This window comes from Chanodichthys erythropterus, chromosome 9 (genome assembly GCF_024489055.1).
Source record: "Chanodichthys erythropterus isolate Z2021 chromosome 9, ASM2448905v1, whole genome shotgun sequence".
Classification (NCBI taxonomy): Eukaryota; Metazoa; Chordata; class Actinopteri; order Cypriniformes; family Xenocyprididae; genus Chanodichthys; species Chanodichthys erythropterus.
In genome coordinates this window covers 5,857,083-5,929,171 of record NC_090229.1, presented here as the reverse complement: position 1 = coordinate 5,929,171, position 72,089 = coordinate 5,857,083, and the positions used below count along the sequence as shown (strand labels likewise).

Sequence of the window (72,089 nt, the reverse complement as noted above, 5' to 3'; positions counted from 1 at the left end):
AAATAAATAAATATTGTTACAAAAGATTTCTATTTCAGATAAATGCTACATTATATACATCAAAGAATCCTGAAAAAAAAAAAATGCATCACTGTTTTCTACAAAAATATGAAGCATCACAACTGTTTTCAACATTGATAATAATCAGAAATGTTTCTTGAGCAGCAAATCATCATATTAGAATGATTTCTGAAGGATCATGTGACACTGAATGACAGCTTTGCCATCACAGGAATAAATTACATTCTGAAATATATCACAATAGAAAATGTACTATTACAATTTTTACTGTATTTTTGATCAAATGAATGCAGTGTGAGTATCTCTTATATGAACTAATAATGAACTGCACTTACACAGCATTTTTTGATCTTTGTCAATGTTAATTTCAACATATACTATTAAAATCTTATAAAAAATATAATAAAGATTAGTAAATACAGTAACAAATGTATTGCTCATGGTTAGTTCATGTTACCTCCTATTATCTTTGGGGTCTATTTGACCCCATACAATGTTTAACTGATGTTAACAAATGAACTTTATTGTAAACTGTTACTGCTATTTTAATTGCTGACGCATTAATGAAAGTTAATATAAAGCACTAACATAGGGAAACAAGAAAGAAAGAAAGAAGGACCAGACACTTGCACAAAGCTGAGCTCTGTTTCACATCCATGCTCCCCGGGCCAATCCAATATCCCGGCAGCACACGAGGGCTCGATCCAGTGTGTGTCATGTTTACGGTGGACCGTTGTGTGATGGCTGCTGGTCCGGCGAGCTGCCGTTACAGCGCAGAGCTGCTCTATAGTGTCGCCATCACTGCTCGGCAAACTTCAAGTGCTGATTCACTGGGCCTGACCTTCACAGCGACTGGGCCAAAGCCAGTGTCTGTGTCTCATGATTAATGAGAGAGGCTGAGTCCAGACAGAATGAAGGCGGAGGACGAGGAAGAGTTTATGTGTGTGGTGAAGAGAGACAGGGAAAAGAGAGAGACAGAAAAAGCAAAACAGAGAGTTATAACTCAACTGCTCTCTCGTGGTGAGCTTTCTAAATTACTAGTACACACAGACAGATAGTCAATTCTCAGAGCAGACCCCAGATCTCAGTAACAGTGCACTGCTTTCATTAGGGTCCAATATCAGCGCAGGCCCTTAAATCTTGTCTTCATATTTTTTTTTTACCCATATTTGCGCTTCTCACATTTAATGCTGAACTCCATATACAGAAACACCCAGAACATCACAAACAGCCTCATATGAAATAAAATCCTACTGAGCCTCTAAAGGGACATGGTGATGGGAACATATAAGTTTTATAACCGAACACAGATATTCTTGAGGGACCACAAAAGTTTTAATTTTTTTCCCTCCCATCTCATATATATATATATATATGAGATGGGAGGGAAAAAAATTAAAACTTTATACTATATACTTTATACTATATATATATATATATATATATATATATTTTTTTTTTTTTTTTTTTTTTTAGTGGTCCCCCTGTGAAATGTTGCTTTGACAGTTAGCTGAAACAAAATAAGATAAAGTGTTTTATATATTATTTTATTTCAGTTAACGCTTTAAGTAATTAAAATGTTTTTATAATTTTAGGTTTTTTAGCTATCTATAATGCATTTGCTGGAATCTTTGATGCTTTTAATGCAAAATATGTGTTTCATGACCCTTTAAGTCATAAAAGTTGCAAATTTCCCAAAAAATAGTGTGATTTATGGAAAGTATTGCAGGTATATATATGAATAACACTGATTATCTCTTCATCATGGCACATGTTATTGGGTGGGATATATTAGGCAGCAAGTGAACATTTTGTCCCCAAAGTTGATGTGTTAGAAGCAGGAAAAATGGTCAAGCGTAAGGATTTGAGAGAGTTTGACAAGGACCAAATTGTGATGGCTAGACGACTGGATCAGAGCATCTCCGAAACTGCAGCTCTTGTGTGGTGTTCCCGGTCTGCAGTGGTCAGTATCTATCAAAAGTGCTCCAAGGAAGGAACAGTGGTGAACCGGCGACAGGGTCATGGGCGGCCAAGTCTCATTGATGCACGTGGGGAGCGAAGGCTGGCCCGTATGGTCCGATCCAACAGATGAGCTACTGTAGCTCAAATTGCTCAAGAAGTTAAAGCTGGTTCTGATAGAAAGGTGTCAGAATACACAGTGCATCAGTTTGTTGCGTATGGAGCTGCATAGCTGCAGATCAGTCAGGGTGCCCATGCTGACCCCTGTCCACCGCCGAAAGAGCCAACAGTGACACGTGAGCATCAGAACTGGACCATGGAGCAATGGAAGAAGGTGGCCTGGTCTGATGAATCACATTTTCTTTTACATCTCGTGGATGGCCAGGTGCGTCGCTAACCTGGGGAACACATGGCACCAGGATGCACTATGGGAAGAAGACAAGTCAGTGGAGGCAGTGTGATGCTTTGGGAAATCCTGCCATCCATGTGGATGTTCCTTTGACACGTACCACCTACCTAAGCATTGTTTCAGACCATGTACACCCTTTCATGGAAACGGTATTCCCTGGTGGCTGTGGTCTCTTTCAGCAGGATAATGCGAAAATGGTTCAGGAATGGATTAAGGAGCACAACAACGAGTTTGAGGTGTTGACTTGGCCTCCAAATTCCCCAGATCTCAATCCAATCGAGCATCTGTGGGATGTGCTGAACAAACAAGTCCGATCCATGGAGGCTGCACCTCACAACTTACAGGACTTAACGGATCTGCTGCTAACATCTTGGTGTCAGATACCACAGCACACCTTCAGGGGTCTAGAGGAGTCCATGCCTCGACGGGTCAGCGCTGTTTTGGCAGCAAAAGGGGGATCAACACAATATAGTATAGTCAATTCTCGAAGCAGACCCCACAATATTAGGAAGGTGGTCATAATGTTATGCCTAATCGGTGTAATATATATATATATATATATATATATATATATATATATATATATATATATATATATATATATATATATGAACAGGCAATCATCTAAGAAAATTTTGATGCCACAAAGCTCATAGAGTTGTGCCACAAGGGAATTATTGGATTCCTTGGATTTAGCGCAGGTACTCCAGGCTATTCAATTAAGTTCAGTTAGTTAGATTAATTTCACACATTTTTTTTATAGCTTTTGAGCCTCAGCGGACCCTCTCCTTTCATAATTTATTAAACAAACACTGGAACATTTGTTCTTCAATTTCTAATGAGAAATACAAGCCAGTTTATTCTTTCTCTCCTGGCAAAAGACTTCATAAGTTCCTGTTGCTTTTCACATTTATGCCTTCATTCGGCCACTCAGAGGGAAAACCAGAAATCCGTGTGCCACAGATGTGCAGCACTCCAAATCACAGTTTTCCCCCACTCCATCACAAGTTGTAATACTGTGAGATCTACAGTGGTAAAGGAGAAAAAAGGGGAAAAGGGTCGTACATCTATCAAGTTTTCTTCTATAGCAGCTTTGCAACCTTCCACATTTAATTCTATTTTTATTTTATGTTGATTTTTTAAAATTGTTATTTAGCCTTTTTATGTGGTTATTGCCATGACTGCCAAAAAGATTTAGCTCAGCTATCAAAACTTTCAACTTACTGTATTAAAGATGCAATGTGTAAATTTTAGGAGGAACCATTATGTTTTTATTACCTTAGAATGAGCCATTTCTATCTACATACACCTCGGATCATGTTAAGTGACCATTTTGCGCCGGCATGTTTCTACAGTAGCCCTAAACGGACAAACTGCTCTACAGAGCGCGTTTGCTTGACTGGCTACTCTCTGCTGTCTCAGATGACGACATCTTTGTCCTGTGTTGGCCACCGTAGCTTCTTTGCATTTCGCAACCCCACCACTAGATGCCGCTATAATTTACACACTGCACCTTTAAAGGGGTACTTCACTGTTGGCATAATGGGCTTTTAATAAAACGTGGCTGTCTATACAGTAGAAATGTGAAAATTGTTGAAATGGGTGCTAAGTGACTAGAGAAAACAGAGAAAAAATGCTGTCTTCCCTTATGTCAAGTAGGACAACTTCAACACCCATAATGCACTGGGCATGTTGCCATCCAAGGGCACTCCCACCAGTCTGCTATGGATGCGCTTACCAGTCAAATACCACCTTGCTTTAGTAGGAAATACTTCTTAGCAAACTTTTAGTAATAAAAGTGTCGACATATTGTTCCCGGGTGCAAGAATTCAAAGAGTAACCATTTAGCAGGAGTGAGTTATTTTTTGTTTCCAGTGAAGCATCCAGCATATTGTAGGCAGTAACTAAAGGCTGCAAAGGATCATACATATGGAGATAATACTGTGGCAGAAAATCTGAAAAACCTCTGTGTTTGTAGTCAACATTTCAAGTTGGATGACCATGAACACAGTGTTTTAGGCCAAACGGAAAGGAAAAACTGAAAGAAACTGCCATCGCATACAGGCAAGAAAGCTGTTGCCATAGTATTTCATTCTTTACCGTTATGCTGTTGTTTAATGAGTAGACATAGTACAATACAATTTTCAGTGATAAACCAACCTTACAATAACTGTTCTGTTAATAACACTGTCAATCTGACTGTCTGTGGGCGGGGATACAAAAATACAGAAGTATAATCTGTGGTTTTCATGAAAGCCCTGTAGATGTCAAACTTTTGCTGACAAATAAAGTGAATTTCTCGGTCCAGGTAACATGGAAAATGAGTAATTATTGTTAATTTACATATACTACCGACATTGTAACAATTCAAAGCGGGTTGAACATCTGTCAATGGTGCATCTTTTTCTTTCCATTTCAACAGAAGAGTTTAGTGAAAAACCACAAATCATGTTGTATTTATGTCTTTAAATGACACATCTGCACATATGCTTTGGTGCAAATTTCCCTCCTTTGCGGCCTGTGACTGCTGGGTTGACATGGATAATAAAGATAAAGAGTTTTCCAATAATTCAGAGGGGGGCTTGAATGACAGCTGCTACAGGACACTATGCCAGGAAATATGGGGTGGCAACTGTAGCTCAAGGTCCCCCCTTGTTTTTTGGAGGGAAAGTCAGTGGTGAAGCAACTTAACTGAGCAGACTTGAGCCCCACCTGAGGGTTTTCTGATTAAAGTGTGTTCGGAGAGGCCACCTGTCTCCCCACGATGAAATCAATCCAGCCCGCCGAGAGCCCCCGTGCCCAAATCGAAAGTTCTCCCTTTGCCATCAATCAGCAAAGGGGTATCTGACAGCCCTTTGAGTGGCATCTGGTGTCTGTGCACATTTTTATGAGCATCAAGGCCATTATTTGCCTGTTCACGGGTCCTTGCCTGCACTCGGCTCACCTTGGGCTCTGCTAATTTGGCATTGCCGAGCAACGTTGACATCAATCACTTGAGAACAACCAATTAGCCTCTTAGCCTTGGCTCTCCCTTGCTCCCATTACGTCTCGGTGGAGAAGTGCCATGCCAATCAGCAACAACAGATCTCAAATCAAATGTGCTCAAGAGTTACCCAAACAAGCTTTTGGAATATATCGACTCAAAAATCTGCCCCCTACAAACACGAGGAACGTCCAATAATGACTGAATCGTACTAGAGCCATAGAGGTTTTTTTTAATCTATACTATCAACTACTTTTGGATGCACGCAAAATTGTGTTCAACTCCATGACACGATTTCATACGAATCTACACGTTTATCATCAGGGTCATGAACCAATTTTTGGGGGCCCCATGCAGTCACAGTCCTGGCTCACTTATTAATAAGACGAGATAAGATATGACAGAAATAGTAGTTTGTTCTTTTTGAGTAAGATAAGTATCATGGGTTCAGATCTGCTCAAATGTCTTCCGCCCTCCTTTTGAAACACAAAATAAGTTATCAAAATGGTCAAATAAAATAAAATTATATAGAATTAAAAGTTTTAATTAAATAAAGTTAAAAAAAAATGTATATACAAATAATTAAATAACATCAAAATAAAATAAAATAAAATAAAATAAAATAAAATAAAATAAAATAAAACAAAATAAAATTAATTAAATTAAATTAAATTAAATTAAATTTGGAAAAATATCAGCATAAATTTGGATAAATTAAATAAAATAATATAAAAATAAAATAAAATAAAAAATAATAAATAAAATAAAATAAAATTTGGAAAAATATCAGCATAAATTCTTATTTTCTGATGACTTAAGAAACAAAATAAACTATGAAACTTTTTTTTTTTTTTTTTTTACATAAAAAAAAATATATAGTATTATTCAAAACTACAGTTATTTGCAAATCTAGAAGTAATAAGTAAAATAAGTTACTCATTTTAAAGTAATAAGTTCCTCGCATTTATCACCGAAGGGGAGCATTAATGATTTTTATCATGCGTTTTCTTTATATGGAGAAAAACAGAAATGATGTTTAGAAAATTCCTCTTGTGTTAATTGTAAATGATGTCAATTCTCAGATAACATGATCTGTGGAAGGTCATGTGATTGAACCAACACATTTTTTCTTGTTTCCTTGAGCAAAGCATTCAAAATCCTTCGCTCAAAATTCTGAGCGGGGGCTTTTGTCGATCCCTGTTGATTTACTCAAGACAATTCAATTACCTGTTTATCGCCTCATAATTTATGCTGCCACTTTAATGTTACGCAGTTGGATGAGTGTCTATCATTGTCGTACAAATCTTTATCTCGTGGGCTGTCACAGGAATACAGAGCTGGAGGTTCCTGCCAAACATAAACAAAACACCACTGAAGCTCACTGCGAAAAAGATTCTTTGATGAAATGCGTGTACACGGTGTGAATTCAGTAAAAACCATGTGTATTGAGCTGTTTTTGGCAGGACATAACACTGTTTGATGTCTTGATCAGAAGCAGTTCTCTTTAAGACATCCCTAATCAAACAAACATTTCACTGAATTTCTAGTATCAGATTAATATTGACATAATTATTATCTGAAAAGGGTTAGTTCACCAAAAAAATTAAAATTCTGTCATCATTTACTCACCCTTATGTTTCTCCAAACCCATATATATATATATATATATATATATATATATATATATATATATATATATATATATATATATATATATATATATATATATATATATATATATATATTATTATATTATATAATATATATATATATATATATATATATATATATATATATATATATATTATATAATATATATTATATATATATATACATACATATATATATATATATATATATATATATATATATATATATATATATATATATATATATATATATATATATATATATATATATATATATATATATATATATATATATATATATATATATATATATATATATATATATATATATATATATATATATATATATATATATATATATATATATATATGACAGAATTCCCATTTTGGGATGATCTACCCCTTTAAATCTACTGTTCTGTTACAATACTATTACAGTGCATTTCTCATTTCATATGCAAAGACAACAGCCAATCATACCAGAGCTAATTAACATTACACAGGTCTGTTCCTAAAGTGAAAGTTCACCCTAAAATAAAAATTGTCATAAATGATTGACCCTCAGTACTGATCCATAATACTTTCTTCACGTTTGTTTTTTCCCCTTTTCCATTGTTTTTTGTTTCAGGCATAGTTTTTGTTTTCATAACATTTCATCATGTCAGTTTTACTCTGAAAAAAATGTCATCTGATATCAGTCTACAAAAATAACATTTTGTTGAGAGAAAGGTAAAAATATAAACCAAATGTTCAAACATTATATTTAAATATGTTTCAACATTTAATAAAAAAATAAATAAAAAAACAGGGATATTATCATGAACTAAAACTATTAAAAACATTTCTGTTAAGTGAAATAAAGCAAAATATAAGTATTAATTAAAAACTTGAACTAGAAATGTTGCCTTTGCAATAAGCTAAAATAAGTTTGAAGCACTAAAATTAATAACTGAAAATAAATAAAAACTAAGTCTAACTAAAAATAAATTTGGAAAAAACCTAAATAGCAAAATTTAAAACAATAAAATAAAATAAAATTACAAAAGCACAGAGAAATTACTAAAAATAACATTAAAAATATAAAAATACAAGCTAATTCAAAATAATAAACCTAAAATAACACTGATAAAAACAATGAAAAGTCATTATTGTGAATACCAGAGATATAATGAGTACACGATTCAAATTCAAAGCTTTATTCATTATTCATGCTTTAGTTATTCTTTGTCTATATTATAGACATCTTTCAGTGCATTGTTATAGAGCCACCACTATACATTATCAGTAGACATCTACTTTAGACCAATTCTTAAATGCATTAATGCTTAAATAAATAAATAAAAGTATAGAATGAGGCACCTTGGAGAAATCTGGGACTTGACATTGCCCTTTCCAACAGCCAATATCCATGGGGATCACAGGGATGAGTCAGGCACATCTCAGTGGACTAAAGCACAGCGGTGGCCGTCGGCTGCATGCGGACATACCTGCCAATGGACAGGCACTTATACCGCTCACTCTCCCTATGATCAGACCAAATGGTGGAGAAAATGTGCTCCACAAGTCCTTTATTGACTAGAGACCAGGGAGGCACTTCACAGGGATTAGGACAGTAGAAGAGTGGAGACAGAGCTTCAGAATATCAAAAACACACGCCTCTCGAGAGACCAGGAATAAAAGATATGGAATCACAGCCCGGGGTGCCACCTCAGGATCTGTGATTTCCAGCCGGCCAGCTAATGACCTTCCACAAAGAGAAACCCTCCTGTGCTGTTCTTAGGGATGATGGCTTTCAATCTCCCATCACAGAAAAGCACCACAAAGACAACCGTCGTGCCTCAACAGGTCCCGATAAGACAACCATTGGAGAGGAGGGGGGAAAAAGATGGATGGACGAGGTGGAACAAGTATGCGACTCAAATCAGCTACCTCTGCTGATGGCCTTGGATCATAATAGACTTTTTGGGGGGGGTTGACGTGGCAGCTAATGCGACTGCCGGTTATTTATAGCTTTCAGAGCTGTGTCTCTGCAAGAAATATTAGAGTTCGCTACGATTTATCAGCGGCCTCATTAGACATCAGACCGGCAGGGGCAACCAGCACAGATGACATTAGCTGAGGCTTTGCGTTCAAACTAACTGCATTTACATGCACCCAAATAATCCATTAGTAATTGGATTAATGGCTAAATCAGATTCAATAGGCTTCATGTAAACATCTCAATCGATCCGATTTAGCTCAATCTGAATAAAATTTTGGTCAGATTGAAAGAGGTGGTTACAATCAATAGGAAGAAAAAAAAATGAATATGATCTTCTCTATTGGATTAAAAAAAAACAAAAAACGTATTGTTCCGAATATAAGATGACCTTAATGATGATAAGACGACCCCCACTTTTTCAATATGTAGCTTTTGGAAAAAGGCTTTTTGTAGACCAAATCTTATATTTTACACTCTAAAAAAAAACTACAGAAATGTACACGGTAAAATACCGTTTTCCACTGAAATGGTAAATGTTACGTAGTTCGTAGATATGGGAAGAAGGAGGCGGGAACCGGCGAACATTCAACAAAAGTTTAATTCAAAATAAACAAAGAACAAAACGAAAGTAATGCCGGCAGTCCCTCGCGGACGTCTGCCAGCCACACAAACATAATAAAACATAAAATAATATCCAGGCCTGGTCCTCTCTCGTCCTTCACTGTCGTCGCTCCTCCTTTTATGCTCCCGGAGCTCCTCCGTGAGGGACTCAAGGCCGGTGCGCCTCCCAGGTGAAGCTCATTAACACTCGCGCCACCGGCCTCGAGCCGTTCCCTCACGGCTCTCGTCCTCCCTGGTCGCCACAGTAATATACTGTAAAAACAATGCATTCTGGGTACTATTATGTCATTTTCGAAAATGACAAATATTACTCAGAATGCATTGTTTTTATAATTGTATAGTTTTTATGTTCAATATATTACTTCTGTATATTACAATGCATTCTGGGTAATATTATTTGTCGTTTTCAAGAAAGTAGCCTATAGACCTCTTTTTTAAAAACGAAATATTACCCAGAATGCATTGTTTTTATGATATATTATTGTTTCAATGGAAAACAGTATTTTACTGTGTAAATTTGTTTAGGCTTTTACAGTCATTTTTTAGTGGATACATACCATTTTTATAATAGAAAATGTTTTTATTTGAAAATAATTTTCAGATTGCATATTTTTAATATTTTACTTTTTGTATTGAAACTATGGTAAATACTGGTAAAATGTACGGAAGAGGATTTGGGTCAAGTAAAAATAAAAAAACAAAACCATCTCAAGATTAAAGTCATTATAATGTGATATTAAACTCCTTAAATTTCGAGAAAAAAAAATTCGAAATACAATGAAGAGAATAAAATAATTAAATTTCGAGAATAAATTCGTTTCGAGAAAAAAAAATTGTTATATTTCGAGAAAAAAAATCAAAATAAAATGTAGAGAATAAACTCATTAAATTTTGAGAATAATGTTGTGTTTTGAGAAAAAAAACTGTTAAATTTCAAGAAAAAAGTTGAAATAAAATGTTGAAAACCCAACAAATTTATTCTCGAAATTCAAGGATTTAATTCTCAGCATTGTATTTTGCATTGAATATCTTTAACATTGTATTTGCATTGAATTTAACGACTTTAATCTCGCATTATAATGACTTTAATCTCTAGATTATTTTTTTGGCAAACCACTCGTGATCTTGTAACATTACACTCTGACACACAGTATTTCTTGGCACACTCGTTTTATGCATATTTACCATATTGTTCAGAATATAAGATGACCCTGATGATAAGACGACCCCCACTTTTTCAAGATGTACCTTTTGGAAAAAGGGTTTTTGTAGACCAAATCTTATATTTTACACTCTAAGAAAACTACAGAAATTTACACAGTAAAATACCGTTTTCCACTGAAATGGTAATATACTGTAAAAACAATGCATTCTGGGTAATATTATGTCAAATACTACCCAGAATGCATTGTTTTACAGTATAGTACTTCTGTTAGGGCTGCACGATTAATCGCATGCGATTGTCATGCGTGTCTCATCAGTAAAGCCGGTTCTGTGATTAGCGGTAAATGTCCATCACCTGCTTTTAAATGGAGCGGCACTTAATATACAGAGCCGTAGTTCACGGATAAGCTACGCAATATCGCATTCATAATCGCAGATGAATCGCCTTCAATTATGAACACGATATTGCGTAGCTTGTCCACGAACTACGGCTCTGTATATTAAGTGCCGCTCCATTTGAAAGCAGGTGATGGACATTTACCGCTAATCACAGAACCGGCTTTACTGACGAGACACGCATGACAATCTCATGCGATTAATTGTGCAGCCCTAACTTCTGTATATCACATTTCATTCTTGGTAATATTATTTGTTGTTTTCAAGAAAGTAGCCTATAGACCTCTTTTTAAAAAAAAAAAACTAAATATTACCCAGAATGCATTGTTTTTATGATATATTATTGTTTCAATGGAAAAATAAACAGTTTTTGGCAAACCATAAAAATAACCTGTTAATGAAAATAGCCTACCAAAATTTAATTAACAGTATAAGTGAAATATTATTGTAGTTCTGGGTACTGGGTGAAATCTGGGTACCGCCTAAAGTTTTAAAATCACGTACGGGGGAAGTTCGGTCCCTTCAGCATTTTTAAGTTTTCTTTTTGCACTCGGAATCTTGTAACATTACACTCTGACACACAGTATTTCTTGGCACACTCGTTTTACACGTATTTAGCGCCACCTATTGCTGCGGGTGTATTATTGACGTAAAAGTCTAGGCCCTGAGTATAAGACAAACCCATTTTTCAGCTGCATTTCTGAGAAAAAAAAATCTTGCCTTATATTCGGAACAATACGGAACATATGTAATATAACATAATGTCAACTTTGTTTTTAGATACGTCATCAAGGCAAAAACAATAAATAATTAAATACTCACAGTGCAACAAAACACTGCCTGGTTTCTATAAAACTGGTGATATTTCACAAAATGTTAATTATTTTAAATTTACCACTGAAGTAATTTGGTGTATTTTGCTGCAGAATATGGCATAATAAGAGAAATCTACGGAGACATGCAGAGAAAAAATATGTATAATATTGTTAATTTGTTGGAGACTTTTTTTAAATTTAAACTATATATTTTAAAATTTAAAAAATAAATAAATAAATGAAAAATGACAAATTAATAAATACTCACAATAGCTCCAGTAACATAGTGACTTTCTCGTTCTGAACGTGGTGACTGCACACACGCTAACGTTCCGTTCGGAATACATGTAAATGTTTATGTGTATCGAATTGCAAAATTCAGGGTTCAATGAAACAGAACTTTCAGAATCTGAAATCGGATCGGATTCATTCAGAATGACAAAAATGAGTGCATGTAAACATACCAAATGGGTCTTTTTCATGGAAAAAGAGTTGGTTAACATTCTCGTCTTATTTTCCGAAGCATCTTTTCTGCAAAGTTTGAATTAGGCCGATTTTGTACCATTCACCAACAAAAGAGCCGGTTCCTTGAAAGACTGTCATTGTTTGCCAGCTACTTGAAAGCAACACTCCAAGTTTGCGGTTATGCAGATATTTGCTCCACTGCCTGGTTAAAAATGCAACAGAGTTACTATCTTTTCATAAGCAAAGAGAATATGGAGCCCTCGGGTCCCCTTTTCCGTAAATTGGAATATCTAGCAGGAAGGAATATCTTGAAAACGGTACTCCAGGCAAACAATGAAAAGCACAGCGCCTCGTGAGACACCCCGGAACATGGCGGATCTGGGACTCGATTCCATAAAATAAGCCTCTGTGCACCAACGATAAGCAAAAGTGAGGGGAAATGGTGTATTTTAAAACAATCATAAAACACCAGAGGTTTCATGGGTCTCTTTGCAAGGTTCCACGGCTGTTATTGTGCGTGTGTGTGTCTGTATATACGCCAAGGGAAGGGCAGGCGATATATAAGCGAGTTTGAAAATGAAACAGTCACTGCTGCAGAATTGGAATTATAGGATGTCAAACACATACGTTTCCATTCCTCTGGCCTTCTAGAAGGACTTGTGTTCAATATTCAATTTAGACTATAGCAGTAGCTTCCCTTACTCTCACATTGAATCTCTTCTCTTGTCCAGTAATTATGCTGCAGCGGTCTAAGAATCCTATAGAAAACCTTCCATTACCAACTGTGGGTAAAAGAACTCACAGTTTAGTAGACTTTAAAACACATAAATACCAGAAAGGAGGTCTATAATACCAGGAGGAGACAGTTATTACCATTCATCCTAATGGCAGTACACAGTCTGAACAGTGCAATCATAGCCCATGGGCACTGAGTTCAGTTATGGATTCTGTTTCTGAGCCAATCAGCTAACTCGTAAATTCCATATGACTAATTACTCTGTAGCTGCAGGAAAATGATGTCATGACAACACTGATTAGCTGATAGTATCACAACACAACACACACACAGACCCAAACAATTTACTAATGACTATCCAGAGCTGTGATGTCAAAGACAGCAGACATGGGAAAAATATCCAAAGCCCAGTCTACTAATATTTTTATGAGGGTTAGTTGACATGTAGTTGCAAATTTACTTATAGTTATAGTTAGATGGTCTAAAGTGGACCATCAAAATAAAGTGTAACCAATATTTGTTTAATATAATGAAAAATAAAACAAACTAACTTTTTTTTTTTTGCTTCATTATATTGAACAAATATTTAATTACATTATAATATAATGAATGTATGATCTATATATTGCTTGTAAAGATATATATTTATACAACAGATCTTTCTGGCTCTCGAATCTGATTGGCTGAGAGCTGCGTGATATTATAGTGATAACAGCACTCCTACCTTTTCAATGTTTGTATCACTCCGCTTGAAGCGACTGTCATGGCGGCCGAGCAAATCCACCGTATTTTTTACATATACTACACTTCTTGTACCACGAACTGTAGTTTAAAGAGTTTTTAGGTGAAAATATAGTTGTTTAGACCTGAAATATGTGACTTATATTTAATCATAGCGCCTATTTTACAATTTGTTTAGACGTTTTCGGAAATGTGAGCCATCAGTGGCCGTTCAGTACTCGTGTACCTGCTGAGAACAGCTTCATCTCGGCCAGTGCTTCGGGGATTTGCCGCTGGCTCTTATAGTGGTTAAACATGAGATGTTAAAATAAAATGGGCAATCTTTGGTATTGATAATCTATTCCTGAGCAAATCAAAATGGGCTATGTTAAAATTAATAATTTAATATCAAGGCTATATTTAACTTGCATCCTGCAGAGCAGTGCTTTGCTTTTTTACTCAATTTTTATATAAATAATATGCTGTATTTGGTATTGAGAAAGGGTCCATTAGTGTGTAATATGGATTGAGTTAAAGTTACATTAATACGGCATTAGATGACGGCAAACTTTACGAGTGAATGAGTCAGTCGCAAGAGACTTTTAAATTGAAAGGGACTTTTATAACCAAAGGACGCTGTTTTAGTGCTGTTATGGAAAATTCCCCTTAACTATAAAAGGGACAAATACAAAGATCGCTTTCCTCAGCGGACATTCAAACTGATTTTTATAATGGATATATTATTATGGAAATCGACCTGAAGCATGAATGTTATATCAGACACAAGTAATGCTCACTCAGGTGATCTCTCTCTCTCTATCTCTAATATTATACAAAATACAATGAGTTTCAAAGGAGGGACTCAACATTCCTTTGTTACTAGATATTATATTAGTTTTTATTTTAAAATGTACACTGTATTATAAAATATAAAAATGTACGTAAATAAATAAATACTGCACTCTGATATGCTTAAAGTAATGTAAATGCAAACCAAAGGGAATGTGTAAACATCTATGCTTCAATCAAAGCTGCATTGAAAATAGGCTGTTATTCATTCATCACTCCTGTTGTGCCTAATAGTGACAGGATGTTGTGCATTGACTCGGTCTTGACCCTGACTACACTGTTACTACTCTGACTAGTGGACAAATCTGACATGACAGGCGTGCAATGTGATCCGAGTGTCAAGTAAACTGCTTCGGACAGAGATGTCCACCTATGTCGTAATTAGGACTGGCAGTTTGAACTGTCACGGCGTCCGGCATAAAAACTCCCTCAGCCGTGCAGTACATAGAATGCAGGTTTGAAAGCATTGATCATTTAATCAAACTGAATGACAATTGGGCCTTTCTCTGCTCAGCGTGAAAGCTCATTGTTGAATCTTTGATGTGATGGACGCATGCGGCTTTCCTCTAATAAGGACATTTAGGCTCTTGCATTTGCTTAAACAATCCTTAATCAAAACCTGATTGGCAAAAGGCTTGGCAGCTTCAAATGTCATTGGCAGAAAATAACTAAATCAGCCGGCTCTCCTTCAATCTTTTATTTAACGCATTTTCAATCAGCTGAGCGGGATGCAGGGAACGCTAAATGAATTGCATGAGGCAGAGAGATGCAGCCGGTGTCAAACATGCGGCACAGCCGTGGAGATCAATACCAGCTCCTGATCTGCAATTGATGAAAAGCTTCTGCTCTTTTCTCTTGGTATAATCTCAGATCCTGATTTATCTGTGTAGGGAATGTTTTACCGAACATGCGATATCGATTCACCGTCCCATCAGCCTGTGTCTCTCATCCCTCGTTTTTTTTTCTCTCTCTCGCATATCTATTACTCTTCTTGGGTCTTCTTGTCTTTTAGTCTCATTCTCTTTTCATTCCTTCCTTTTGCATTTGCATTTTCCATTATGCTGTAGGGTTCATAATGACAAGCCGTTAGCATTTCGTTAGCATTCACGTTCTTTTCATTGGAGGTTGTTTGTCTGACGATGTCAAAGTTAAGAAGTGAATTTGACCAACTCTTACTCTCTCAAAAGTTCCAATCACAACCAACAAGGACTTTACAGCCTTTCTTAATCTTTAAAGAGACAAAAATGGGTGAATCAAAGAACCTTTGAAGAACCTTTATTTTTAAGAGTGGCAGAGTTACTGCCACTCTTTAGATACTGTATAAAGCATTCTTTTTAGATATTTTAAGCAGGTTTCTCCACAAAGTGCTCTTACTGTTCCTCTAGATAGTCAAGAAGGAAGAAAAGGGTCAAAATTCAAAGGCTTGTATGAGACTCTCTATTTACACAGCAGCTGCTGGCAGATGGGCTGTAAGTATGTCCTATCCCTTACTAAATTGCTTTTACCGTGATATAGCACTTCTGGGTATCATTTTCACAAGTCTTTGAAGTCTTTTTACTTTCTCACTTGCCAGCAACCTGTTCCACTTCTTCTTGCACCCATGGCCTCAAATCAAGTGTTATCAGCAGAGAATATTTTCAGTTAAATTCAGCACTTTCTTTCAGTCTACCCAAAGCTTCTTTTATATGCTACTATTTATTTATATTGCAGAAAGCCTCGCAGGAACATTCAAAGCCTTAATGTACCATATTACAAATCCTTTAAATTCAGTTCTCTGTAATATTTTTAAGGATTTATTTGGTTATCACATACACACACACACACATATCCAGCTTATGATATAATATGATACATATATCATTATTTTTATTTTCCAAATAAATATTTGAAGGATGAAACTATTATTTTAGTGCAAGATTATTTGAGAAAGAAGTTAAAATTACTATCATTTATTAAGTTTGTCTTACATAAGCTAATTTAAGATAAAAAAACAACAGCCTTAACAAGAACTCAACTCGTTAATAATTACTACAACTACAGTAGCATGTTTTCTAGAGGAAAACTCTAGTCAAAAAGTTAATTATTTAGGTTGTAAAAATCAGGGACAGCTGGATAACCTAACACAATTAAAAGAAATTAAAAGGGACGTATCATGAAAATCTGATGTTTAAGTGCTATAATTGGGTCTCCGGTGCATCTACCAACCCAGAAACCGTGAAAAAGGACAACCCAGTAACTTTGTTTTGGCAAGCCTTTTTCTGCAAGCATGTGCAAAAAATGAGCCACTCTGATTTCGCTCCCCTAGTAATGTAGGAAGGGGATCTTATTATAATATTACTGCCCCTTAATTTGCACGTTTCCACCCACGGCACCTTTTTTTTTTGTTTTCGCAAGTGAAAACTGTGTACCAGTTCTAACGCCAAAAAGTTCAAGTAAAGCATGCTAACTGTTCTGTCACTGGCTGCACAGACGAGCACAGACACTATTTAGAGTCTCGTTAGCTTGGATAGCCTGCAAGTTTACCCTGGCAAGCTCAATTGCTAAATAAGGAACGTTTCTGTCCGAGCGATATTATGGAAAAAAATATAAGACCATTCATAGCATTTGTTAGCAAGCATAAACGTTGGCCTGGTGTGTATGGCTCTGTTTGGCAAACAGGTACGCTATGTATAGTGGTCGTCCATACAGGTTTTGCACAAAAGATGAACATGACAGCACATGCTAGTGGATGAGTTGAATCAACTCCACAGCAACTACATCAATTTATCCACTAACCATTCAGAAATGTCCAGTTTCATTCTAAAAGTTGTAACTTCTTCCTGAGTCTCTCCATCAGTGTCGACTCCGGTTTGAACAATGTAAGGCTGAACACCGTTACTGACAATCCTCATTTTGGCTGCACAGATTCTCCAGCTTTGTTGTTGTTGAGCAACTGAAGCGTGAGCTTTTTAAGCTCTGCCCTCTTCTGGAAAGCGGGCTGGGAGCAGCAGCTCATTTGCATTTAAAGGGACACACACAAACATGGCGTGTTTTTGCTCACACCCAAATAGAGGCAAATTTGACAAGCTGTAATAAATGATCTGTGGGGGATTTTGAGCTGAAACTTCACAGACACATTCTGGGGACACCAAGGACTTATATTACATCTTGTGAAAGAGGCATAATATGTTTCCTTTAAATAAAAACATTAATGAGGATAGGAGTACAAAAATAATAAAAAAGTGTTTGGTTGTCAGGGAGTGTATGCTACATCAAAACAATCATATTTTCGGTTGTCCCCCAAAACTCACTGAGCGAATAAAAAGCAGACTTGTGAGAGAAGCTTCAGAGAGGCCAAGGATGACTTTGAAGGAGCTACAAAGTCTAGTAACTGTGAACGGATGAAGGTGGACCAGTCAACCATATACAGTACAGTTTTCTGTATAATACAGCTCTATATGAGGGACACAAAAGAAGCCATTACTCAAAAGTAATGGTGTGAAAGCATCTCTAGAGTTTACCCATAAGAATAACAGTGACCTGCTGCAGAGTGGGAAAAGATTCTGTGGTCAGATGAGACCAAGATAGAGCTTATTTTAGCCACAAATTCAAAGCTATATGTGCAGTGCTGCCCACAGCACATAGAACAGCATACGCACAGTGAAGTATGGAGCTGTTAACATCTGCTGTGGGGCGGCTTTTCATCAGCAGGGACTGGACATCTTGTTAAAGTGGAAGGAAGAATGGATGGTGCAAACTTTATGGAGCTATTGCATGAGAATCAATGTCAGACTGCTAAGAAAAAAAACAAAAATATTTCAGTGGGATACACATGAGGCTAAATTAACATTGGAGTTGCAATAGCCTATATAGTCTTCTCAGGCCACTTGAGAACATGTAGCACTGATAAGAAATCGCAGTGTGCATGTTTCATACGATGTGAAGCAAATCTCCCTGGAAGCACGTCAAAACGGTAAAATTAAGGACCAGCGTTTACACAGCGTCTCAAAGAATGTAACAAAGTCATGCATCACACACCCAAAATATAAGAAAATTTAAAGCCCATAACTGAAGAAAAGGTGAAAAAGGTGTAGGATTTACTTTGAAACAATTTTCACCCATAAATTGTTAGCAAATTTCACAAATATTTACAAAGAAATGCCAAGTAACACTGAATTAAATGTGAAATTTAAATTTAGAAAGACTGAAATAGTATTTTCTTGTAAAACATATTAGTACTTTCTATAGTGCAATGTACTATAAATACTATATGTACTATATATATATACACACACACACACACACACACATAAATATCTTATCGACGCATAAGCCAATTGTCATTCATTTTCAATAAATGCAGCCCAATACACTCTTTAAAATCAAGTCATGTAAAATAAAAGGGGTTTGTTGGATTGCATATGAAAACACTACAGATATATTGTTGAAAGTGAAAACATTGACACTTTGACAATCAACATTACAATGACCAATTTTGGAGAGAAAAGTTTTGGCATCATTTTTTTGCAGACACCACTTGTTTACTTCGTTTCAAATGCAATGGCATGCTTATATTTTTAAACATGACTTGAGGGTGCAAATACTTTTTATGTCTCCTGTATATAAAGTTTTATGAATTTAATATGAATATACAGTATATGAGCCTGAAGATATGTAAAATATTCACCTGTTTTATATTCTATTCATTGCCCTGGTTTGCACATTCTTCAGCAAATTCATATTTATCATTCAGGCTGTCAGGCAATCTCACAAACGATATGCCGACATGTAGGAATTCTCTCTGCAGACATGTCCCTCTCGTGAACCGACACACTCATTCTTAAATACACCCTCTGGCTGAGGGAATCTGGTAACCACAGTAACTGATCGAGCTCCCGCTATCTCCACGGCAGCACTTGATGATCTGTACGGCATTGTCTGCGTTGGCACTGATGTTCTCCCAGCTGCCAAGAGGAATCAGTTTACTGAGAAGCCAGCCAGACAGCGTCCCTTAAAGCCGGCCTGTCACGAAAACTTTGAATCCTCCCCAAATGGAGGAACAAAAGCTTTAAAAAAATCTTCTGAAAAGATGCCTGTGGTGTGAATCCTACAATTTAAGTGAGACCCCGCACAGCTTCCTCTTTGGTTTGTGTACGTGATTTAAACAATGCTAAACTAAGTAAAAGGATGGGAAATAATGGACTTCATCTTCCTAGCACGTGTTTGGAAACCTGCCTGTTTTCACCTGTTTTCACTGTTGATTGTGTTGAGTGTTTTTTGGGGTCATTGGCTGTGTTTGGACTGATATCTATATATATATTGTCTGTGTTTGGACTGATATATATATATATTTCAGTCCAAACACAGCCAATGATTCCCCCCCCCCCTCAAAAAAAATAAAAAATAAAATAAATGTATTAGAGGTGGGCATAGATTTTTTTTTTTTAATCTAGATTAATCTAGATTAATTCCAAAATTAATCTAGATTAATCTAGATTAAAATGGCTCATTTGAATTCTGCCGAAGACATTCGGAATATGTGAGATACCCAAATTGTCCCTGCGTCCCAATGTCCATACTATCCATCCTAAATAGTATGTGAGATTAAAATAAGTGTGTCCCAAAGCATAGTATGTTGAAAAGAGTATGCCAAAAGTCCCCGGACGGTCCACTATTTCCGGTAGATTTTCGAAGTGTGGATCTGTGCACACTATAAAGGCTAATATTGCCCACAACCCATTGCGCATTGTATGAGGATTCAGTTCAGAACTACAAACACGAGTAAAAAGTGTTAAAAAATACAAAACATGGCGAATATGCACGATCGACGTTGAGAGGTTGTTTGAGTGACTAATAATCAGTTCAAACTGATAGAAAATATTTATTTAATGTTATATGTGTTATTTTTCATCTGCAAATGTGGACTTTTATAAAGATCTGATTGGCCATTAACTTTTAAATGCATCATTATGCATTAATATGAGGAGAGTTCTCCACATGAAAGACTCGCGACTGCAGATCAACGTGCTGCATTTCTCTCCGATACGATAGGAAATTAGCTAAATGAAATATGGAGGATGTAAGATGATTGACAGGGCAGTTTACGGTGACTGGATGCGACAGAGAGCAAAGACGCAATTGTATGACGTGATAGTATGTCCCAAAGCTTGTCTACTCTTTTGCTACACACTCAAAAGTAAGTACTTTTTGTTCACAGAAAGAGTACGTTACATACTTTTAGGGCGTATAAGTAGGCGAATTGGGACGCAGCAAATGACTAAAAGTAATCCGCCATTTTGTCCGACAAAGCAGATAGGAGTTAGAAGATTAACCTCGGTGGAGTTAAACTTTTGTATATTATATTTTGTATATTGACATCTTTCCGCGTTTGAAACAACACTGATTCTCATGTTCATTCATGGTTATTTGATGCTATAAATGGACTCGTAGTAAGAGATGATCGGTTTACGAGCCTCTTGAGCTGAGGCGCTACAGCAATATGTCACGACCATGGTCACGACACATTAAAGAAAACAGGTTTTATTGTTTGAATTTCTTAAAAAACTACACAGTATTAAAGCTGGGACTATATCATAAGTTACCTGCTCTGTCTTGTCTGTCGACGTGCACGTCAGTGTCCTCTTTGCTCCGTGATGCATTAATCACTGTGTGTGGCGCGTGACAGCGCCACGGCTTGTCGGACAAAGCAACCGTAACTAAGGGGGGCGGGTCTTTGCGAAGGGTCAGTTCGACTAGGTATACATCCGCGCTAAAATATCAAGGTGACAGTCATCATAGCTTGTGTAGTATATACCCAGCTCCCAACCCCAATTTGAGAATAGATTAACGGCGATATTTTTTTTATCGCCCGATAAGAGTCTCGCGTTAACGCAGCCCGTTAACGCCGTTAACGGCCCACCACTAATATATATATATATATATATATATATATATATATTTTTTTTTTTTTTTATTTATTTATTTTTTTTTTTTTAATAGAATGTAAAATGAAAACATTATGATGCTAAACATTTCAAACATTGCTGTCACATGACCTCACTACATTATGAGTCAAATAAGAAATGTTAAAAATTGTGACTTGTTAATTCCGGTTAATTTGCTATAATTAAAATGGCTCTTTTGTTTACAACACATTTTTGAAAGTGTAGCAAACAGTCTATGAAAATGTGCATACTATGAATGCTATTATCTGTACTGAAGAAAAAGAGTATTATAGAAGTATGCCATTCTGAACACAGAAGTGATGCTTTAAGTCTTGTTTGGGTAATACATTTATCAATTAATATTGTTAACAAATTAAATTGGCTGCAATTTACATGAATTTTCAAATTTCTAAAAATTGGATGGATGGATGGATGGATGGATGGATGGATGGATGGATGGATGGATGGATGGATGGATGGATGGATGGATGGATGGATGGATGGATGGATGGATGGATAATAGAGACAACACTGTATTTTGATAGTCCACCTTAGACATTCTACTAACCAAAAGTAACTTTGCAACTACATGTCAACTTATTCTACTAACCCAAACCTTAACACCTAACCCTAACCTAAGTGTACTAACAGTCAACTACAGTCTACTAATACTCTAATGAGAGTTAGTTGTAATGTAGTTGCAAAATTACTTGTAGTACAACAGACAGACAGACAGATATAGATAGATAGATAGATAGACAGACAGACAGACAGACAGACAGACAGACAGACAGACAGACAGACAGACAGACAGATAGATAGATAGATAGATAGATAGATAGATAGATAGATAGATAGATAGATAGATAGATAGATAGATAGATAGATAGATAGATAGATAGATAGATAGATAGATAGATAGATAGATAGAAATTTCAGAAATGTGTTTCAGTCAAGTGTAATGGCTGTCATATTAGGGACACTAAGCAATTTGACAATGAAAGCCAAGAGTTTCAGGTGTGGTATGTGACAGCTTTGTTTTGCTTGTTTTGTTTGTTTTCACAGAGCACAGAAGGCTCTCAATTGTGCCATGTGGTTTAAATGATGATGGCCAAAACTCACTGTAATGAAGAGGTTTGCCTCTTGTCTCCACTTTCAGGCACTCATGATATCCGGTGCGTTGCTGCTCCACGCCAAGAAGCGGCACAATGAGAGCGTGTGAAGTATCCACGCAGGCTCCCTCACCTCTGGAGAGGCGCAAAGATGAAGTGGAGCAGACGCTGAATTGTTTTGTCAGAATGCTTGGCAGCGCTTAAAAATAAGTGAAGCGTTTACAGCATGCAAAATGCTCACAGAGCACTGAGAAGGAACATAGGTTTGAGCAAAGTAGGCCAGGTAATTACTTTTTTGCGCTTCAGGCTTAAAGCAAACATCAGGCACTTCATCAGATTTTTGCTTTGTGACTTAGACAGATCTAATTAAAGCAAAAGGAATGGGAGAATATTTTTGTCTGTGAGAAACAAAACACCTAAACTGGGGCCGTTCATCCACATTCCATTTGCTTTCTTTGAAAAATTTGTTGACGGCATCTTAAAGTCCAAACTTTAGCCATGTTTTTTTTTTGAGGATAGTTTTTCAGGGGGAGTTTATGATACATTTTACATGCACAAGTGTGCACCTGAATGCAAGTTTGCACTTCTTAAAAAAAATTTACTATTACTGCTATAACCTTAATAAAAATAATATCAGCATTACATTATTGAGTTAAACATTGGATTACCTACAACAGTAGCCTAAAACAAATAACAAAATAGCCATTTTGTTACTGGTTAACAAGATAATGCCATACTGAAGTAATGTCAGCCAAAAAGTAAAATCGTTTCAGAGGCCGAAATAGTTACATTATGATGGAATTTGCATAGAATAGGACCAAGAATGTGTATTTTAAAAAGTAAATATGTACATTTTGGTGATAAAGTGACTTTAAAAAATATAAAATTAAATTAAAGATGTTCTGTTCTATGTTCTGATGGAAGATAACTTGACACTATCCCATGTGTGCCCAGATCTGATTAAAATACATAAATTCCTAAAGAAAAGTGGATAAAAACTTAAAAAGCTGAACTAGTTAAATAATTTAGAGACAAATCTACAGTTATGAATCACTCGCTGACTGAGGAGAAAGACGGACAGAAATGGAAGAAAGGGAACAGGAGACTGACCTAAAAAAACAGGGAGAAGCAGAGAAAGAAATAAAAGGCAGAAGGGACTCTTGCAGCACGTCTAGCTGCCCCGCTTCGGGTCGCATCATTAAATGTGTTCGGGTGCAAAGTGACTCATCACTCGTTGACATTCCACTGCGGTTCCAAGACACAGAGTGTTGTTTTTTACAACTAGAAGACGTGGGAGCAGGAACGGGTGGGCCGAAGAAAGTGGAAAGGTGGGACGCAGACAAGATGTCGCTCCACCTGACAGTCACGAATGCATAAAGTGCTGTTAAAACTTTAATCGACTCATTTCAGGGGCGAAAAATAGCAAATGCCTCCATGTTAGGGCCAAACCGATGAGAGTTGCTTCTAGCACACAGGACAAAAAAGATCTTATTAGGTTTTAACGGCCCCTTAAGGAGCCGCAAGGCCTTTGGATCACAGAAAAGGAAAAAAGATGAGGAGATATTAGTTATTCTAGCCGTAGGAAACACGATTAGGGTTTAACACTCATTGGTCCCATGCTGCATTTCCAAACGAAAGCCAAGATTGATAGACAGGCCACATTCTCACCGAAAACTCTTTGGAACAGACTCAACATGTTGCATCTTTTCGATGGTTGCCGTGCTGCTTGGATGTTAAATAATTTAGAATATTGCTGAGAAACATCTTTATCACATTTTTATCACATTTCTTTTGCTTTATGGTTCATGATATAATCATGTGGCTCTTAAGTCATTAAAGCCACACTGTAGGTCTTTCGATTCATTGACTATAGACCTATTATGTGTTTGCAAACAAAGATGATGTTTTTTTGTTGGCGGAGCCTACCTGGTGGCAGAAAATGACAGTTCTGCAGTAGCAGTCTATGGAAGCCACAGAATAAAAGATTTAAAAAAAGATAATTTCGAGTTTATATCTCAGACTTTTTTTCTTAGAAGGAAAAAACAGAATTGTGAGATTTACTCATTATTCTGTCTTTTTCCTTCAGAATTGCAAGTTTATATTCCGTAATTCTGACTTTTTTCCCCTCAGAATTGTGATATACAAGCTTATAAATACAAGCTACTAAACTTATTTAAAAAGTTCATCACCAAAAAAACAAAATAACTTTATTCAGCAATATCTAGTGATGGATGATTTCAAAACACTGCTTCATGAAGCTTCGAAGCTTTATGAATCTTTTGTTTCACTGGTTCGGATCGTGTATCGAACAGGTATCAAACTGGCAAAGTCATGTGATTTCAGTAAACAAGGCTTCATTACGTCATAATGTTTCAGAATTTCAATGGTTCACCACTGGGAGGCGTGACTTTGGCAGTTTGATTCATGCTCTGAACCAGTGATTTGAAATTCGTAAAGCTTCAAAGCTTCATGAAGCAGTGTTTTGAAATCGCCCATCACTAGATATTTGTTGAATAAAGTCATTATTTTGTTTTTTTGCCGCACATAAAGTATTTTCATCGCTTCATAACATTAAGGATGAACCGCTGTAGTCACTGAACTGTTTTAAATAAGTCTTTAGTAGCTTTCTGAAAGTGTTAATTATCTTGATGGCTATGGAGGCCTCACTGAGCCATCAGATTTCATCAAAAATATCTTATTTTGTGTTCTGAAGATGAACGAAGGTCTTATGGGTGTGGAACGACATGAGGGTGAGTAATTAATGAAAGAATTTTCATTTTTGGGTGAACTAACCCTTTAAAGGTCAGCAAAACATTGGCTTGTGCCTTCGTCCTTCATTGTACCAATGAAAAGAGTCATGTGATCGCGGTTGACGTCATCCGTCACCCTCACTTTTTCAATGAAGTATGACTCGCATTGATGGGGAATATCTGATCTGTCCGCTTGCCCTGCAGACGCAAATGCACGTATCCGATTAATATCAGATTTATTTCCTCATATGAATGAGGCCTGAAACCGATCTGAGTATATCTGAATCCATGTGCTTTTTTCCTGCTTACATATTCAAGGTTTATACCCAACAAAGAGAGATGTTTCTATAAGAGAGCAAAATGAAATATTACTCAATAGGAATATCACTGCATGAATAAATAATATTGTCATCAAGTTGTCTTTATCACACATACATATTCTCTTTCAAATCTATCTGACGGATTCAATCTAAAAGACACTGCATGGCCAGAGAAAATACATGTCAAGACTTGCGAGAGACGGTTAACGGTTGACTTACTTTGGTCAGAACTGGATCAACTGGGGGTTTGGGCCCTAAATTAAAATGAAATCACCTTCCTGTCAATCAGCTCAGTGGACCACGGCAGAGAATCGAATGCAGTGCTGATATAAGAGGAAAAATGACATGTGAGAGCATTTGAGCAAAGAGTCCAAGAAAGATGTCTTGTGTGAAGAGGTTCAGGACTTCATTTGTACCAGAACAAACCAGATCCAGCACCTCATATATATTTAAAGGAAATCCATGCTTTAACCTGTACATATGTTTTTTTGAAATATAGAGTATAATAACAAATAATTCAGGCTGATAAATAACATGTTCTCAAGTTTCTTACAACCTAATAACATCAAGACGCCAAAACCAGTACTATATATATTGTTGTCAAAAATGACAACTTCATTACCAATTTTAAAAATGTGATGATACCAGCTTTTCCCCCTAGCGTTTTTGAGCACCGCTGAGCGGATTCTTAAACACCTCTGATTGGCCATTGTGTTCATGAGCTCATCAGATATGTCTGTGATTGAATACAATGAACAACACTTCAAAAACATGTTGTAAATAAACATCAGTGACGCTCTTCACCAAGCGCTTACACACACGGGAGCGTTTGAAAGCAGACATCTTTCAGTGGATATATTAGGGATCCGCTGATATATGCCTGATTTCAAATGCTTCTGTACTTGGGGAAAATCCTGGTATTGTTACATTTTTACATTTTGTTACATTTTGTTTGTACCGAAGTCGGTATTTTTGAGAAAACAAATATATTTGATTTAAGAGCTGCAGCAAAGGCCAATCAGTGAATGATGACTTAAATTTCAATCTATTAAAAAAAGTTTAATTTGACCATTTGTAGCTCTGGTTATATTCTGTACCATTAATTAAAATGTTTTCTTGGTTAAGACTATAGACTACTGTATATACAGTATGGTTCTATAAATTCACTTTAGAAAATGAAATAGCTAACATGAACTCTTTATCTCATTTAATGTCACTTTCTACATACACAAGCATTCAAAAGTTTGGGGTTGGTAAGATTTTTTTTGAATGTTTATGAAATAAGTATCTTATGTTCGCCAAGGCTATATTTATTTGATCAAAATTACAGTAAAAACAGCAATATTGTGAAATATTTTCACGGTTCAAAATAGCTGTTTTCAAATCTAATATGTTTTAAAATAAAAATGTATTCCTGTGATCAAAGCTGAATTTTCAGTGTCACATGATCCTTCAGAAATCATTCTAATATGCTGATTTGCTGCTCAAAAAAAAAAAATGTTTTCTAATATCATTAATGTTGAAAACAATTGTGCCACTTCATTTTTTTTTTTTTTTTTTGGAAAGAGTGTTTTTTTCAGGATTCTTTGATGAATAGAATGTTAAAAAACAACATTTTTACATTAGAAATTACTTGTAGCATTATACGTGTCTTTAACCGTCACTTGATCATCCTTGCTGAATAAAAAAGGTCATGACTCCTAATACAACTAATGTTAACAAACCATGACTGAATATTGCACAGCACTGGATTCGTCATCCAGTCTTTGTCCAGGAATCCACATTTACACATTAAGCTCTAAAGAGAACAGACCTTGCCAATTGACCTTCTTCCCAAATGCAAAAGCGTGGATCAATTGACATTTTCTTTTGCACTTGAAGCGTAGTTAGGAGATTAGTGCTGAATAGTTTTTTTTCTCTAATCAGACTACACCTAACTAGTTTCCATCAAACTGTGCCAAAAATACGAATCGGTTCCAGAAGAGGTGCTCTTGAGTCCCGTTACGCATGCAGCTGTGGGTCTGGATTCAATCCCACGCTCAATAAAGGCACCTGAGCCATGTGGCCAGCCAAAACAAAGCTTTTACACTCAACTGCAACAATGAAGGTGATGCCCTCCTCACAGCTGCGTGCGTCTCTGCCAGGCAATGAGAGCACAGACAGACAAGGGTGCATCTCCACCACATTGTGTGTGTGTGTCTCTGTGTGTCTCGCACTGTTTATCACACTCCAAAAACACTGCCAAAACCAGGACGGCCGCGGGAGAGAAGAGAAGGAGATTGAAAGGGGATGTATTTACTTTCTTTTCCTGTCCCTTGTGCGTTAACAAAGGTCTTTAAAGGGGGTCAAATAATGGGAAACGAGGATTCCCTTGCTATTTTGAAATAAACTAGTTCAATCTACTATGTAGATGTGTACTGAATTAATTATTTACATGCAGAGCTCCCTCCTTTAGTCCACCCAGGGCATTTACTGAAAATGTACTGCAAAAACAATTCAGAAACCATCTTATTTGCGACATCACAACCATGTACTCATTAACATACCATTATTGTGATGAAAGTCAACATGAAAACAAAATGGTCTCCAATTATGTTCTTAATTCTCATTTCTTGTCTTATTGTGAACAGTTCATCAGTGCTAGTTCTTTCAATGGAAAAAAAAAAGTTTTTGTTTTCATCAAAATATGATTTCATCAAAATCATAACCTTTTTTTTTTTTTTTTTTTTTACACTGAATATTCTCGAGGTGAAAGTAAAATTGATAAAAAAGCTGATTTCATGCTACTAAAAATCACCAAAAAGCAAAACGTTGAAGAAAAGTGAAGAGAAATGATCCTGCAACATCTTTGTCAGTTTTTTGTCTAATTTAATGAAATCTTGCCAATTTTAAGAGTGACAAAAGTGTTGAAATAACACTGTATTTTCTAGATTGTATCTAAATCATTTTCGGATTATGAGATTCAGAGGAGATAATTATGTTTAAATCACTTATATAATAAAAAAGGAAAACAAACTAGGAGAGAACAGAAGGGCTTCATTTCATTAGGCACATCTGCAGAGTTTGCTGAAGTATAACCTATCTACCAGAATCAAATAAATGATGAAATCTCTCATGGATTCACCTAGAATCAATATTAAGTGCTTTCATCCTGGTTAAACCATCTTTCTGACAGTATCAGCAGCGTTCCAGCCATCTAGGGTCAAGACTTACGACAACCCTCTGAATGATACCTTTTGTCTCGAAATCTTGGCTGAATGGAACTGTATAATTGGATTTCATTATCAATTCATTAATTCACTAGAGGTCTGACTTTGCCTGAGAGCCACCACTATGGCTTAGGCTTTAAACACTCATCAGTGACTTTTATTTTATCTGACCTGTCAGGTCAGGGCTATAAAATGCTCTGTTTCCTTACTTTATGAAACTATAGAAAGAGAAAAGTAGAAAAGTAAGTGAAACACTAAAGCTGCTCTATAGTCAAGAGTTGTTAAAGGCCAAACTTTACTTTAATAATAAATGTTCCTGGTCTTATCATACACAATTCATTGGTACATGCTATTCTAAAAATAAAATAAAATAAAATAAAATAAAATATGTCCAGGACTGTAGTGCCAGCTAAACAACTGCTATTGAGACGAATGGGAAAGCTCCCTCCAGTTGTATTTGATGCCTTGATGTAACCAAGGCCACACGGGAAGAGAATAACATGAACATAATATCACAACCACAATCCAGTCAAAGTCCCGCCCTAGATTACAACAACTTGACTAGCAGTAACATCAATGAAGACACATTCAGCCTGAGGACACATTATGGCTGCTTGTACCCTGCATTACTTCTACAATCAAGGTCAGTGGCTAAGTCCTAAATTATGCCATGGCAATTTGTTTTTCCAATCCACAGGAAAGCCTTTAGCATCCTTCACTGGCAAGTTCCATTAAACAAGACACTATAACAACTAAAGCTGCATTGCCTCCAGGTTATATTTTGTTACCTTGCGGCCTAGATTTGTACATTTAAAGTTTGTGAAATTTAAGACATCTGTTCAGATGCTTCCTTCTAACTTTTCTACTGCAGCATTATCACTCACTTCTTGTTCATAAAGGACTGTTTGTAGCAGACATATGTTCATTTAGCACAGCATCCCAGATGCCAAATGAGCGAACATACTCTTTATGCATTCATATGCCATCTCTTCCCTGAGAATATCACTTTTATTATAAATACACACCAGCTCTGCTCCAAAACCTCGTGAGTTGTCCTGCTGTCTGCTGCCTACTCAGGCAGATGTCTAACTTAACTGGAACCTAATAAATGTCTAATTTGAAACATTGTACTACAGTGAAATTAAAGACATGAAATGCACAGGTCACACATCTAACTATTCATTTCAATAGAGTTTGGAATTAGCATGTCGCTAATCTAACAAAGTAATACTCCAAGCGTAGCACACACAAATAAAAAAGATTTTTAGATGACATTACTCAAATATTAATAACGGTTCCTACACACTAAAAAAAAAAAAACAACCCAAGCTGAGAATGTTAAAAAATGGGTTTGGGTTGTTTTAACCCAGCAGTTATTTATTGTTTAAAAATTCCTATATGTCTAGCTTAAAATTAACTCAAAATAGGTTAGAAGTTACAAATCAGACACATAATTACTACAGGCAACAATAATAATCAAAAGGTGAACATTTATTAATAAGCAAATGTTTGTTTAATTATTATTCATTAAACCTAAATGTTAATTTATTAAACAAATTAATAAATGTTAATTTCCAACATATTTTGGGTTCATTTTAAGCAAACAATACAGTAATTTCTAAACAATAGTTGAGTTACATAAAACTACCAAGCTGGTTTGACCCAACTGCTGGGTTAAAACAACCCAATCGTTGGGTTTGTCCATTTTCAACCCAGCATTTTTTGTGTAGTATTATCAATGATTGATAGATTTATATCTCAAATAAATGCTGTTCTTTTAAACTTTCTATTCATCAGCGAATCCTGAAAAAAAAAGTATTGCTGTTTTCACAAAAATATTAAGCAGCATTGAAAATAATAAGAACCATTTAAACAATAGATAATCTAGACTAAGGGTCTCCAAACTCAGTCCTGGAGAGCCACTGTCCTGCAGAGTTTAGCTCCAACTTGCCTCAACACACCTGCCTAGTAGTTCCTAATATGCATAATTAGACCTTGATTAGCTGGTGTGTTTAACTGGGGTTGGAGTTAACTCTGCAGGACAGTGGCCCTCCAGGAATCGAGTTTGGATGGAGACCCCTGATATAGACTATCCTTCTTGTCAGGAATATGCCTATGTTGGCCTAAAAGTAAAAAGCTCAGGTTGTTCTTGGAACAGAGATATTATCACTCTAGAGTCACATTCAGACTAAATATTCATAGCAAAAGTCCTTGAAAAAGATATGCACAACCACACAAACACACCCACAAATCTCTAAGTCCCAGCGCTGTGTTTGTGTAAAACAAGAAACGCAGCCCATGGAGTAAGGTTGGGTTACCCGGGACAGTTGCTGTGGAAAAAGGTGAAGCACCGCTGCATGGGCCAGAAAACACCGGGAAGCCGTCCAGAACTCAAGGACGAAGGCTTCGCCATTTGGAGCAAAAGGAGCTGACCCAACAGAGAGCTCTGGGAGGGCCCTGTTCTGCTAAAGAGGACATTTGTAGTTTCAGGGAAGCTGTTGTTCATTTTAATACGCTGAAACAATGCTGCCAAAGCCCACTGGCTTTTTACAGTATCTCTGCTTCTGGAGAAACGCCAAAACATGGTCACAATGATTAGGCAGGGAATTCACAGCGGCATTACATACAACAAATTGCTCATTAATACATCTGCAATGACAGATAGGAAGTTGTAAAATCAAACTATTCCTTTTTTCATCATCACATTTTTTGATCTGAAAAATTATCATAGTGGACTTGAAGTTACTAGTTAGTCGCATATGAAACTTACATCATTACCAGAAATGTCAAAGGGATTCACAGCATTTCTGCAAAGAAATTGCTCCCGAAAAAAAAAAAAAAAAATCACTCTTTTACACACTCTCATGTCGTATCAATTCTGTATGACTTTTTTTGGCTTTCTTCCTTGGAACATAAAAGATTTCAGGCAGAATGTAGGTTGCTTTTTCTGCATATAGTGACCAGGGGCTATCAAGCTCCTCATTTGTGCTAAACTACAACTGAAATATAAAACAATACATTTACAAAAGACATAAATCATATTTCCAAATATTGACTGTGCAAAGCATTCGTTTCAAAATGGAATAAGAGCCTTCATCCTTCATCTGTTATTCTCTGTCCATTCAAACAGATATACCTGTGAGTTTAGAAGAGACTCCAGTCATCAATCACACAATATTGTCAGCGCAATGTGCAAACTCAGTCTTATTCTACACCTCTTCTCTTCTGTGTATCTGTGCGTGTGAGTAATGCCACTGACCACGGTCACAGGAGGTCACAGGTTATCACCGTTCGATAAAAATTGCTTTCTGACAGCCGTAGTTTTATGTCTCTGATCTCGCTCTTTGACACTTCCAATTTTCTGAGATAGAATCACCGTCCTTCTTGCTGTAAATATGGGCAGGCTGACTGCTCACAACAAGGGGCTTCAGTAATGGCCAACTGCCTGGACTTCCTGTGGTTCTGCCTTGTCAACAAAAAGCTGCCAGGGACTCATCTAACTCAAGAAGGAGAGCAAGTGCACGATTAAAGAGAGAGATGGAGAGTTAGACAGACTATAAAACCTTGTAGTTGAAGATATATTCACAGAGAACAAGGACAACCAAATATTCCAGATTAAGGAGGTACAAATTTGCATCCCAATATTAATGTACCTCAAACTGTAGCTAAGTACTAAAGTCATCAGCATTCAGTCAGAAATGTTTGTGCATCTATCACTGAATATAGGACAACTTATTTCAAACAATGGGTGAGTAATTCACTTTGGAGCTTCATAAAAGCCTACTGTATATAAGATAAAAATAGATTAAAAGTGCGTTGCTAAGTTTTCTGCTATGTTTAGCATGCTACGCTCCACAAAAAAAAAAAAGTCTCAGCACTTAAACTCTATGCATCTATGATTCTGGTTTACTCTTCCAATGCTGTGCATTAAAATCAGTGATAAAAAAAAAAAAAAAAACGTAATTATAGGTAGCCTAGCATTATGTAGAATACATAATACTGTACGTTAAATTTTATGTTTTCTCTTTTGGGTTCATAGCAATAGGGAAAACACATGCTTCACAAAAGGTAATGCACACAAAATCACCCAATATCACTGTGTTACTCATTAGTGGTAAGTGTTACTTAAGTTCTACAGTTTTCATTTATGGACAAAAAAACATCTTCACAATTGTCAAAAGGCAGACCAACACATTAACAGGAGCAACAAAGGGGGCAAAGGACATGATGGACGCTAACAACAAAAAGACCATAAAGCAAATGGATCAACACAGCAACAATACACAAGTGGAAAAGCACGGCACCTTCAGAATAAACCACTAAAATGAAATATTACCTTTTACTGGTGCAAAAGCAAAGACAATCACCATAGCACTTCCAAACAAATCACTAATCCTCTTAGTCAAACACTTGTAAATTCCATCCATTTGTGAATTTCATTAAATCACGTCGACAATTATCTCATCTGACCTTTGTTTCACAGGACATAGTCCTTGTTATTACTTCCTGTGCAAAACTGAAAGGAAACCAGCTTTATCATATTTTAGAGCTGTTGAAATGCATCCCTTGGGCTTGCTCATTACTTACAATGGGAATTTAACTGCCATGTGAATTTACCTACAATCCACTGAATCAACAATCCAAGATGAAATGATGTCCGTTCCATAAATTCGACACCCAACGGATCTCACCCTTGTTCTAACATTTCTGGCAATGTGATGGAGACGACACTCAAGATGACCTTTGATGAAAGCCATGCATAATTAGACCTGTAGACAGTGAATTTATTTCTACCATGAAGATTGCCTTTGCTTTTGCTGTATTATGGCTAGAATAGAAATGTAATATGTATCGTATGTGTACTTTGACTCCCCTGAGCTATTTCACAGCAAAAGGCTTTACACTTATTTTCTCAAGCTCCTCCATGTCTGTACATGGGGAGAACCTATGACACTGCACAAATTGTGGGATGCAATTGCGAGACACATGTTCAGCAGCCACTAGTAGCCATGTGGTGGATTACGTACAAGGATCAGCGATGTGTACCTTTAATTACGTCCTGAAATGGTGATTTGTCTGACAAAGTGCATGATTAAGGAAAATCTCTCGAACACTTCATTAATCTGGTCACTGCTACCTTGAATCCAAAATGAGGCAAATATTTATCTAGGAACCAGACCAATATATTAGCTCTCACATTTCATCAATGTCTTTTTTCGCTCTCTTTCCTTTAAACAAGCAGGCCACCACAATTCATTTGACTCAGCAGCCATTTGCCTGGGGTGTTGCATGTTGATAATAATGTAAAAACACACAGAGGATAGGAAAGGAACAATGCACAGAGACTTGATCCAGTATTTGTAACTACATCATTTTTCTGTAGCCAATCAGTGGTGTATTTCAAAAAAGCAGCATTCCATATTTTTCTTTAAGCCAGTAGAGAGTAAAAATTCCCCAAACCAGTGCTGCTGTTTGATATATAACAAGGTGTTTTTGGCTCGAGGATGTTAGAGCTTACTATACCTGAGGTAAAAGAAGTAAACAAAACTTTGATTACAAGCCTGAAAACATATGACTCAAGTTGCCATGCACTGACCCATGTTTCCTACCCATTAGAGGGGAACAGCTAGCAGCAGAAAAGGGGGGAGACAACACATTTTTTTTTTGCCTCACATCGACTGGACATTTACCTCTTGTTCCCCGCAGTGGTAATGGGTTTTAGGAGGGCGACGGATCATACCTCACATTCTCGGGAGCCGGAGATGGTGTAGGTACAGGGTCCTGTCCCATTGACCAGTACGTCCATGGTCTCAGAGTTTGTGGGTTTGTAGTCCACATAATATTCCTGAAGTGGGGAGCTGAGGGTTCGCTCTGTCTCCCGTGCCTTTTTCCGGCGTTTTCTCACCATGGAATGCTGCTGCAGTTGCTTCATGCTGCTGGGATAACGCTTCCAGGAGACGTAGATCACTAGCAAGATCATGGCCACGGATAAGAAGAGGGCAACGCTGCCGGCTATTATCTTGTGGAACGAAACATGCTCAAAGTCCTGCTCAGGGATCGGTGGGGAGGCAGTAGTCGGGGAAGGTGCAACAGGGTTGTTGCGAGTTATTTTCTCATTCACCCTGAACATGGTGGGCAGGGGGAAGCGTCCAGGTTTGGATGGGGAGCTTACAGTAGAGGAGATCGGTAGGTAAGTGGTGGGGGTTGTCTTACAGATACCATGTGTGTCAACCGCCTCTATGACTTTCTCACCTTGAACTTCCTTTGGTCCAGCACAAATCATTGTGGTTTCCTTGTTCCCCTTGAAGTTCCTTAGCCAGGCTACAAGGGGGCATAAGCTGGGGCTGCATTCCCAAATGTTTCCCGCAAGACTGATGGTAGTAAGAGAGATCCAAGCTGATATGGCCTCTTGAGACACATTGCTTAGCTTATTGGAATCCAGATTAAGAGTCTGCAAGTTAGGGAGACACTGGAAGATGCTTGAATCCAACACTTGCAGGTCATTCCCAGAGAGATCCAGCTTTTGCAAAGAGGTCCATGTCCATGTAATTCCCTGGGTTATTGACTTTATACGATTCCACTGCAGATACAAAGCACGGAGGTTGTTCAGCCTTGGGAAATGAGAAAAATTGATCTTTGAGAATTGGTTGTGCTCCAAGTGTAATTCGGTCAGTTTGAGAAGTCCCGCAAATGCGTTACGTGTAAGACTTCGCAGTCGATTGTAGCCCAAATCAAGGAACTCTAGGTTTCGACAATCCTGAAACACTCGCATGGGAACTGTCTTTAGGGAATTCGATCTGACGTGGAGACTCAAAAGTTTGCGCAAGCCTTGGAACTGATTCGGCTGCAGGACTTGAAGTTTGTTGTAGGAGAGGTCCAGATTGCGTAAATTGGGGATCGAGTGGAACGTGCTGTTTTCCAAATGTGTGATCTTGTTGGAGCTGAGAATCAACTCCTTTAGTCTTCGAACACCCTGAAAAGCTTGTTTGTCCACTGCATTGATGTAGTTGTGGTCTAGGTACAGCCAGACCAACTGACTAAGGCTGGCAAACTGACCAGCCCTGAGGTTCACCAAGCTGTTGTACCGTAGAGAGAGGCCCTGGCATCCTACGGAAACATTCTTTGGCACATCACGGAAGGCATTTGACTCACAATACACTATTTTGCCATCGCAGCGGCAGCTTCGGGGACATGGTTTCTCTCGGACTCTGCCTTGGGAAGCCAATAGCCAGGCCTGCACAAGCAGGGGGATCATCAGCCAACGGGATCTCACCAGGGATCCTGCATTAAACACAAAGAGAAAGAAGGGATAAGCCATGATTCGGTCAGTTCTGATCCTAGTCTGGCATTTTGCATTTAGTCGAAAACTGATGATAACTTGCTTACAAGGATTAGTAAATACTTAATTAGTCCCGCTACACAGTTTGCATAAAGTAGGTTATAAAATTACATAGTTAATGTTTACTGAATTAAATTTGGTACGTAGGAGGAAATTATGAACTTACATGTGTTGCTTCAAGTCAGAATATTATTTACCTTCTCTTCATGTTACATTAATGTGATTACTATGCAAATTGTTTTTCTAGAACTGTATTTGGCATTCTTAAAATATGCCAATGTCAATTGATTTTCCTTGATTAGTTCATGTACTTTAATTAAAAATAAAAGCAAATATATACCCTTACCTTGAAGCAACCGAAAAAGCTCAATAGGCAAGAGTAACTTTATTTAAATAAATTCCCCTTAAGGTTTCTTCTATAACCATAATTACACACTGGCTCCATGAACAGTCTCTATGGTAGAGAAACTAGACTGTTGCTTTAAAAGAATACTGTTCTCTATGTTCATTTTTCACAGTATGAAATCAACATATAACTATACATAAAATGATCTGATAAAAAGATTACTGTGTCAAGTAAGGTAAGCTAAAGATGAACTGAGTGATGCATGCATGTCCTTGTGATTGTTTTGTTCTCTAAATGAAAAAATGATACAAACAAAAATCCATTGCTACTGATCAATTCTGCTTTATCGTGCTGTACTAAAATCTTAAAGTACTTCAGTTGGGTAGAAAGTTCACCCATGCAGTTGAATATATAAAATGAGGACTGGAGCCATAAAAAATTGCAAAACACCATAACAGTGACTTCTTGTTCATATAGCTTTGTGTGGGAAACAAACTGAAACTTAAAGTCCTCACTGAAAATCCTGACTAAAGTGTTAATGAGAGAAGTAGTGATCTCATGATCCATCAGCGAATCATTCTTTTGAGTCAAATGAATCGGTTAATCCAGTTCCAAAATGAATGGTGTGAATAATTTGCGATTCAAATGATTTGTTCACAAATTGGACCAATGTGGTTCTCAAACTCAAATAACTGACTCAATGAGCCGGTCGCAGAGGTTAACAGCTCACTGGAGAAAAGATAATTAGTGAATGATGATGTAAATCTAGGTCCTTTCATCACACAAAATATCATATGACTTCAGAAGACTTGGAATATAGTGAATAAGTCAGACTACTTTTGTGATACATTTATAGTGCTTTTGTGTTCTTTTTGAAGCTTGAAAGCTTCAGTCCCAATTCACTGTAATTGCATGGAAAACAGCGACCAGCAAAGTATTTCTCCTTTTATATTCCCTAGACCTAGAAGAAATATGGGTTTCATACTGCAAATAATAGTGACAAAATTGCTATTTTAAGAAAAGAAAAAAAAAGAAAGATGTAAAATATTTTAAATAAATGAAAACATCTTTGCCGATCAATAAAGGACAGTGAAAATTTCCATTCCCTCGTTGGCTGGCTCAGTGTCTCTTTATGCTTCATCAGATTCTCAATTTAAGCAGAAATTAAGGTTTTTTCAAGCTAAAGGTGTGCCAAAGTTGATAACAGCCCTTTCTCTGCTGTTCTTGGAGCAAAAACAGGAAATTATTGGTTTATCTTGAGTGGCCAGCACAAAGCTGTACCATCTGAACCTTTAATCATATTACAACTATTGAGTAAATATAAAAGTAATTGTATAAATGTACAATTGTGAGCAGGAATGCATTTGAACCATCCAGCAACTGTTTACCAGCCTCCAGATCCACATCTAATCGAAACATTTTGTTTAGGTCAATTGAATGAAAAAGGCTAATCTAATAGTCTTGAAGACAGAGCGTAGGCCGGCTGAACAACCTGTTATCTACAGAACAATCAGTTCTGTGTGGCATTGCAAATTGCCTTTGAATTCATTTGAAATAATGAGAGAAAAACACAGTCCCTAATCTTCTTGGGAAGAGTCTGAAGTAAATGTGTTACAGTGCAAAGTAGCCGAGGTTTATGGTTATATAACTTAAGGCCTATTTCCCAGTGAATTTACTCAAGAGTAAAAGTTATCCTAGTAAAAGTCCACTACGGCTGCTTGTACAATAAATGAAAATATACTGCTGCACACAGTACAGTATAGCATACTGTACTGAGCTTCATAGAAACATAGCTTTAGCTCTATTTCACATTGTGAGGCAATGAAGGATATTTGTTCGTATGGAAAAAAAAAAAAAAAAACTAGAACATTAACTAGAACAATTAAAAATGAGCCCTAGTGTTGGTGCCGATAGCCTCGTGGGCAGCGCGCCGACATATAGTGCTGTTGCGCTTTGGCCGACCCGAGTTCGAGTCCCGACTCGCGGACCTTTCCTGATCCCATCCTGCTTTTCCCTCCAACTTTGCTTCCTGTCTGCTTGCTGTCCTTTCATAAGAAAAACAAAACTGTCAAAAATGAATTTTAAAAAAAGAGCCCTAGCACAATTAGCTTGATTTGTACATTTTCTAAAGAAACTGAGGTGCTTATCTTTGAAAAACTCACCACCAAAATACCAGTGTGCTGTAGGTGGTTGCCAGGGCATTTTTATGCAGTTGCTAAGGTGTTCTGAATGTTTTAGCATGTTGCTATGTGGTTGCTAGGGTGTTCTAGGTGGGTTTTCACATGTGACAAAAGTCCAATAGACCACCCAGAACACTATTTAGGCTATTGCAAAACATTCTCGCCCTTAAAATTGTCCACATGTCGCTTAGGAGGGCAAGAACAGCCTAATTAGAAAAAGAGAGACGGGTAAATCAATTTAGTCTCTGCAATATTACCAGCTACACAAAGCACCTTGGGCAAGATCACATGAAGTCATGCAAAGGTACGCAAGGACACAAAGAGCAACTGTACAACCCAATAGGGTCTGCATGCAAATTCTCAAAGTTTTAATTAACTCTCACAGCGTAACGGCTGGAGTCACCCTCATGAGTCACGCTTTACGTACAAAAAGACCAAACCTGAAAACCTCCATTTAATTTGTCTTTTGCTGCATATATGCATGATAGCATAAGTGCATCTTGGCCTCCCCCACCTTCCTGCATCCAATTCATCACGATAAAGGAACGGCAGCCAAGATGCAGTCAAATAGTGCGTGTAAACCAGCCCTTGATCTTAAAACTCATTCATCATGCCACCGACATTAAAACGCGTCCACATCCAAGTCTCAAAACCGCAGTTTCTGCAAAGCCTTTTCTGTGGTAAAAGCAATCTCACCAACTGGATGCTAGGTACCCATGGGAAAGAAAAAACTAAATGAGTTCCCTTTAATATCGCAATTGTTTTTCCTACGCAGCAAACAGATGAAATGGTGTACAAAGTGTCTTCGGCTTCTTTTATCCTGAGAAAAAGAATCTCAGTAATCTCACATTTCTTTTCTATTTAAGCATCTTAAGATTTAAAATAATAATTAAAATAAATAAATGGTTTGAGTAGGGTAAAATTAAATTAAACTAATTTGTTCAATCAAATTAACTTTTATGAGGATTTAGAACTTTCTTTTTCTTTGAGTTCACAAAACTGACACATTTTAAGTAATCTGAAATGTTTCACTATTTTGAGTTGTATGAACTTATTTCTTTTCATTTAGACAAACTTAAATTTAACTGAAACTGGGCTGGGATGTTTATTTCCCAGCATGCTTTGCCATGACACTCGAAAGGGAGAGTAAATGCTAAATTAATGTAAAGATTAATGTTAAGTGGTGGTAGTGTTTAATGTTTTGATATGCTAATTTAGAAGAGTTTCTGTTATGTTGGGTTTTTTCGGGGGCTACCATCATGGTGATTTTTTTTCCTCACCAGCCACTGTGGCTAGCGGTTTTCCAAAGATACAAGCCACACAGTATTTTAACTGGCCACAATTTTGAAATCGAAACCATGGGGAAAAACCACCTTATAAGATATCTTTAATATTATCTCACATTTTGGCAGCAGGTGTATTAGGCTTCTGTCACTTTAAGACCTGACGCACGGATCCATTATACTGTTACAAATGCGCTTTCTTTCTCAACTGTTTACGTTCACTTAAAACATAACTGACTGTGTTTATGTAAATACTCACCAAGACCGGCATTTTAACATTATTTTATGTGTATTTGAATATTTAAGAGCAACAACCAGCGAAAAACAACTCAATTTAGTACTGAAGCGACATTATGTGCACGCACTTTTGGGTGTAAGCACAAAATCTGCAGGAACGAGTAAAATTATGCACAATATGAGTAATCCCACGGCGAAATTCAAGCCCTGTGACACCAACAATATTCATCTGGAGCAAATGAAATGAGTGAGTGAGGGGAGGCGGGTTTGTGTGTCCACTCACTGTCAGAGAGATGAGAGAGAGAGAGAAAAGAGCAGCTGAGTAAAATAAGTATTGGAACATTTCAGATATTTGAGTATTGAAAAATCTTCATTTTTGACAAAACTACATTACACTTAGTTTATTATTTCAGATGCCTTTTTAAAAGACTACAAATGAAAAATATCTATATATATATATATTGAATAAAATTCAACCCACAAAGTGGCTAGTTGGAGTGACTGTGTTACACGCCACTGCTTGGTGGGTGTTAATGTCAAGCCCTGTGGAGCATGAGCTTGGTTTGAGAACAGATTTATGTTAAATATTCTATATTGCTATGCTATGCTATGCTAATGTTATCAAAGCTGTTTTACCAATTAGCAAGTTAGCATTTACTAAATTAGCTAGTTAAATCTAGCCAAGTTTCCACTACTAAAAATATTTAAATTGAGATTACATGATAATTTTAATTATATGAATTAGCTTACTTAAATGTTTCAAGTAAAATGTATGAGTACAAAATAAAGTTACTTAACTTCGCTTACTTAAACTTTGAATTTCTTAACTGATTTAACTGATTACTTTTTTTTTCTTTTTTTTTTCTTTTTTGAATTCTGTCAACTTATTCAGGTTTACAGTGAATCAAACATCAATCTCAAGCATTTCACATCAAATCTGCCAAGGTCAAATGATCTGAGCTGCTATTCACATTCCTTTTACAGTTCAGTATTCTTACTGTATGACAACTTTTAACTGATTTGTGTCTATTTGTATTTATCCTACACAATTTTAAGAGAAACCACTGCTATAAAATTTATCACAGGTTTGCTTTGGTTCTGAAGGTATACTTTCATTGAGATCTCATTTGAAACTCTGTAGGAAACAGATGATAGATCTTCATCTCAGGAGAATCATCTGAGATCATCATTAGACGTCATCAAAATGTCTTTCCAACTGTCTAAGACAAATAAGTGAGATACAAAAGTGATCTTATTTTGATTTTCCTTTCTCGAATAGCATTATCTATATAACATACAGTAACTGAGGAATCCTGAGATGTGAAAGAGCAATATCTGAGCAACACAATTTTCTTCATGGTAGACGCATTTGATCTTTATGTCTTGAGTGTGTACTTTCTCATGCAATTTCTACACTGCAAACAATAAACTACAAGCATAACCTAAAGTACGTACAGCATCACCAGAGCCCTGCAGAAAATATCAGTGTAACGGTGGCCAACTTTTCAGCGCTAATCCCATCTGTGATTTGTTTCTGTCTGATCAGGAGAAGCATAATCCCAAAACAGCAGTGCTAATCTCACACAAAGATAATCTGACACAAAACTGAACAGCTCTGAATTAATCCCATCACATTCAAATAGGGGCCCACACGCAACAGTGACAAAAGAGATTTCACATCTAAAGTTTTTTACTATTATTCCTCATATCAAACTTAATGATATTTCCATTACCCACATTTTAATTTCCCCTGACAGCACAGGTCATAACAGAGAAACTGTCTTCACATTTTAGGCAATCAAAACCAAGAAACAGATACGGTTACTTCCCGCATCCATTTCTCATTTGCTGACATGTTTCGGTCTCCCTCTCCTCAGTTATCTGTTTTGACACCCTCTCTGCTCTATTACCTGGGAAAGCTCTTAGGCATTTAATAAGGGACACTTGATGTGTCCAGATGTCTTTCCGTGGACGCGAGACAGGTATAGAGAGAACGAGAGGAGGGGGATTGAGGAATTAACTTCGGGTCCTTTATGTAGCGCTGTAATATCACACTGAGGTACTTAACAGGAATATGACAGTAAGTAGTTGTGCTTCATTTTGGGCTATTATGAATTTCTTTACAGCTTGTTTAATCGTGCCAGTGTGGGACAATGGTAGCATAACAGAGTGACAAATACTGCAACATAACATGTTACTGACATGACAGTTAAATTCTGGTATATATTATGGCATTCATTTCCCTTGCAACACACTGCATTCACAGTGCAGATACTGCCATAAAAACAAAACAAATAGCCTACAAACACGTTTGCATAGATTTAACAGGTGAATATCACACATTTATGATTATTCTTTATAATAATAAAATTAAAAAAATTGCTAAAAAGCTAAAATTTGTAAACAAACTTTGATGTTGGCTTGAGAAAGCTTGAATGGGCAGCCTGAGCCAAAGCATATATCTGTTCAGTGTTTTGGAGCTGTCCCACCACAATAAATAAATACATTTGAATGAAAATAAAACAAATGGCAAACTTTTGTGAGGACGGAAGCAAAAGTGATCTGGCTGTCCGTGTGCCTACGATCTGTCTGCATATGTGCTGCAGAGCTAAAGTGAATCAGAGCAGCGATTATCTATACCTGCACAATGAACTGTGTGAAACATGCATTCAGATGATCAATAATGATAATTCAGATGGTATATATACACTCAAAAAAATGCTGGGTCAAAAAAAACCCAAGTTGGGTTGAAAATTGACAAACCCAGCGATTGGGTTGTTTTAACCCAGCGGTTGGGTTAAATGTTTGCCCAACCTGCTGGGTAGTTTTATTTAAACCAACTATTGTTTAAAAATTGCTATATGACTAGCTTAAAATGAGCCCAAAATAGTTGGGAAATTAAAAACCAGATGCAATTAGAGACAACAATAATAGACAAAAGGTGAATGTTTATTAATAAGCTTTAATATTTTATTAATATAAATTTAATAGTTTATTAATATAAATTTATTAATAAACAATTTAATAAATGTATATTGTTTAATAATTATTCATTGAACACTAATAAATGTTCATTTCCAACATACTTTGGGTTAATTTTAATTAAGCAATACATTAATTTTTAAACAATAGTTGGTTTAAATAAAACTACCCAGCAGGTTGGGCAAACATTTAACCCTACCGCTGGGTTAAAACAACCCAATTGCTGGGTTTGTCCATTTTCAACCCAACTTGGGTTGTTTTTAACCCAGCATTTTTTAGAGTGTATATAAAAAAAAATGAACTTGTGTAGTGCTTACGGAGTATGCATTTATTTTATTTTTATTTTTTTATTATTTGAAAATGAAATAAATGAGAGGATTTCTACCTCTACTGAACAGTACTGCTCCTCTAGAGGGGGCATTTTTGCTCTGTCAATATAAGTCTATGGGAAATTTATGGATTTTGATTATTATTTATACGAAAAATGTAGGTCTGATCAGTTAGAAAAGATATAGCAACAAACTTTATAAACAGGCCCAAGGTCTGTGGCGAGTTTTTAGCTGAAAGCTTGTTGCATTAAAACTCTCAGTCAGAAAATTTAGTCTCAGAATAAATATAATAATAATCTTAAGTTTAAATAGCATTTCAATATGTTGGCTTTCTCAAGCCAACATAATAAAGAAAGAAAATAATGAAATAATAAATGATTGCATAGTTTTTTTTTCATTTAAACTTTCCTCAATATTATGAGAAAAGGATGAGAACTGAACTGAACTGAACTGAGCTGGGCTGCGTCTCCCAAAAGCATTGTAAGCCTAAGTTGATTGTAGAACAATTACCACCAATGGTCTCTATACGATCAATTTGGGCTTACACTGCTTTTGGGAAACACAGCCCTGGACGACATCACTGTTTCCTGCAGAACTGCTTTACAGATGAAATGAACTAATTTAATAATTAATGATCTTTGACTGTTTGCCGAGGCTGTGGATTACAGGTAAAAATGTTGTAAATACTGTTCAGTTTCTTGATCGTTTCACTTCTTAAGACCTCAGTATACCATTTTGTTTTGTCTGCATATGTTTTTTTTTAATCTCAAAGTGACGGCACCCATTGACTTCCATTATATGAATCACAGAGGACCACGGATTCAACTAAAAATCTTCTTTACTGTCCTACTGAAGAAGAAAAAAAGTCACCTACATCTCGGATGGCCTGAGGGTAAGAAAATTAACAGCACATTTCATTTTTTGAGTGAACTAGCACTATAAGCACCATCAGTAGCTTGCTGTAATACAAAAATAATGCATTACTGTAACAAAAAGTATATATTTAAACATGTACATTTGCAATTATAATTCATTTGAATTTTTTTTATTATTATTTAAAAAAAACATTGTGTCCACACAGGATGATTTTCATAACTGTATTGCAGTAATGAGAATGTTTATTTATTTATTTTTTCTTTACAAATTAAGGTAATGAGAATTGGGTGGGGGTACTTAATTGTTATGATGCAATTAATTTTAATTATTTATTTATTTATTTATTTATTTTTTAGGGCGACATATTGTAATGGTCTGGGAGTATGTTGCTTTAAGACCCATGTTTGGGGTGTCCCGAGCCCTGCATTCAGGGGGAGAGTGGAAGAGGCGAAAACATGCTGCGCCATTCTTAAAATTAAATATGGATTCATCCGTTAACAGTAACCTGTGTCGTGTGGATCATTTATAATGCACTATAAGAACTAATCCTTTCATTGTGAGGCTCACCCAAACATTTCTGCTGAATGTGTTTTATCATCAATCTAGTCAGTATAAGAAATGTCACCAGACTGAGGCTGAGCTGACCGAGTTGAGGGAACAGCACACCTGTGAGGCGCAGGAGTGAACATCCACCTACATCATCTGCTCACTAAACAGCCATAAAGACACTACGACATCAAGCCATTATGATGACAATACTCATATTCTGAATACAAGCATCACATTTGTCCAATCTATTCACTCTTACACACTTCCTTGTTTGCTTTTAGCATCATTTCATTAAGTCATACTCGAATGCTTGAATGAATGACTCTTCCATACAGTATACAGGGCGACGACTGGAAAAGGAAGGGGGCGGGGTATTATTTATGATCTGATTATGATTATTTATGATGGGGACAACCATATGTGCTCTCAATAATTACAGAATGATTTTAAAGGCGTCTAATGGGATGACATTCCTTCTTTCCTCAAATTTCAACTACAACAACAACAAAAAAAAGGGGGCCATCAAAACAAGCAACAGTTAAGAGACTACAATAAGACCTCTGCGCTCCAAGCAATATGAATGACTGCATAAAATCAAACAGAAAATCACAGCTTTCCACTATGACAGCAGCTTTTGCTCTGAAGCATCAATCGAAGTCTATAGGATTTAAAAGATGCAAGAACTGACACAGCATTTTCAATGCATAACTGCAGATTTTACCTGTCCTTTATGAAATTAATGTAGTTATTTGGGTCCCATACGGTGAATTAATGAGTGTTATATTCCTAAAATGATATCTGCATTTCCTCAGTTTGATACACAAGGACACATGAGGCAGCACAGACTCTCTCCAACAGATGTGAGTTATATATGAGAATCTATCTATGAGCATCAGAGAATCCAATCGGGGCAGATAGAGAGACAGCCTGTTGATCATATACCACCACAACACCCGCGCAAAATGTAATATGTTGCAATAAATGCCGTTCAGTATGATTTCTGCACAGGTGTGCATGATGAAAGTTGCGTGCTATCAAGGACATTCTCAAAGGTGCTTCATTCATTTGCCTTAAACACATGCAACGCACTTATAAAACCCACTGCAAAGCTATTTTAAGAAACGAAACGACCTTAAGATTTGCACCGCAGGGTTTTTTTGGGGTTTTTTTTGATACACCTCGTATCGTCACAGGACTGCCAACTGTATCCAAAAAGCCAACATATCACAGAAAATCAACCTTACTAAATGTATGGATCTATTCAGAGTCATGCAAATAAACGGAAACATACCCATCTCTGCGTAAATGTCGCGTTTTCAGCAGGTTTTACAGCCCTTCGATGTGCGATTCCAGACTCCGCATGGCACCGTCTTCAAACACACTCAGAAAGGAGCACCTGCCCAAAGCTGCGGTGCCCGAGATGTTGGCGAGGTTCGGAAACTCCAGCGACAGCAGCGTTATTTCAATTCCGCAGTTGCGCCGCTGCGCAACATGTCCAAGTGAACAACGGAGAAATCCTAAGAGCTCTTCCCAGCGTAAGAGACAAACATTGAGGTTTACTTATATGAGAACGTCCGAAAAGAACATTTCCAGCGCGTATGTGTGCGTATCAACTATATCCTTCACATTAAAATATCCTCCACTTGGTTGGAAAGTTTGGAGAGATTTGCGCAAAAGCGCACCATTGGATGTTCGGCAAGGTGCGCAGCTAGGAAGAAAGCCAAGCGAGGGATGCAAACATCTTTCTTATGTCCTGTAAAAAGAAAAAAAAAAAAATGGAAAGCTGTGCGCAGGATGAGTGATGTATTCCTGATATCTGCTGATCTTACGGGAGCTCAGAGATGGTGCTGTATAAGCCACATTTAGGGCGCTATTCTTTATCCGAACATCTGTCAAAAACAGAAGAAGGTTTTTAAGAGGAGTGTGTGAGTGTGATTGCACTCAGCACTGGTGCAGTCATTGCTTAACCTTCTTTTGCAAGTGCTATGCATCGGATTGCCCTCTTCTGGTGGGAAAAGGAGACATGCGTCGCCCGTTCAGAGCATTTGCCCGTTAACAATGAGGCTAAGTATTCTTGAGCGCGTCTTTGAAATGACGGCATAAAATATTAACATGCGGTAATTGCATTTATAGGGCTACACATGATTCATTGTCTTAGAGGCGTAAATTTAAGGTTTAAAGGTCCTTAGCATTTATTCTGTGGTGCTTCTTTTAAATGCATTAATTAATATTAGATTGCATACACCATTAATTATAGGCTACTTAAAGGTATAGTCTGTATAATATATATATATATATATATATATATATATATATATATATATATATATATATATATATATATATATATATATATATATATATATATTATACAGACTATATTTTGGCCAAAAATCACACTGAAAAAAAATGCATAAATTCTACTGCATTAGATAACAAATAATAATAAAAAAAAAAGTACACTGTAAAAAAAGAAAAAGAGAAAAAAAAAAAAAAGAATTGTTGGTTTAACTTCAAATAGTAAGTTACCCGGTTGCCTTAAAATTTTGAGTTCATTGAAATTAAAAAAAAAGTCGAGTTGATACAATACAGGTGATTCGTTTAATAAACAGAAACTCAAAATATTATGTTATCTGAAACACATTAAGTTGATTTGACAAAAAATGTGATAAATCATCAAGATAAAAAGATATCACAAAAAAACAAGGTTTTTAGATTTCAAATGAGATATAACATTCAGAATAAATATCAAACATAGTGGATCACATCCATAGTTAATATAATGAAATGTGATCAAATTATTACGCTGATGCTACTTGCTTTGATATTTCATTACCCGCTGTAAATTACATTCATACATTTTTAAGTGTGAGTTACATGTCCATTTTTTTTTTGTTTTTTTGTGGCCACTGTGGAGCATGAACAAGGGTGCATCTATCTGGAAAGACGTAAACTATTGCCAAGCAACACAGAGACCTTTATCCATCGTGACATCAGCTTGCAAAAGAGAGCAAGAGGTCTGTATTCAAAACAACTGCCCAGCTGTAACATAAAAGGTATATATGTCTGAAAATCATTTGCTATAAAAACACTTGCAAATAATCTAAATGCAAGCAAGCTGAACATTGGGGAAAAAAGGGTTCAGTGGTTTACATAAACAGTTCATTCTGTTTGTAAGCCATTTTAACAAACATCCCACTCACCTTATGAAGTAGTTCAAGAGAATATGACCTCCTAATGTCATTCTGCGTCAGGGTCAACACCATAATTTCCAAAGTGGCTGTCTGTATCTGCCCCGTACAGGCCATCTAATTAGAGATAATGGACACTTGAGCTCATATCTGTAATATGCTGCATTTGGCTCCAGAAAATACAGCTGGGAAGCACCAATCACGCCAAATCCGCTACTCAGCAACAGGCTGGATGGTGAGGGAATCTGTCCATTGCTAGTGAGGATACAGATGATCAAGGACAATAAGGTGACAGCAGGTTTAGGCCTCTGTGGAATAGACTGTTTGTGTTGTACGTCTGTTGTTTGTGCTTTCAGACTCACAGAAGACTGGTCTCTGTTGTGATGATGAGCTCTGGACACACTGTGGTGATGCATGGAAAACAAATCCACTTCTTCATGGGTGGTATGCACAATAAGAGGTATTTGAGGAAAACAAGAGAGAGAATTTACAGCACTGAGATATAAATATAACCACAATAAATGAACTTAGTTTTATACTAAAAAGAACACTAGAGCTGCATGATTAATCGTTAAAAGATTGTGATCTTATTTCTAAATGACTATGACTCGGCTCTGTCTATTAAACCTTTGACAAGTCTGATCACAGTGAACATTCAGATCTGCGTTGGCACTGCCGCTGAGCCAGACAGAGCGGTTGTCATGTACATTTTCACAAATGTTCTTTTCAAACACAGTATCATTATTTCTGTTACAGTATTTCAGATGATCACTGGGGTAAAAGTTTATAGTTCAAATATAAACACTGATGTCTATGGCAGCCATCAAAATAGAATAAATCACATTTCGAAAGTAACTTAAAACTTCAAATAATGCCTGTATCAATGACACTGTTACACCAGCAGGTGGCGACAAGTGACCGTTTTTGTCATTGAATCGTTCATTCAAAAGATTAGTTAAAAAACGCTAATTCATCCAGTTGTGAAACAAGTAGTCTCAGCCTCAGACATCATGCCCACGGCCCGTTGGCTGAACGTCTGATGCATATGGCACACTTAACTGGAAACTCTTCAAGATTTTCAAAGTCGTCATCTGGTTGGTTGAATTTTACAGGATATACAGGAGAAGTGTGTGTCGCATTCTTTAACGGTCCACCTAAGAAACAAATGCCATGATGCCAAACCCCCTCATGGAAGAAGAAAGCCGTTGTGTTTACAACTGTGACAACGAGAGTTTTCCAGGATCAACTAAACTCTGGAATTTTAAAAGTATGTGAAGTTTGTTGCTCCATTATTGCAGTAAACTTGTTCAACGTTCTTGAATGAATTATTAGATGCACGCCGGTCTGTTACTGTAGGGACATCGACTTTACATTTTCACACCCCTTAACATTACACAGAATAAAACAAACTGTGATCAATCAGTCAAACGTCCCTTGGGTGGTCCTTGACCAATGAAAGCTGCCATCAGTCTGAAGGTCTGCCTACTCGAGATTATGAAATAAGTGATTAGTCACTAAATCATTCATTCAAACCAATTAAAAAAAAATAAAAAATCAAATTAATTAAATATTTTTAATAGACTGCAGCAATTAACATTTTGTCAGAACCTCTAGTTGTTTATTCAGAATTGTGGGAGAATCGTGACCTCTATTAAAAATATATATTTATATATATGATTCTCAATTAATCCAGAATCTTGCAGCTCTACTATACCAACTTAAAAGTAATCAAACTTTATATAGCAATGTTTCATTCCCATGTCCTTCATCAGGCATATACATAGTGGTACAGTAAATGATGAAGGTCATGGGACCGAAACTTTGATTACTTTTGCAAGTTGGGATAGTGTGCGGGATTTCTTTTTTCTAGTTTATACTGGACTTTGACAATTGTTCTTTGCACCTATCAAGTACTGGCAGGTGTACTTCATTGATTATACTAAAAAAAACTACAACTTGTTTTGTAAAAGTTACATCATTTGGCCATTTCTTTTCAGCCCACTAAACACACACACACACACACACACACACACACACACACACACACACACATATATATATATATATATATATATATATATATATATATATATATAGATATATATTTATATATATAGTTGTCATGACAGAAATTTGGCTATATATATGGCAGAGCTACTGCCAATACATACACGACCCGCTGCTGTGAGCAAGTAAGACATGCTGCTGCTGTACAATATAGCGTACATAAATAACCATAGCAGATCTATACAGGTGGAGCTGGGGAAAAATAAATAAAGTTAAATAAAATAAATAAAATAAAATAAGACCGGATCACTTTTGCATGATCCAATCAGATCCCAATGGATAAAATCAAGTCTGGACCTTCATGTTAACCTTAAAAAGTTTGTTCTATTGAATAACACTAAATCCTAATTGGAAGTTTAGTTCTTAGTATATATTTGTATATATTAGAATTTCAGAAACCTAACCTGTAAGTGAGCATCTACAGAATGAAAAATGAGAGTTTTTTGACTCATACCAACTAAAAATATCTTGTTAGCTGTAACACTTTACAGTCAAACTGTTGAATCAAAACAAGAAAATATTGTATGCCATTTTAAACATCTGTTTTGAAGTTACAAGAAAGAATATGAAAATGATAAAGGTGCAGATTATTCCCTGCAAACCTGCCTGAACTGTCAGGTATAATGAAGCTGCCATATTCATACAAATCTGTCTGCTTCCCAGAGTGATATCTGTATTTGAATAGATAAAACCTCAATTGCATTTATGCTTCTTCAAGCATTACACAGCCTCATCACTGCATCTGCCTTTATTCAGCCGGATAAAAGAATCTACACAGCAAAAAATAATCTCAGGTGCAAATAAGGCTTCTAGTTTATTCAAACCAAACAGTCATATTTTTGTATCGTGCAGACTGTTTATCTGGAAATGATGAAAAAAATAGTGTGTCCGAATTGCATGTCACGCCTGTCTGCAGAACAAAAATGGAAAATTGAAAAGACGCCCACTAATGATCACACAATTTTCCTGACAGACAGAACTTTTTTATTACGAACATCTCTAGTAATTACGAATCAGATTTATGATTATACCTTTGCACCGACTAATTCAGCTGCGGTATTCAGCCATCAGCGTGACACGTACATTTTGTGAACTGCATGAAAAATTCTCCAAGGTGACAACAGAAAATGGAATTTGCTCAATGGCATCGCACACTAATTAACCTTATTGTACTAATAAAGATGTTGCTTGAGCTGCATCACCGGCCACCCATAAAGCCAGTGTAGGAAAGCTACCAGTCATTAAGAAAGGTGTTAAAAAGGCCAGTGGACTTATTAGTTAGAAAAAAAAGCCATTGGAAGGTTAGGTTGGAAAAATGAGTTTAATAGCTAAAATATCTGGCATGGTCAGTGAAAATCCAGTCATCCATTTCTTTTTAAATCTCAAATAACGTTAGCATTCTTGGATGAAAAGTTTAAAGAAATTTTACTTACACTCATGCCATCCCCCATGCATTTAACTTTCTTTCTTCAGATAAACACAAGCAAATTTTTTAGGAAAATAATCCATCTCTGAGTCCATATAATGCCACTGAATGGCTGCCGCTTGGTTGACGCTTGAAAAACCACAGCAACCATGACGGAAACTACTAAAATATTTTATACTAATATATATTTTTTTTACTTTTTAAACTATAAATCATTGCTTCCAGTCTATTGTCAAACAAAAGATCATGAGAGAGAAGTTGTGACATAAGTGCATTTTGAAGAGGCAGTCCTCTGTGCTTCCACGTTACTTCTTGTGCAAACTTCACAACCCACTTACGTTTATGTAAAGCTAAACACCTTGGAAAGCTGGCCGGAAGCAATAGTTTGCAGGACTGTCAAATTCATTTTAGGTTGAGGGCCGGATGGGAAAAATGTAAATATGTGGGCTATATTACAATCCCGATTCCAAAAAAGTTGGGGCACTATACAAATTGTGAATAAAAAAGGAATTTACAAATCTCATCAACTTATATTTTATTCACAATAGAATATAGATAACATATCAAATGTTGAAAGTGAGACATTTTGAAATGTCATGCCAAATATTGGCTCATTTTGGATTTCATGAGAGCTACACATTCCCAAAAAGTTGGGACAGGTAGCAATAAGAGGCCCGAAAAGTTACATGTACATATAAGGGACAGCTGGAGGACCAATTTGCAACTTATTAGGTCAATTGGCAACATGATTGGGTATAAAAAGAGCCTCTCAGAGTGGCAGTATCTCTCAGAAGTCAAGATGGGCAGAGGATCACCAATTCCCCCAATGCTGTGGCGAAAAATAGTGGAGCAATATCAGAAAGGAGTTTCTCAGAAAAAAATTGCAAAGAGTTTGAAGTTATCATCATCTACAGTGCATAATATCATCCAAAGATTCAGAGAATCTGGAATAATCTCTGTGCGTAAGGGTCAAGGCCGGAAAACCATACTGGATACCCGTGATCTTCGGGCCCTTAAACGGCACTGCATCACATACAGGAATGCTACTGTAATGGAAATCACAACATGGGCTCAGGAATACTTCCAGAAAACATTGTCGTGAACACAATCCACCGTGCCATTCGCCGTTGCAAGCTAAAACTCTATAGGTCAAAAAAGAAGCCATATCTAAACATGATCCAGAAGCGCAGGCGTTTTATCTGGGTCAAGGCTCATTTAAAATGGACTGTGGCAAAGTGGAAAACTGTTCTGTGGTCAGATGAATCAAAATTTGAAGTTCTTTTTGGAAAACTGGGACGCCATGTCATCCGGACTAAAGAGGACAAGGACAACCCAAGATGTTATCAGCGCTCAGTTCAGAAGCCTGCATCTCTGATGGTATGGGGTTGCATGAGTGCGTGTGGCATGGGCAGCTTACACATTTGGAAAGGCACCATCAATGCTGAAAGGTATATTCAAGTTCTAGAACAACATATGCTCCCATCCATCTCTTTCAGGGAAGACCTTGCATTTTCCAACATGACAATGCCAGACCACAAACATTTGGTGCATCATAAAGAGGAAGATGCAACAAAGACCTAAGACAGTTGAGCAACTAGAAGCCTGTATTAGACAAGAATGGGACAACATTCCTATTCCTAAACTTGAGCAACTTGTCTCCTCAGTCCCCAGACGTTTGCAGACTGTTATAAAAAGAAGAGGGGATGCCACACAGCGGTAAACATGGTCTTGTCCCAACTTTTTTGAGATGTGTTGATGCCATGAAATTTAAAATCAACTTATTTTTCTCTTAAAATGATACATTTTCTCAGTTTAAACATCTGATATGTCATCTATGTTGTATTCTGAGAAAAATATTGAAATTTGAAACTTCCATATCATTGCATTCTGTTTTTATTTACAATTTGTACAGTGTCCGAACTTTTTTGGAATCAGGTTTGTACATTTTTTAACCCTTAGTTCTGCTGACAATTAGCCTACATTAATATTAACCATACAAACGACAAATTAATAAAACTAGAAAAATGCACTGCTCTGTGAAAACTGCTTTATTTTTTTTTTTAAATTTATTATTATGGATGCCCTGATTGTGATTTTTCATGGCTGATTGCTTTTTACAAGCAAATTGGCTGATTCTGATATTGGCTGGAGACTTATTTCTTTGTTTAAAGCTGCAGTCCATAAGTTTTGCCTCTTTCTCACCATCTCTGTTCGAAACCTGCAATGGCAGTTATTTGCGGAATTATCATCTTTATGTAGGTTGTGCATCGGCACGACGACTCAGCGTGGATGAATCTAAAGTTTTGAGGAGAATGTGTGGCTGTCTGTCACCGCACCGGTGGATAATGTACTTCAGAAAGACAGATTGTAGTCTTGGAAGTATGACCAAAATAAGAATTTTCACCAGTACATTTCTTCTGAACAAGTAACAAATCTGCCACAAATTATTTCATAATTTCATTTAACATCATTTCTGACTTTATGCTAGAATTATGCTAAAAGACACATGCACAAAACAAAAACAGCAGACGGACTGAATGAAAAATGCAAATTCACTTTCTGTCAGTAGGTGGTGCTTATGAAACAGCTGCAATATAGCATTTCCATGGTTACTGCTGTAAACAAAGCAGAGTTGCACTTATAAACACTACTTTATATGGAGGTAAGAGGACAAGAAAATGCCATTGAAACTATTCTGAAGACAGTTCCCTTTCATAGATACATTCATATAAACCCCTACCCCCATAAAGGGGTGCAGGTATGACGTCACTTTGTAGGCCAACCAGCAGTTAGCATAACACTGGTTCCCTTGATAAAATCTCAATATGATTTTCCCATAGGCTTTTGGATTATGGCAAAAAATAAGCACTGTGATCAACAAAAGTTTATGATACTTACACATTTTGTCCATCAACCCGTGATCACAGATAAACACAACTTTTATGAATTTTGAAGCCTAAATACTAAGGAGGCTCGCACATGACATGCAAAAAAAAAAAAAATTACTAAATCGTGCACACAATTTACTATTTTGTTGTTTTTTACGCGGAACGAAATAGTAAATTGAGGGAACGAATTAGTAGATCTTGTGCATGAATTTGCGCCTACTATTTTTTTCCTGCATGTCATGTCCGGGGCTCTGTAAAATACAGTCGCCAGAAGTAAAAAGCTAAAGGTAGGCTATAAACAGTACCACGGTCGCTCAACTTCACTGTCATCACGACTAAGCTTCCGACAACTCTTTCAGTTTTGATCTAAAAACATTTTCCCAGAAAGTTTGAGCTAAACATATTGTTTACAGACTTTGTAATATTCCCACACAAATTACATTTTGGGAGATTACTGCAAAACGGTTTGTGTGCAAGTGTGGAACAGAGATCAAAATAAAAACTAAAAACAATTCCGATTTATGGCCGGTTGACACGGGCCGTATGTTTGACACCCCTTGTTTATATTTAAATGTGTTTAAAATATTAGTATTTTTCTTACACACACCTATCATTTGTCTTCAGAAGACACTGATTGATCCACTGGGGTCATATGGATTACCATGAAGAATGCCCTCAAGCATCAAGCAAGCAGCAGCCATTCAATGGCATTATACGGAATCACAGAGATGGATTATTTTCATAAAAATTTTAACTTGTGTTTATCTGAAGAAAGAAAGTCATATGCATCAGGATGGCATGAGGGTGAGTAAATGATGAGAGAATTTACACTTTTGGGTGAACTTATCCCTTTAAAAATTATTAAAGAAAGAAATGTGATTCTGTATATATGAACGGATTTATTGAACGGTAATATAAAGCATGGACAAAAGACACTGTGATAAGTCAAATACTTTTACACTGAACTGTATTTGTGAAGCAAGACTTCTGGAATTTTACACATTTCAGAGAGGTAAACGAGTTGTTTCAGAGTTGTTTAATTCTCACAATTAGCAGACGGTCCTTTCGTTTCTGGCCCAAGGTCACACAGGAGGAATAAAAGAACACACATAACAAGGATGTATTGAAAGGTCTGTAAGGTCGTTTCGAGAAACATGCTTTTATTAAATCCCACGCAAAAATTCATTCTGGACAACCAAACCATTGCCATTTCTGTCCAGGTGTGTTATCTGTGTTTGTATATGCCTGACAAGTAAATGCCAAAATATGGTTCTGCACAGCAGGCACCGGATCCGCCGTGGCAGCCATTTAACGCTCCCTCCCTTTCCTACCAGCTGTCAGAAGAAGCCACGCGCTCCGACTCCCTCAGTCGTGAAGATACATTCAGAATAAGCGGAGTGTTTGTGCGAGGTTAAAATGAGCGCGCTCGGCTGTCAGAGTGCAGGGCTCCGTGAGGGAGTTCTGGGTGAAATGCTTTGCTGTATTGTATTGCTCTCCACCGGGGCCCAAAACGGCTCTTCCTCCTGCTGTCATTCTGTGTCCGATGGGTCTGTCGGGGGGGACTGACATCTCCCAAACACAAATAAGCAAAGGATGACACTGATAATCAACAGAAAGCAGAGAGGAGGAATAAAACCACTGCAAAAGCTCTTAGAGCGGAAACATACTCCACCAGCATGAGTTTCTTCAACTACAGGCACATTTACATTTATTCCTTTGAAAGACGCATTTATCTAAAGCGACATACATTGCATTCAAGTCATACATTTTATTACTTCGTGCATTATTAGTTCATGCATTTCCAGTTCACATTAAAACAGCCTTAGAAACATTTTACAATGCCTTAAACAATTATTTTTTGCTACTTTTCAAATGCATTTTATTTGAATCAACTTTGCAACTCCATGTCATCTATAGCAGTCATTATAGTAGACTGTCTGCTTAATATCTGCTAATGCTTAAATGTGCCATTGCACTTAATGTGCATCTGATATTGTTGTTCGAACAATTTGATGTTTAATTTTGACTTTGAAACTAGCAAAGTCGCAAGTAGGCTGGATCTCTGGCTTAAGGACAGGCTTAAGTCTAGTCCCAGACTAAAATGCAACTTTGAGCTGTTTTAACTGAAAGCAAATCTTAAAGGGGTGGTTGATTATGATTTCACTTTTTTAACTTTAGTTAGTGTGTAATGTTGCTGTTTGAGCATAAACAACATCTGCAAAGTTACGACACTCAAAGTTCAATGCTGTAGTGATTTTTACTTTGTCCATTCAAGGACGCAAAGTAAAATAGGGATTGGTACTCACGTCACCGCTGACGTTGTGATTTTAGGATCACACGTCTCTTAGGGTGTGGTTATGAGTACATCAGATGACCACTTTCCCCTCTTTCCCTAGTTCAGGGCACCATTCAAGGTCTTTTACCTTGGCAGTATGAGAACACTCTCAACAGGGGCTTTCATTCATCTAGAATTAATGTAAAGTGGTCAGCTGATTTATTTGAAAGATTGGTGATATTGCTAACTTGTAGAGCCTTTTCTGTATTATCAGCACAAGGAAGACACAAGTGTAATAAAATAAATTTTATTAACAAAAAGATAAACAAGAATAACTAACACGACTACTAAATGAATACCATGAATGATAAAGGAATAAAGTGCATAAGATACATAGAATACAAGTGATTAAGTTGAGTGTGGCTATGGAAGAGTTACGTTATCTTATGGAAAGATAAACTGTTTCTCTGAAAATAATATGGTGGAGCACCTTATTATGCGCTAAACAAATAAACGAAAGATTATTTGTTATTAACTAACATCAGCTATATTACATCTAATGGGAATTAGGAAATTATATACTGATAATATACAACAATGCCAAGGTCTCTGGAAAGAGGTTTGGTTAAGTGATATTTACATTCCACTTGGTCGAGTCCGATGACGGTGACGTCTTCTACTGGTTGTGCGGGGTGACAGTGCAGTGGGGAGAGGAGCCAGAATCTGTTTCAACAGTCTTGAACACGAAGCTCTGTGGGATGCTGATCTCCTGGAGCACCAAAGGGTCCTAAAATCTGGAACACGCAGATGAGGCCCTGGTGTAGGTGCAGAAGGTCCTTAACAGTCTGGAACACGCAGATGAAGGTTCCTTGGAGTGAAGGTTTGCTCTCCTGAGCTTAACCTTGTTGCAGATGTCGTCACTGTCTCACTGGACAGAAACTCTGAACGTAGTGTTTGTTGATGTCTCTTTCCTCACCAGCTGGAGGCTTAGAACGTAGTTGTCTCTGTTGCTGCCTCACAAGCTGTAGACTCAGATCATGGGATCTGTTGTTGTCTCTCTGGATGGACCAGGGGCTCCGAACTGTGTTGTATCTGCTCTGTGTCTTCTCCCTTCACAGGACAGACTCAGAACGATCTGTTGTGTCTCACTCGATGGGAGATTCAAAACAATATCTGTTAATGTCTCACTCCTTACAGAGTTGGGACCCAGAACAAGGGGTGTCTGTTGAAAGGGTATCTTTATCCCTTTCCGATGAGGAGGAGATTGCAGCTTGGCGCTTCTCCATTCGAGTGCTGTGATTGGCCGCTGGCATCAGAGGGGACACACAAAGTGTGACCCACCCGTCTTTCTCCCGTGGAACTCATTTGCACAAAGCACAAAGTTGGAAGTCTTTACAGTGTCTTTAAAGTTTACCAATGCATTTCTTACTTTCCAAACCACCACCAGAATACCCTTGGCATTATTCTAAACAAATAGAGACTAAACATGATGGAAAAAGATTGAATTGTCATTCAATTGTACATTAACAGCTGAATTTGTATCAGATGTTGCACTACAAATAGTTGTCACGGAGAATACTTATTTCTGTGAATGAGTATGAAATGCATGTGTAGTGTGCATCAGTTCTAAGGTTTTCAAACATAGTTTTGAATGGATTTGGATGGATCTTTGTGATCTCTCTTTGTTTCACCCATTGTTTCTAAGGTCCCGAGGAATTTTTATGGCAGTCTCTGGCCAACCTTAGGAAGTAGTGTCTAGATGGGTGAAGGGCAGAAACTGCCTCTGGACCAATGAGAAGTCCTGTCATTTCCAGGCTTGGTACAAGAGGTCTTCTTCTTGCCCTCTAAGAGGTGTCTGGATGTTGTCCTTACATCTTTATCTGATGGTGTTGGACAGTTTGTTTGTGTTAGTCCACCAAGATCCAATCGAAATGTAGCAAACCTTTGTCCACTGTTACGGACAGAGAGGGGCCCGGCCATAAACTGGGCCCAGGAATGTGCTGTTCACTACAATGCAAAGGGAGATTTTTTCTTTTAAAGAATTCTCTGTTTAAGGACTACAACAAACGGCTGGTAGGGACTACAACAAGCTTCTTCACAGGTTAGTGACATCACAAACCCCAACATTTACATAAACCCCGCCCCCAAGAACACACAACAAAGGGGGTGAGGCCATGTTGGGCTGCTTTAGAGAAGAGGAAGAGTTGTTGTAGTAGAGTTTTGTTGCCATGCCATCATTTTACGCCGGACTGCTTCACCAAGGGTCAATTCAACGCTGGATTTGCACAAAAGATTAACATGACGGCACATGCTAATGGATGAGTTGAATCAACTCCACAGCAACTACATAAATTTATCCACTAACCATTCAGAAACGTCCAGTTTCATTCTAAAAGTTGTAACTTCTTCCTGAGTCTCTCCATCAGTGTCGACTCCGGTTTGAACAATGTAAGGCTGAACACCGTTACTGACAATCCTCATTTTGGCTGCGTGAGATTCTCCAGCTTTGTTGTTGTTGAGCTGTTAAAGCTTCGCCCTCTTCTGGAGCAGCAGCTCATTTGCATTTAAAGGGACACACACAACAACGGCGTGTTTTTGCTCACACCCAAATAGAGGCAAATTTGACAAGCTATAATAAATGATCTGTGGGGGATTTTGAGCTGAAACTTCACAGACACATTCTGGGGATATATTATATTATATTATATTTATTATATTATATTATATTATATTATATTATATTATATTATATTATATTATATTATATTATATTATATTATATTATATTATATTATATTATATTATATTATATTATATTATATTATATTATATTATTAAAGTCCCCTTTAAAATATGTCAGTTGCATTGTTTAGTTGCAAGATGCACACCAGTAATGTTTTCTTTCTTTCTTTCTTTCTCTTTCTTTCTTTCTTTCTTTCTTTCTTTCTTTCTTTCTTTCTTTCTTTCTTTCTTTCTTTCTTTCTTTCTTTCTTTCTTTCTTTCTTTCTTTCTTTCTCTTTTTTTTTTTTCAAGGCATGTTTATAAAAGCTACTTAAATGCCCTGGGAAATTACATTCTCAAAACTCTAAGATCATTGTGCAAAACAGTCTTACAGTTCAACACAACACTATAGCTCACTTGCAAAAGCTCATACCTCTCCCAAAACAGTTTCCTCATGTCAAAACTAAATTTCCTTCTCATTTAAACAGTCAGTGCCCCCAAAATGCTTCGTCCCTTTGGCATTGTGTAAGCACTGCAAGTAAAAATGTTTAGATGTTTAGATGTTTTTTGTTATGGCAGAGGACCATTGAAATATCCCTCATGTCCACCTTTCAGTCTTAGCCCAGTCCTTCATTGACAGTGGTTACTGTACTGTTTTTGTCTAGCTAACAGAATACAATTGTTTATAAAACTGAAAAATATAAATAAATAAATAGGATTTTAGGGTAAGAGTAGCCTCCAAGGTTTGACATCACACATTGCACTCATACTGTCATACTGCCAAATGACGCTGACACGTTTTGGAGCAAACAACCAACAATCAGTTTAGATCAACAAGATCTATTCACTTGGAAATTGTGCTAAATGTAGGCTACCTGTACTTAATCACTTGCAAAGATGTACTTAGACATTGAGACATGTACTTAGACATTTGCAATTTGATGAAATGAATGAGAAAATCAATTCTGTTGTGAACAATTGCCAAGTGGTTTGGAGGTTAGTCCATGTTGTTTTGAGAATGTAATTTCTGTTTCAAGAAATGAACCGAACCAATGGAGAAAGACTGTAAAATCAGCACGTCTGCACACACCCACCCCACTCCGCAGTACTTTTTACAACAAAGTGACGGCCATGGTTTCCGGCCTTCTGCTTTGCACAGGAAGCTGTCACTGGCCAAGGTTAATGGAGCGTGAGGACTGAGACGGCTCATGGCAGACACACAGACCGGTGTGTGGGCTCACATACTGCATTGTGCAGAAACAGAGCAAGAGAGAAAGAGAAACAGGTGCACTGCACTCATGTTCCAACGTGGAGGTAATTGTAGAATATGATCGGTCTAAGAAAATGTGGTTTTCTTTAAAGGTGAGATGTTTTTCAGAGCATCAATTGCATTTACAGCCACAGTAAATGAAAACATGCACACTACTAACAAAAAAGTACTAAAAAGTGAACAAATACTGCAGCTGCTGTCTGTCAGCCTACTATTTTTTATTTTTTTTTAAAAAAGGAGGAATAAGAAAGAAATAAGAAGAAATAAGAGTTTTTCCAAACCTTCCACTAAATTCAGCAGGTGTACAATTCTGTTTTTGTTAAAGCACAAGAGTTTTTTTTCTGTCTGAAATTTGAATTATGTTGCCAGTACATTTATTTCAATAAGGATGGAGCTTCACAAGGACATTGAACACAAACACTAGGGGGTTTGTCATGCAAACAAAAGTTGAGAAAATGTGAACATTTTCAATGCATTTTAGCTAATCATCAAATGACTCATCAGAGCTTTCTCTCCAGCGAATCCTGCTTTTTAGATGTTTCTCCTCAAATTAACTTATCTGAGCTAACACATTCATGTTACAGCTCTATACATCTTTAACTTTGCAGAATTTCAACCCGCTTTGTATTGTTACAGTGTCGGTAGTAGGCATATATGTAAACGAACAATGTTTTCTCATTCTCCGTGTTACCTGGACTGAGAAATTCACATTTATTTGTCAGAAAAACATGTCACCTGGTGGACTTTTGACAGCTCCAGAGCTTTCGTGAAAACTAGCCTATGCATTTTTGCATCCGTGCCCACAGACAGTCGGAACGACAGAGGGTTATTATTTTACATCACAGTGTTCTCTCCGTATTTATGATTATTTGCAGCCTTTATCCACTGTCTACAATGCGCCATATAGTTCACTGGAAATCGAAAGCAACTCACTCCCGCTAAATGGTTACTCTTTGAATTCTTGCACCTGGTAACAATACAAGTTGACATCATTATGACTAATAGTTTGCTAAGAAGTATTTCCTACTAAAGCAAGGCGGTATTTGACTCTGGTAAACATACCCATAGCAGACTGGTAGGAGTGGCCTTGGATGGCAACATGCCCACTGCATTAAGGGTGTTGAAGTTTTCCTACCTATTTTGCAAAAGGAAAGACGACAGATATATATATATATATATATATATATATATATATATATATATATATATATATATATATATATATATATATATATATATATATATATATATATATATTTTTTTTTTTTTTTTTTTTTTTTTGCTGTTTTCTCTTGTTAGGTAGCACCAATGTATTTATTTTTTTCACCTTTCTTGTATAGCCAGCTACGTTATATTGAAAGCCCACTTTGCCAGTGGCGAAGTAGCCCTTTATGTGATTTTAAAATAATCATCTGAGACTTAACACTGAAATTGATACTTAATGAAATACGTCCCCTGAACTATGAATGAGCAACATCTCTGAGCGAGCAACAAAATTGAGCAGAATCAGCTGAATATGGACTTTTTTCCTTATTCTGTAATTCTTCAAATGCTGTTCTGCACTAGTTCATGCCATAAAATCAATAAATGTGACAGTAACTTTGAAATACATCACCAGTGTGACATGAAGATCAAGATTAATGTTAAGCATGCATGAAACACGTGCCCTCGTGAACTCATTGGCTTTGTTGATTTTCCACACAGCCCCTAAACATTGTGGGATATTTAGTGATTTCTGCATCATGTGTCTAATCAAACGACCCATCTAGTCTATTGACCTCTGGAGGGCTGCCATCTGCTCAAGGATAATTAGACCCCTCCAATCTATTACATCCTCTTAGCCCCCTTCTTTCATTTATCAACTTGAGCCATGACATAACAAATAATTACATATGAGCTATTAAAATTATTGATGTGTTTGAAGGTCTAGGATATTTATTTAGAGCTTCATTTAATTAAGATTTTTAACAGAGCATTTAACTGAGAATTTGTAAGAAATAGTGTTTTAATTGCTAAATGAGACATAGCAATGAAATATAAAAGTTGAGAGCCAAAAAGGGTAACACTTTATTTTATATGTATGGACTATAGGGGGACCATCAAAATAAAGAGTTACCCAAAAAACTTTGTTTTTGGAAAATATATCAAAACATCCATATAAAACAAGGTTAATATGCTTGAGAAAATAAAAAATATAGAGCTAAAATTTAATTTTAATTAATTTATTTTTATTTATTTGAGAATCAAGGATATAAGAAATACCTCAATGGAAACTTATTTTCCATTATTTAAATTAATAATAAGAAAATGAAGAAGATGATGTCAAAGAAGATGAAGAAGACAATGAAGTAGAAAAAGGACAAAGTAGACAAAGACGAAGAGGATGAAGTGGAAGAGGGCGAAAACGAAGAGGACAAAGACAAAGATGAAGACAAAAAAGATGACGAAGATGAAAAGGAAACACATTAAGAAGATGAAGATAAAGATGACGATGAAGACGAAAAAGATGACGAAGAAGAAGGAACAATATGACATTATATACTCTTAACCAGTGAAGTAAGAAAAATAAACTTAATATACAAAATAAATAAATAAATAAAATAATAATAAAATAAAATGCTGTTTTAGGAAGGCTTGGCTATCTTTTTTTTTTTTTTTTTTTTTTTACTGAAAAACAAGAAGAAGAAAAAAAAAGTTTAAAAAACACTTTGAATTACCACAAGGCATGAAATACAAATAGCCTATAAATAAACCTGCCTAATGATTTCTAGTCATTATGACTTGTCATATGTTTGAGCATTTGGTTACATTTTAATTTACAGTGATGTAGTTACTTTGTACTTACTCAAATAAGTACTAAGTAATATTAATTAACTACATGTCCTTACTATAGAGTTACAGTTAGGGTTAGGATTTGGTTTAGGGTTAGTTACTTTTAATTATGCATAATTTACTGTTATTACTATAATAAGTACATGTAGTAACGTGTAACAACATCACCTTAAAATAAAGTGTAGCGAGCATTCCAGTACAAGCACATCTGAAGCGAATCCGCCGACAGTAAAGGAATGAAATCATCCCGACCCTGCAGCATCCTCGGCTGACTCAAACCCAAAGAAAAGCGTCACTGTAGCAGGATAATGCTGTGTTTCTCTGCCCTCTGTGATTTCAGTGTTGTTCTAGCATAAGGGAACATCACATCCTTGATTACTGCCAGCGACGTTTCTACGGGGACTATCAATCTCCCTGGCAACAGCACTAATGTGAGTATGTTTCTATGTTGCTCCTTGAACACTGCTTTCGCCGCACACCTCCTACAGCGGCAACACTCCCCTGATATCTCTGGCTTTCCTGTGCAATCCGTAAAACCCAACAAAAACAATGCATGACAAATAAAGAGAAAAGAAGTGATATAAATAATTCACTGCAAAATGTTTTGTTTTGATTGCTTGAGGTAACGTTTCAGAGCATAAAAAGTGCTGCTTTCACTTGGAAATAATGTTTCTTTACATACACAAATACTCATTCTTGAGTATTGAACTAAAATTTTATTTTCTATCATCATATCAGTATGAACAGCAACAGCTAAAAAATATTTCTGGGAACCCAAATAAATAGCTGAGGAAAATACCATTACATTTTTGTTTTTTTATGTACACTACTGGCCAAAAGTGTTTTTTGAAAGAAGTCTCTTATGCTCACTGAGGCTGCATGTATTTAATCATAAATACAGTAAAAACAGTAACTTTGTGAAAGATTATTACAATAACTGTGTTTTATTTGAAGATATTAATGATGTAATTTATTCCTGTGATCAAAGCTGAATCTTTAGCATCATTACAGTCTTCAGTGTCACATGATCCTAACGAAATTATTCTAATATGTTGATTTGCTGCTCAGTTATTATTGGTGCTCAATTATTAATAGCTGCTATTATTATAATCAGTGATTTAAAGCACAACACGTGCTGCTTTCACTTATGAATAATGTTTCTTTAAAAATACAAACAATGCTCATTCTTGGTGCTAAAATATTATTTTCCAAACAATTTGACCATTGTAATAAATGCTTATTACTCAATTTGATTATCATTATGAGAAGAAACAGAACAAGATCACTGATCCCTGAAGAAGAAGAAGGTGGAGGAGAAGATGAAGAAGAAGATGAAGAAGGAGAAGAAGGAAAAGACACAGGAGGAGATCATGAAGACGAAGAAGATGGAGAGGAAGGAGAAGAAGGAGAAGAAGAAGGGGAGGAGGAGAGAAGGAGGAGGATAAGAATATGAAGAAGATGAAGGAGAAGAATATGGGAAGGATGAGAGAAAGAGGAGGAGGATATGAAAAAGATGATGAAGGAGAAGGAGAGGAAGAAGGAGGAGGAAGAAGAGAAAACGAAGAAGGAGAAAGAGAAGAAGAAGAAGATGATGATGAAGGAAGAAGGAGAAAAGAAGGAGAAGATGAAGAAGAAGTAGACCACAAAGGAGAATAAGAAGACGACAATGAAGGAGAAGGAGGACAAGACGACAACGACGAAGGAAAAGGAGAGGAAGAAGGTGGAGGCGAAGGAGGAGAAGAAGAAGAAGAAGACAAAAGAAACGGAAGAGGAGAAGGCGGAGGAGTAGAAGAAGAAGATGAAGGAGAAGGAGGAGAAGAAGGAGAAGTAGAAGGAGTAAAAGAAGATGATGAAGAAGGAGGAGGAGAAGAAGATGATGAAGAAGTATAAGGAGAAGGAGGAGGAGATGAAGAAGATGGATAAGGAGGAGAAGGTGGAGGAGGAGAAGAAGAAGAAGGAGGAGAAGGAGGAGGAATAGAAGAAGATGATGAAGAAGGAGAAGTAGAAGAAGGAAAAGAAGATGATGAAGGAGGAGGAGGAGGAGGAGAAGATGATGGAGAAGGATAAGGAGAAGAAGGAGGAGAAAGAGAAGAAGAAGATAAGTAGAAGGAGGAGGAGAAGAATGAGGAGGAGGAGGAGATGACAAAGAAGGAGAAGGAGAAGAAGGAGGAGGACAGGATGAAGAAGAAGTCACGAAGGGGAAGTAGAAGAAGGAGGAGGAGGAGGAGAAGATGACGTCAAAGGAGAAAAAGAAGAAAAAGCAGGAGACGAAGAAGGAGAAGGAGAAGAATTTGAATTTCAAAGATCCTTTATTACAAATACTAAAACATTATCCAGCCATTTAACACACTGATAAACAAAAAACAAAATGAAAAAACAAAATTATCTTAAGAGAGGTGCAAAGTACAGATTATCTTCAATAACCTCACACAAAGCTTCTTTGAAACACCAAATCAAATCAAAGGAAACAAGATCATTCATGGCTTTAAAATAATGAAAATCAATTAGAATTCTGGACTTCACAGAATTGAAAAACACAGCTTTTAAATCACAATTCAAGTTTTGTTCAATCTTAAGTTTTCTAGTATTATAAATTGCCATTTTACCTTGGCCTAATAAAACGTTTAAAAGTTGACACTTAAAACGGTGTCTCTGCACATATTTAAAACCACAAATAAAAATTCTGATAGAAAAGTTTTCACCAAAACAAACAAAAAAATTCTGCAACACAGTGAACAATGGTTTTAATCTAACACATTGCATAAACATGTGAAACAGTTTCTCTTTGTGAACAAAAAGGGCAACCGTGACCAACAACAGGATTTAAAACTGAAATAAAAGAATTGACGAAAAGAATTGCACCATGCAGAATTCTCCTATTTTTTTAGCTAATGGTGACTTATAAAGAGCTCTCCATTCTGGTTTTGAACTTTCTTCCAAATGGAGGATAGTACACCAGGGTGTATCCACCCTGTTATCTAAAAACCTTTTATTCAAGGATTTGACACAACTTTTATACAAGACTTTTCCAGAAGCTGGCTCAGAACCAGTTAAAACCAAATTTTCAGATAATAAAAAAAACACCTTTACAATCTTCTAGATTAGGTAATAACAAAAGGTTAGGAAAAGGATCTCTACAGTCTGGAGAAATGAATCCCTTTGAATAGTCCTCCAGCAGTCTGAATTCTACTACTGTGAGAACAAGCCTCCACTTTTCAAGAAGTTTAGCCAGAAGGAGAAGAAGAAGGACAAGGAGGAGGAGAAGAAGAAGAAGAAGAAGATACACTCAAACAAGCATCTGCCAATAACAGCATCTGTGCATAACAGCTTAAAACAAAGAACACAGTGAAAGTGTTTGCAGTTGATTAAGACGGTAACTGTGGTGTGTTCACGTGCCCTGAGAGCAGGTTTATAACCCAGCCGAGGGGTGACGAAGGATGGTCTTAGCACAAAGAAGTGTTAATGTATGTAGATTTTTAGGTAGGGGCCATTCTTCATTGATGCAGTGTTCAGATGGGGCACACCTGCTCACATCAACCTAAATGATCGGCTTTGCTCTGTAGACTCATGCTAATTACACCCTGGTGATACATCAATGTGGATTGATTTAGCTTTGCTCCATAGAGCACAAAAAGCCCTTTTAATCATTTCCCCATCTACCCCAATCTGAGAGCTGCAGTCTTCAACAAGGCCACAGGAATGAGGTACAGCAGTCCCAGAATAATTACATGGAAGCTCCAGGACTGATTAGACGTGTCCCAACAGCACTCACTGTGTTGTCTGTCTCTAGCACTGGCGTCATGGTTAAGGGTTTGTTATGAAAAGCTTTCATGTTCACAGAATTGAAACTGACCTTTAAGAAGAGCAACTCGAATGAGTGTCATTTTTCCTCCGTTTGCGATAAGAAATATTGCCTGTAAGAAATAAAAAATGATAATAATAATTCCACACACTTCTCTTAGCTGATTGAATATTCCTAAAACTCAATCTTCAGTTACATTTAGGACATTGTGATTTCATGAAGAAGAAGAAGAAGAAGAAACCTACACATTACTGTCATGCAAAATCCACATACTTTTCAATAATATTAATATTCTAATATTCAACCCTTCACATTCAGTGGCCACAAAAAATTATTGGGACAGTTATGTCTATATTTAATTGCATAAGATAACAAAGATATTCAAAGGCAGGAGATAATATAAATGCCACTTGGTTTAATATTTTGTCATATAATGGCATTCAAATATATTTAATTGTATCTTAAAGTGCGCCTATTATGCGTTTTTGAATAGTACACTATTACACTGTAATACGTACAGTAAGATACTGTAATGTGTATACTGTATATTACTGTAAATGGCAAAGGATTATGGGGAAATATATGGTCACTACTGTATTTTTTATGTTCTGTAAGTCAATTTACAGTAGTGAACTTGTCCGTGAAAAGCTGACCAATGGCAAGAGATTTCTTTTTTGATTTTTTACTCTTTACCTTTCATGCAGTGTGTAATATAGCTGTTTGTGAATGTAAAAGATCTACAAAGTTTTACAGATCAAAGTGCATGACAAATAAAGTTAAAGGGTTAGTTCACCCAAAAATGAAAATTCTGTCATTAATGACTCACCCTCTTGTCGTTCCAAACACAAAAGACCTCCGTTCATCTTCAGAACACAGTTTAAGATATTTTAGATTTAGTCCGAGAGCTTTCTGTCCCTCCATTGAAAATGTATGTACGGTAGACTGTCCATGTCCAGAAAGGTAATAAAAACATCATCAAAGTAGTCCATGTGACATCAGTGGGTTAGTTAGAAGTTTTTGAAGCATTGAAAATACATTTTGGTCCAAAAATAACAAAAACTACGACTTTATTCAGCATTGTCTTCTCTTCCGGGTCTATTGTCAATCCAGGTTCACGATTCCGCAGTGACGCTGCTGATGTAAGATGCTGCTGACGGGGGTTATGCACACTTGTGCACCATTTTAAAAAATATAGCAATACCAAAATACAATGTAGAATAGCTTGAATACAGCGTGCGTCTGCCTCAGACTGTAAACGAAGCTCGGGCGCTCCGGATAACACGTCAGCAGCGTCACTGCAGAGTCGTGAACCACACTCCGGAGCAGAAGGGGGCGGTAATGCACCAATAAGCTGGATGCCAATCGCCGAAAAACAGGAAAGAAGAAGAAGCAGCATAACTGCGGAGGATATACAACAGACCCGGAAGAGAAGACAATGCTGAATAAAGTCGTAGTTTTTGTTATTTTTGGACCGAAATGTATGTTCGATGCTTCAAAAACTTCTAACTAACCCACTGATGTCACATGGACTACTTTGATGATGTTTTTATTACCTTTCTGGACATGGACAGTCTACCGTACATACATTTTCAATGGAGGGACAGAAAGCTCTCGGACTAAATCTAAAATATCTTAAACTGTGTTCCGAAGATGAACGGAGGTCTTACGGGTTTGGAACGACATGAAGGTGAGTCATTAATGACATAATTTTCATTTTTGGGTGAACTAACCCTTTAATGCCAAAATGAGTCATCACCCTGTAAAAAATTATTTTCATGATTTATCACATTTTTTTTTTTTCAAATCAACTTAGATAATTAATTTTGTTCAGATAACACAGTATTTAGAGTTTCTGTTGATTAAACCAATCATCTTCATTGTATTAACTCTTTTTTTTATTATTATTATTTAAATGAGGCAACCTTGTAACTTACTTTTTTAAGTTAAACCAACAATTGTTTTTTACAGTGCAGTAATTCCAGTCTCATTTCCTGTTACATACCACAACAATGTAACAAATTTGCATTATGCCAGCCTGTGGTCTTCAATGGCTGCCTGTGAATAACATCTACCTTGTCCCATCCTCAAACACTGTAGTTGTAGCTGAGGCCTGGAAGAGTTTGGTTCGTATTGGCGACATGTCGAGAAGACGCTCTTTTCTGCTATGAGAATCCACTGTGCTGCACTTCAAAAGGATGAGGACTCGGGCTGGAATTGATACAGAAAAACCAACACCATCATTACTGCTTGTATTACTACGCATCAAGCTCTGAAGAAGATCCAAAGATGAAATTCAGTTCAATCATGACAGCTCTCTGAGAATTTTTAGCATGGTAATGGATATGACAAAGTTAATGTATTTGGTCTTGGCGGAATAGATCCGCTGCTGAATTGCTGCTGTTGTAGATTATTGCTGCTGCTGCAGAGCAAGTACAGGAACTTGCTATTGCCAATATATATGTCGATACACTGCTGTGAGTAAGACATAGTGCTGCACAAATAGCATATATCAATTACCATAGAAGATCTATGCAGGTGGAGCTAGGGAAGGTGGTGGGTTTTAGCTGCAAACTGCTATAGTGAATGTAACCAGCTATTTAAATGTATGAGAAACAAGCTCATTGTCTGCAGATGTGACATGGACCAATCAGCTTGTACCAAATAGTTAATGCTGTAATTATCATCAGCTTGCGTTAAGGACTCATCAGCCTATGCCATCTAGAGTTTCATGACAGAACTAAGGCATTTATAGCTGAGGCCTGGAAGAGTTTGGTTCGTGTTGTCGACATGTCACGAAGACGCTGTTTTCTGCTCTGCAAATTCACTTTGCTTCAAACGGATGAGGACTTAGCCTGGAATTGATATGGAAAAACTAACGCTATTGTTACTGTTTGTATTGATGTGTATCAAGCCCTGAAGAAGATCTGGATCTGAAATTCAGAAATGATAATGGACATTTTGTTTGACCTACTGACGCCCAATTGTTTCGGACATCTTTTTGACCATGGATTGCATGTAAACCTGTTGTTGGAGACTCAAAAACGAAACTAAGAACCTTTAAAATGGCATAATAGGGGCATTTTAAGTGTCCAAATTGAAGCCTCTGTAGTATGCAAAACAGTACTCACAGACATACTGCAACACCTGTTCATACAGATCAAAGCCATGAATAATTCAATCTGTGCAAGTTTTGTAATTTTGCAGAACTGCTGTATACTTCAGCCGCACATTTATCATTAGTAGTGAAAGGTGCTCTCTTCAAAAAGAACTTCTCTAGTGGCATTTCACTGAAGTCATCATCATTGCTTTCATGATTTACCTTTCCTTAATAATTACAGTGTCCGAGGCAGTAAAATCAGGCCTCATAACTTCATGTTCTGCATCATAAAACAAAGTTAATCTTGCCGCACAGGCCCATTATTGGGCATCAAAGCTTGCGGCGAGGCATTGCCGGCTGATAATTGTATTTGTTGCATGGACTCTGTAAAGGCCGCCGAGCTGTAAGGTGCGAGAAACAGATGCCTGCTCCAGTGTGCCGAGATGCAGCGGAATTAGTTTTCTCCCCCGTGGCCATGATTTGTCAGCTTCTGTGTGGTTTTTAAATAAGGAGTGTGAAAGTGAAGCATCTTAGTCTGGCGAGTGTGTGGTCACTGGAGTGGAGGGGGGCAAAATGTGTTGCTCATTCTCTGTAGGGACATGTACGCTTTTTCAAGAACTTCCCTGGAGTTTTTTGTTGATTGTGCAGCTCTCTACAGCATATAACAACATCTTTGTCTCCATCCATTCAGCTTTTCACAATAATTTCTGTTATTTCTACTCCGTTTTCTGCACCAATAATTACATTAAAATGGTCGAAAAGGTGTGTTAAACTTATCACTGCAGGTTGTCACTTTTCACAGGTAGCAATTAAACATTTAGTGAGCTCAAATTATTTACTGTGTACAATAACAAATGGTTAATGTTGCTGGAACTGCGATCATTATTTGCAAAGATTGAAAAATTAGTTCACATTGTATTCCTGCTAGCACATTTCTTCCTGAAGCTGTGGCTGGAGTCACCATGGGCAAAAGTGTTTTTTCTTTAGGGACCTGATTAGGACCAAGTCTCCACTCCTGTGGCATCATGGGACTGCTGTGAAAATGACTAGTGCAACATTATTTCCCAACTTTTCAATTCAGCTACAGCACTTTTGTTCCCCACTAAGAAAACAACCCCATTTAAACCCCTTTAGACCTTTGTTAAGGCCAGCAAATGGCTTTCTTCTTGAACATTTTTTTTTTTTTTTTTGTTACAGTGTGTGCTTTATTTTAAAAGTTGAACAAGGCCAAAAGAAATTCCAGTGATGCAACCTCAGATCAACATTTTCCTCATCTCTGTTTCTCAGTGGTATGGCAGGAAGTTTAGTTATTGGGTC

At 36.8% G+C, this 72,089-nt stretch overlaps 1 protein-coding gene across 1 annotated transcript; it reads right to left on the bottom strand.

Annotated features, from left to right (window-relative positions):
• Positions 1-34,816: 34,816 nt before the first annotated feature.
• Positions 34,817-36,337, bottom strand: LOC137026219 (leucine-rich repeat transmembrane neuronal protein 4). The gene has a single exon (XM_067393485.1). The coding sequence runs from the start codon at positions 36,335-36,337 to the stop codon at positions 34,817-34,819; it is 1,521 nt and encodes a 506-aa protein (XP_067249586.1).
• Positions 36,338-72,089: the final 35,752 nt, after the last annotated feature.

Bases quoted from the DNA above. Each gene is read 5' to 3' on its own strand.
- LOC137026219 (XM_067393485.1), bottom strand. From the start codon at position 36,337: ATGATCCCCCTGCTTGTGCAGGCCTGGCTATTGGCTTCCCAAGGCAGA.